At 44.4% G+C, this 70,803-nt stretch overlaps 4 protein-coding genes across 4 annotated transcripts in view; 3 read left to right on the top strand and 1 right to left on the bottom strand.

Annotated features, from left to right (window-relative positions):
* Positions 1-260, bottom strand: part of LOC119827574 (major histocompatibility complex class I-related gene protein) — a 17,773-nt gene extending 17,513 nt beyond the window's left edge. The window contains exon 1 of the mRNA XM_038349359.1: positions 114-260. The gene's annotated coding sequence lies outside the window, so the exon portion shown is untranslated. The remainder of the gene's footprint in view (positions 1-113) is intronic.
* Positions 261-23,194: 22,934 nt separating this feature from the next.
* LOC119828022 (DNA-directed RNA polymerase III subunit RPC10-like) lies at positions 23,195-23,688 on the top strand. Its single transcript, XM_038350037.1, has one exon. It carries the CDS (start codon positions 23,219-23,221, stop codon positions 23,543-23,545), a length of 327 nt encoding a protein of 108 aa, XP_038205965.1. The 5' UTR covers positions 23,195-23,218; the 3' UTR covers positions 23,546-23,688.
* A 4,392-nt stretch (positions 23,689-28,080) lies between these two features.
* On the top strand, positions 28,081-69,703 carry Stx6 (syntaxin 6). Its single transcript, XM_038349879.1, has 8 exons — positions 28,081-28,289; positions 40,354-40,523; positions 43,504-43,598; positions 51,566-51,628; positions 54,549-54,674; positions 56,156-56,262; positions 60,751-60,845; positions 67,878-69,703. The coding sequence occupies exons 1-8, from the start codon at positions 28,255-28,257 to the stop codon at positions 67,952-67,954; spliced, it is 768 nt and encodes a 255-aa protein (XP_038205807.1). The 5' UTR covers positions 28,081-28,254; the 3' UTR covers positions 67,955-69,703.
* LOC119827929 (60S ribosomal protein L36a-like) lies at positions 57,866-58,889 on the top strand. The gene has a single exon (XM_038349881.1). The coding sequence runs from the start codon at positions 57,939-57,941 to the stop codon at positions 58,254-58,256; it is 318 nt and encodes a 105-aa protein (XP_038205809.1). The 5' UTR covers positions 57,866-57,938; the 3' UTR covers positions 58,257-58,889.
* Positions 69,704-70,803: the final 1,100 nt, after the last annotated feature.

Here is a 70,803-nt window from a genome sequence, read left to right as displayed (position 1 = left end):
TTTTTTAACCAAGGGACAAAGAAAATGACACCTGGTTTCCAAGATTTGGAACTCCCTGCTCGGTCTGATTTCCCCATCCACCTGTCTCGCACAGCCCTGTAATTTTTACTTACATCTGTCTTTCCTTTACTTTTTCACCCATAGCCCCAAACACGCAGGTTGAAGCTGGAAAACAGCGATCTCCAAGAACAAGCTGTAGTCACGCTGTCGTCAGAAGCACGCGGCAGGTTAGGAGACAGCAGCTGAACTTGTTCAGGGCAACAGAGCAAGACAGGAAAGAGGAAGTGCCACAGAATGGCCAGAAGAATGGAGGCAAGGCAGCGAGCAGGCAGGCTTTGGCTCCTGTCCAGGCTGTGGACCTGAGTTTGATCCCAGCTCTCTCACAGGGGGCAGAACCTCAAATTACACCCAGGCTGGGCCTCTTCCACTTCGGAAGGAATCTGGCGTGTCTTCCACAGGACTGTTGAAAGACTCGGTGAAGTTCTGTTTATCACGCACATGAGGGGAGTAGAATCAAACATCCTGGTTTTCTGCAGTGATAAGTTGACTGATGGCCTAGCCCCATAGCTCAGAACCTGTGCATACAACAGCTTGTTATGCGGCAAAAAGTATGCACCACCACTGCCTGGCTTAGTCACCTAATTTTTGCTTTTTAAAAACTAGGACATTTTTAGCTGCCTTCCCTTTCCCACCAAAGGGAGTCTTGTGGATGCAATTGAATTAAAGACAGCAAGGAGGAGAGATGAACCTGGGTTATCTAGTAGACACAGTCTAATCGCGAGTTTTGTTGTTGTTGTTTTTAACATGATTTTTTTATTGATTCTTGGGGAATTTCATATCATGCACCCCAATGCTGCTCACTTCTCAGTTCCTTCATATTTCATATCTGCCCCTCATCCCTGCAGCATGCCCCCCCAAATTAATTAAAAACAAAAAAACAAACAAAATAATGTCGCCTTGCTCCTCCATCTTTCCAACATTTCTTTATTCGTCCTGGCATCAAGAGCTTCAGTGTGTCACGCAGTGTACCCTTTTGTCCAGTCAGCCCCACCTGAGAAAGATTCATCACAATGAGTCATTGGTCTGGTTCAAGTCCTTTGGCACACCATCTTCACTGGACCCTCACCAAAATTCCTCTCGAATATCCTGCTGTAATCCCAATCACAGAGAGCCTATGGTTATTGTTCCACAGGACCAGTCCCTTCAGGCATTCCAGTAGGTCATAGATGGGGCAGACATTAGAGTGGACCAACCCAAGGCCCAGGATGTGGGTCTGGGTGGTAGCTGAGCTGGTCAGTTGGGGCCATTGGGGTCACCCCCTCAGACAAGGGGCAGAGCCAGCTCTCCTAGGCCCATACCATGGGGGGTGGGGTGGCAGTTCTCCCACACCCATGGCAAGGGGTGGGGTTATCTGTCCCAGTGGATAGGAGTGGGGGGGGGCACTCTCCCATGGAGAGCAGGGTCATGGAGGTTCTTATGACAAGGAGGAAAAGGGTCAGAATCTGAGAAGTTACGGTGACAACAGAAGCAGAGATGGCAGCAGTGCATTGCTGAAGGGAGCATGAGTGAGGGAGTGCAGGTGGTCCCTGGACCTGGAGTGAGCCTGCACACATCTTACCCCAGAACCTCTAGAGAGAAGACATGCATCAATATTTGATTTTCTTTAGCCCATAATCTATCTTCAGAACTTTGGCCTCCTGAATTATAAGAGAGAAAATTTATACTGTTTTCAGCAACCTAATTTTTTCTTTGTTTGTTTTGTTTTTATTTTTCAAGATAGGGTTGCTCTGTGTAGCCCTTGCTGTCCTGGAACTTGCTCTGTAGACCAGGCTGGCCTCAAACTCACAAAGATCTACCTGCCTCTGCCTCCCGAGTGCTGGGATCAATGGTGTGTGCCAGCACTGTCTGGCTTAGTCGCCTAATTTTTGCTTTTTAATAAAATAGGACACTTTTAGCTATGTTGTAAGGAGGTCACTGGTTTGTTTCTGGCTGCTCAGCCCCGAAATAATCACACAGAAACTGTATTATTTAAATCATTGCTTGGCCCATTAGCTTTAGCTTCTCATTGGCTAACTCTTACATATTAATTTAACCCATTTCTATTAATCTGTGTATCACCACGTGGCTGTGGCTTACCAGCTAAAGTTCTGGCAGGGCTACATGGCTTCCCTCTGACTGACTCTGCCCTTCTTTCTCCCAGCATTCAGTTTAGTTTTCCCTGCCTCGCTAAGTTCTGCCCTATCAACAGGCCAAAGCAGTTTTCTTTATTAATTAACCAATCATATTCACAGCATACAGAGGGGAATCCCACATCATAGCTATTAAGCTGGGGACATCACCCTAGCCATCTCGCACCCCTATATCCAAAAAGCCTGGTATGATTGGAAGCCCCTGGCCTGGCAGCTGCCCTAGCTTGGATTCCAAATCCCAGCCTGGCAAGCAGTGATCCCTTCCTGGGGAGGGTCAGAACCACTCCTCCAGGCTATTTTAGGCTTGTGACAGAAAGAAGAACATGTGGTTTTGGGGTTTGCATGGATCCCCTCTGTCTCTCTTTCCCTTACCATGCTCTCCTGGCCACCCGAGAGTGCAACATTTATTAAACATGAACATTTTAATTTGGCTAATCTGGTCTGATTGGACTTCTTTGCGCTGGTGGAGTGGCTCATCTTAAGATTTTTTTCCCTAACAATAGCTATGTCTTCATTTCCCCACAGAAGGCCAAATGAAATTATTTGAAGGTTACTCCTTGGGTGCTTGTATCTCTTTCTTCCTTTCCTTCCTCCTTTCCCCCCTTGGTTATCCATCTAGAAAATATAGGTACCCATGTGCCCCTCCCAGAGACCTCCAGTTATTGCTCAATGGTGCTTGAGTTCCATGCCAATGTATTTGTTCCTTTGGATTTTTTTTTTCTGTTAATAGCTTGTCCCCCAAAATGCATATTGTACTCTTAAAAAGGAAGCATGAAAAGAATGGGTAGATTGAAATCATTTTATTCTAATTGCAAATTAGTAAAAGGCAGGAAGGATCACCCAGCAGAGAATACCTTTCCTGGTGTAATGGATTATTAAAAATTCTGATCCCCAAGTAGCTGCAGTGGCAGAAACGCTGCAGGTCCCTGCGTGGCAGCAGGCTGCGGGCTCTGAGAGCAGCCAGTCCCAGACAGGGACAGCGCACGAGACCATGCAGCAGATTTCCGAAGATGGCTGGTCCCCAGCAGCGAACCATGTGGTGGCCAGCAAGAGATGGATGGGCAGGCCATTCAGAGTGAGGTTGAATATTTATTTAGTGGTTATGAAAGGGAAGGGAGAAGGGGAGAAGAACAGAAAGGGGGAGAGAGAGAGAGAGAGAGAGAGAGAGAGAGAGAGAGAGAGAGAGAGAGAGAGAGAGAGAGAGAGAGAGAGAGAGAGAGAAGAGACTCAGGCTGGAAGCTGAAGATCAGCCTGCCTCAGCGGATGGGGGAGGGAATGGGCGTGGGTTGTCTCTTAAAGAGACAGAACAAATAATTACACCTGGTATATTTTAGTGTATGTTTCTTTGATGATTTGGCTGTGGATACGCATGTAGGTCTATGTGTGTGTGGGGGGGTCTCTTTTTGTCATTCTTTCCGCTGTTGCCTGTGGATCAGGATGTAAAGCGCTCAGCTACTGATCCAGTGCCATGCCTGTCTGCTTCCCACAATGATGATAATGGACTCACCTTCTGAAACTGTAAGCAAGCCCCCAGTTAAGTGATTCTTTTTATAAGAGTTGCCTTGGTCAGGGTGTCTCTTTACAGCCACAGAACAGTAACCCAAACAGAAGATGGTATCAGGAGTGGGGTATTGATGTGACAGGCCTGACCATGGTGTGATTTGGAGGAATAAAGAAGATTTGGGGACTTTGGGCTAGAAAAGTGTTTGGGTGCTTTAAGTGTGACCTAATGGGACATCCTAGTAAGATCATGGTAGACAGGGGTAGATCATTGCTGAGAGCAATGTGGAATGTGAGGGGCTAGCCCAAGAGATTTCAAAGGAGAAGAATATTGCTGACCTAAAGATCATTCTTGAGAGATTGGGCAAAGAATGTGGTTGCTTTTTTGCCCTAGTCCTAAAAATCTGCCTGAGGCAAAATGGAAGAGTTGGGCTGGAGAGATGGCTCAGAGGTTAAGAGAACTGACTGCTGTTCCGGAGGTCCTGAGTTCAATTCCCAGCAACCACATGATGACTCACACCTATCTATAATGAGATCTGGTGCCCAGAACACTATATACATAATAAATAAATGTTTTAAAAAATGGAAGAGCTTTGGATTAATGACCTTGGCAGAGGAGATTTCAAGATAGCCTAGTATTGACTGTGTCATGCAGTTATTAATGATCACTCTTATGCAGAGCTACAATGAAAAAGAACAATCAGGGCCAAAAGAATACAAAATGTACAGTTTGAGGGAAAAAGAAGCACCAGGTATAGTGAGATTCTGCCTCAGAAAGGACAAAAACCAAACAGTTTTGGCATGGGGCCTTTAATCCCAGCAGATCTCTATGAGTTTGAGGCCAGCCTGGTCTACATAGTGAGACCCTGTCAAAAAAAAAAATCAACAAAGAGCATCTGGGAAGTGTTGGAGCCAAATCCTGTGCACTAGGAGATACCAGATTTAAAGAAAAGTCTAATGCTAAACAGAACAAAGGGAGTGGTAGCCTCAGGACAAGACCCCACCCAACTGAGCTTCCAACTTGTGAAAATGAATTAAAGGAAAGCTTGAGCAGCAAAGAAAACCAGCAACAATAGAAAGCTTATGCAAATGCAGGTCAGGGAGGAGCCCAGGTTCCAGCCCCAGCAAGCAGAAGAATTTGGCTGCTTCAACCAGGTGGTTCTAGTTTTATCAAGAAAGATACAGGAAAGGAATTATAGACTCATTCCCCTCCCCCATGGTTAAGAAAAGCAGCTGAAGCTATGTGTTTGGCAAGACAGACCCCAATGGAAGGAGAAAGAGAGATTGTGGTGTTACAGGAAACAAAACTGCTAGAAAGAGACAGAGTTCTGGAGAGAGCTTTGACATTGGAACCAGAGATGCAGAATTTGGAGTTTGTCCTGCTGGGTTTTGTTCCTGCTTTGGTCTAGTGTTTCTTCACTATGTTCCCCTTCCTGTCTTTTGGAATGGTAATGTATATTATGTGCCACTGTATGTTGAAAATATGTGGTCTACTTTTTTTTTAAACCCAAGATAAGGTTTCTCTGTATAGCTCTGTCTGTCCTGAAATTCACTCTATAGACCAGTCTGGCCTTGAACTCAGAGATCTACTTGCCTCTGCCTCCTGAGTGTTGGGATTAAAGATGTGTGCCACCATTGTCCAGTCTTTGGTCTACTTTTTTTTATTTTGATGTTACAGTTAAGAGATTACCTTAAGTCTCAAAAGAGACTTTGGGCTTTTAAATAGTGTTGAGATTGTGAATGACTGTGGAACTTTTGAAGCTGAACTAAATACATTTTGCATTATGTATGGCTACAAGTTTATGTGGGCCAAAGGAAGGAATGTAGTAGTTTGAATGGTAATGGTGCACAGGCTCGTCTATTTACCTACTTAGTGCCCAGATGATGAGTTGTTTGAGAAAGATTAGAAAGATTAAGTGGCATGGTCTTGTTGGAGGAAGAGTGTCACTGGGGGTGGATTTTGACCTTTCAAAAGTTCATACCAAGTCCAGTGTTTCTCTCTGCTGCAGCCTGTGGATCAGGATGTAAAGCTCTCAGCCACTGCTCCAACATTATGCTTGGCTGCTTCTTGTCATGATGATAATGGATTAACCTTCTGAAATTGTAAGCAAGCTCCCAATTAAATGCTCCCTTTTATGAGTTGCCTTGGTTGTGGTGTCTTTTCACAGTGACAATCAGTAACCAAGACAGGCAGTCATGTTGGTGAGCCTTTATGGGTATAGCTTCTAATATTACTAAGAGACACAATATTGTAGTCAACTCCCTAATCATCTGACTCTTACAATCTTTCTGCCCCTTTTCTTCAATATTCTCTGAGCATTGGGTGTGGGGTGTTTTATAGATGTATCTATTGAGACTGGACTCCATAATTCTACATTTTGGTTGGTTGTGGTTTTCTGTAATGGTCTCCATCTATTGCAAAGATAAGTTTTCAGGTGAGCTGTGGTGGCGCATGCCTTTAATCCCAGTGCTCAAGAAGAAGAGGCAGGTAGATCTCTGAGTTTGAGACCTGCCTGGCCTACAAAGTGAGTTCCAGGATAGCCAAGGCTACACACACACATACACAAACACACACACACACACACACACACACACACACACACACAAAACCTGTCTCAAAAAACTAAACAAAACAAGACAAAAACAAAAAAGAGTGAAGAGAAGTTTTCTTGATGAGGGGTGAAGACTTTTTAGACATCCTTGTTGTCATTTTACCTCCCTCCTTCTGTCAGGGGCCACTGTCCTAAAGGATAGATTTGTCAGGGACCACTGTCCTAAAGGATGGCAGAGGTCATGGCCCTAAGGATGTTTACGGAGAACCCACCCCACATCCCAACTATCTTGAGAACTATCTGTTAATGGAACCCACCCCTTATTCCAGTGTTAATGGATCACATATTTCGGCTTACACCAGGTGCTGACTGATGACCTTTCATTACCCCAGCAAGGTTCCTGCCTACCCCTACCTCCACCCCATTCAAGGGCTATATAAGCTGTAACCTTCACCCCAATAAATGGAGACCTTGACAATAGAATCTTGCTTGGTCTCCATTTCTCTCTCCAGCTCATGTCTTTTAGGTAAGCGCCCCTTCAGGGGACCCTGAATAGCTGACCCTGCTGGTGGGGTTACATCCTTCCTTCTGTGTTTCCTCCCTCCCTTTCCCTAAATAACCCCCCCCCTTTCCCATTTCACCTATCAGATCATTTATATCTTTTTTTTTTTTTTGGTTTTTCGAGACAGGGTTTCTCTGCAGATTTAGAGCCTGTCCTGGAGCTAGCTCTTGTAGATCAGGCTGGTCTCGAACTCACAGAGATCCGCCTGCCTCTGCCTTCCGAGTGCTGGGATTAAAGGCGTGTGCCACCACTGCCCGGCGATCATTTATATCTTAATATTTCCCTTTATCCTCTGTGGTGATTTGAAAGAAAATGTTCCTCAAAGGGAGTGACACTATTAGGAGGGGTGGCCTTGTTGGAGGAAGTGTGTCACTGCAGAGGTGGGCTTTGAGGTCTCCTATATGGTTAAGCCTCACCCAGTGTCTTAGTTTACTTCCTGTTATCTGCTCCGCTTCCGGCGACTAGGCTCCCTTCCTGATTGTGCAGAGGGCTGTTGTCTGGGACTGTGATCTGCAAGTTTTTCCCCTTTAAATAAATAACCATTCTATTAATCATAATTCCAAACTGGTGAGGTATTGTTTACGATTTACGCCTTCATAGAACTCTTAGCTAACTCTCCAGCACCATGTCTGCCTGCAGACCACTATGTCCCACTGTTGTGGGATAATCTTTTTGTACATTGTGAAGATGTGTCTCTGTCAAGGTACATTCTGATTGGTTTAATAAAGAGCTGAATGGTCAGTAGCTAGGCAAAAGAGGGTAGGGAGGACTTCCAGGGAGAGAAAGAAACTCTGAGAAGAATCTGAGGCATGGGAGATTCATCAATAAGATGCAGAGCAAGTCAGATGTACAGTATGGAGGAGAGGTAATGAGCCATGTGACACACCACAGATTAATATAAATGGGTTGAATTAAGTTAAGAATTGGGAACAAGCCTAAACTAAGACTAAGCTTTAATAATTAACAACTCTCTGAGTCATTATTTGGAAGCTGGTGGTGTTGTAAGGAGCGGGCCCCTTGTTTGTCCTGGCCGCCCGGCTAGCTTACACCCAAAATAACCACATAGAAACTGTATTAATTAAAACACTGATTGGCCATTAGCTCTAACTTCTTATTGGCTAACTCTTACATATTAATTTAACCCATCTCTATTAATCTGTGTATCGCCATGTGGCAGTGCCTTGCTGGAGAGTTTAACCAGCGTCCATCTCTGGCGAAGATCCATGGCTTCTATGACTCTGCCCTTCTTCCTCCCAGCATTCAGTTCTGTTTTCTCAGCCTACCTAAGTTCTGCCCTATCAACTAGGCCAAGGCAGTTTCTTTATTCATTAACCAATGAAAGCAACACACAAACAGAAGGAACTCCTACACCATGGTGCTCCAAAGAAAGTCCGACTGTATCCCACCATAACAATAATGGACTGAACCTCTGAACTGTAAGCCATTCATTTAAATGTTTTCCTTTATAAGAGTTATCATGCTCATGGTTTCTCTTCAATAGCAACAGAATCCCAAACTAAGATATCCTCTGTGGTGGTTTGAATGAAAATGACCCCCATAGACTCATAAGGAATGGAACTATTTGAAAGGATTAGGATGTGTGGTCTCATTGGAGTAGGTGTGTCCTATAGAGGAAGTATGTCATTGGAGGTGGGCTCTAAGGTTTCAGATGCTCAAGCCAGGAACAGTCTCACTCTCTCTTCCTGCTGTTTATAAACACGATCTGAGTGTAGGTGCCCTTGCCATAGGGTGTATGTAGAGGTCAGAGGACAACATTGTAAGTCAGTTCTCTTTTCATCTTTGTGTGAGTTCTGGGAATCAAACTGGTCAATAACTTGCCATATTGTAAAAAGTATTTAACACTGCTATCTTCAGGCTGGATGATGGTGTATACCTTTAATCTCAGCACTTGGGAGATAGAGAGCAGGAGAATCTCTGTGAATTTTGAGAGTAGCCTGGTCTACAGAGCCAGTTCCAGGACAGACTCCAAAGCTACAGAGAAACCCTGTCTCAGAAAAACAAAAACAAAACTGTCTTCAGGGGTTCTTTGTTCATATGTGACCACTTGACTTTTTTTTTTCTTAATTAAAGGCATTCCCCTGTCATGTCTTACTTTTAAACATTTTTAATAACCATCAAGCAAACATTCCATAAATTATTCACTTTTAGCATCTAATATTTAAACTAAAATTGGTCCTTGTTTATTTTAAGCAACATGTAGAAGGCGAGAGCAGACATGTTGATGACAACAAAAGAGTACAGAGAAAACACAACCAGTGTGTGCATGAGTGTGCACACTCCTGTTATTGGGTGTAAATGTGAAAAATTAGAGCCAGATCATTGGAATTTAATGAGTGAAATATTTCCTGGAATGACCCAGAGAATGCACATGGGCTTCATAGTTATTAGGTTGGAACGTGGGCTGGAGAGATAACCCAGGCTCTTCCAGAGGCCCCGTGTTTAGTTCCCAGTACTCACATGGCAGCTTACAACCTCCTATAATTCCAATTCCAGGGGATCCAACTCCTTTGTCTGACCTACAAGGGCTCTTGCATACATATGCTGCACATTAACTCATGCAGTCAAACACACATACACATAAAAAACAAACCAGCAAATACATTTTTATAAAGTTGCAGTAATGATAAAGTACATAACATCTTCTACCCATAGTACCTTTTCTTCACCTTCTTTCACAAAAGACTTAGCATGAACTCAACAGAACAAACAACCCAGTTAAAAATAGGCCAAGGACTTGAACAAGCAAAAGATTATATAAATGACTCCTGAACACATGAAATAATTCTCAGTGCCATAAATTATTAGGGAAATGAAAATCATAACTATAAGATACCACTCACACCCAGTAGGCTGGCTGCTACTGAAACAGACCAGAAAATAACAAGTGTTGGCAAGGACGTGGAGAAGCTAGAACTCTTGTGAACTCCTAGTGGAAGTGTGAAATGCTATAGTCATTATGAAAATGGTCCCTCCAAATTTTAAAAAAAAATATTTAACATATAATCCAGCAATTCAACTTTTAGTATATATTCAAAATAGTTAAATGCAAGGTGTTGTAGAAATATCTATAGATTTGTACTCAAAGCATCATTATTCACAAACACCAAAACTTGAAAGCAATCCAACTGTCCCATGATGGGTGAAAGGACAAACGGAAGGTGGCAAATGGCAGCAGAACATTGTTCAGCTTTGACAGTGGAAGTCTGAAAAGTAGTACAACATGAGTGAGCCTTGACAACACTATGCCATGAGAAACAATGCTGTGGAACAGTCCTGTACACTGTGAAGATGAGTTGTTCTCATTGGTTTAATAAAGAGCCAACTGGCCAATAGCTAGGCTGGAAAAGGTTACGCAGGAGAGCAGACTGAGAGAATGCTGGGAGGAAGGGCAAAGTCACCAATCAGACTCAGAGGAAGCAGGAGACAAGCATGCCCTGCTGAAAAAAGGTACCGAGCCACATGGTTAAACATTGATTTTAAAAAATGTGGGTTAATTTAAATTGTAAGAGCTAGTTAGTGTAAGACTGGCCAAGATCAAAAATGCTGATGACAGCTTATGCTGGAGAGGATGTGGGGTAAGGGGAACACTCCTCCATTGCTGGCAGGAGTGCAAACTTGTATAGTTTGGAAATCAGTATGGCGATTTCTCAGAAAATTAGGAAACAACCTACCTCAAGACCCAGCAATACCACTTTTGGGTATATACCCAAAGGATGCTCAATCATACTAAAGGACATGTGCTCAACCACATTCATAGCAGCAATATTTGTCATAGCCAGAATCTGGAAACAATCTAAATGCCCCTCTATCAAATAATGGATAAAGAAGATGTGATACATTTACATAATGGACTACTACACAGTGGAAAAAATAATGACATCTTGAAATTTGCAGGCAAATGGATGGAGCTAGAAAACATCATTTTGAGTGAGGTAAGCCAGACCCAGAAAAACAATTACCATATGTACTCACTCATAAGTGGTTTTTAAACATAAAGCAAAGAAAACCAGCCTACAAATCACAATCCCAGAGAACCTAGACAACAATGAGGACTCTAAGAGAGATATACATGGATCTAATCTACATGGGAAATAGAAAAAGACAAAATCTCCTGAGTAAATTGGGAGCATGGTGACCATGGGAGAGGGTTGAAGGGGAGGGGAGAACAAGAGAGGGGAACAAAAAAATTATAGCTCAATAAAAACAATAAAAAAGAGCTAGTTAATTACAAGTCTAAGCTATCGATTGAGCATTTTTTAATTAATAATAAGTCTCTGTATGATTATTTGGAAGGTGGCTGGCAGGGCAGAGAAAGTCTACCTAAAACAAAAAATCACAGAAAGACAGATCTTGTCTGAGTCCACTCATCAGAGGTGGCTAGAGCCACAGGAAGTAGGGTGGTTGATGTCAGAGGTTGGGGGCAGGGGACAATGTTTCTTGGGTACATGATCATAGTATTTCTGTAGATGGTTTGTACCACTCTACACTTCAAAATGCCTGAGAGAAGCTAGGGAGTTTCTTTAGTTGGACCACTTGGTTTGAACCCTAAGACACATGAGAAAAAACTCGATGTGGTAGCATGTGCTTATAGTTATAGTTTAAGTAAAATGATGCAGGTTCCCTGAGTGGCACAGTGGCAGAAACACTGCAAGTCCCCAAATGGCAGCTGTGGGCAGCAGGCCATGAGGCCACATCACATGCCCCTGAGTGGTGACAGACAGCAGGTCCCAAGACCATGGCAGGCCATGAAGGCAGCTGGGTCCCAGGCAGGGAACCACATGGCATATGAGAGACAGAGACATAGACAGGCACGTCAAGCAGAGTGAGGTTGGATATTTATTTAGTGTGTTATGAAAGGGAAGGGAAGGGGGAGACGGTGGGAAGAGAAGAGAGAGAGAAAGAGAGAGAGACAAAGAGAGAGAGAGAGAGAGAGAGAAAGAGAGAGAGAGAGAGAGAGAACCAGAGAGGAGGCAAAGGGGAGAAGTGGGGAGAAGGTAGCAAGGCAGAAGCTACCTCTTTGAGAGAGAGAGAGATGGAAAAGGAAAGACTCAGCCTGCAAGCAGAAAGGAAGATCTGGCTGCCTCAGAGGTTGGGGGAGTGAGTGAGCAGGGCTTGTCTCTTAAAGGCACAGGACAGACCATTACATTCCCATCTCTTTTTTTTATAATAAAAAGGTGGGAGGTTGGCACAACAGGTTAAAGGAATTGGGACAGTGGATTCTCAAAACTGCTTCCTGCTTATTTGTGGACATTGTCTTGGGGGGGCATGAGAAAGCTGGGTGCTGGTCACATCCTGGGGTAGCTTGTCTCTTTGTTCCTGTCTGGCATTTGTGGTATGGATATGTCTGGTGTCTCTTATACCTGTTTAAGGTATTGACAGAACAAAGGACAAAGTTAAGTTTAGGGGAAAAAATTTAGGAGCAGGGAATTGAGAGGGATGTATCTGACCTGTTTAAGGTGGATCCTTCAATTTTGCTCCCTGGAACTCACAAGAATTATTTGGGTTTGTGAAAACCTAAGTTTTAGACATATGCGTTGTATAAACAGTAGCATATTTATGTCAGAATGACTGTGACAGATGTTTTTGCACAATGAAAAGTATCTTTAAGACCATGGAAGGCAGCGTGAGAGAGAAATTTTTTAGTGTGCATTTGTCCTCACTCCTTTATAACCTGCAGGTATACACCTTAATAACTTGTACTTATATTTTGTTGAAATTTGTTTGGTGAGGTTGTCCTTTTAAAAACTGACAAAACCTCTCAGCTGTCAAACTGCATCAGAGATCTTTGAGAAGGATAAAATTTTACAAGAGTAATTGATTAAAAAATGACAGGAAACTTGGTTGGCACCTAGAGCTACTCCTCAGGGTTCTTTCTCCATGGTTGCTGAGGGTCGTATTTGCCTTTTGCTGTTTAGCGCAGGACCTGCCAGGCTCCAGAAGATCCTGTGGGCTAAGAAATCTGTAGGAAGACAAGCCTACCTTGACCTGAGCAGCTAGGCTGTCGATTCCAGTGATTTTGTCCATGTCTGGAGATCTTCAGTTTAGATGAAAGGCAGTTTTTCCCAGTGGTCAGTGCTTGGCAGTTGAAGCAAATTGTGGATGGACATTGTTCTGTGTCCATATGTCTTCTTTGGAGGAAACAGAGTGCTGCTGCTAGGAGCCAACCTGCCTCTTTCTGTTATGAGAAAGTCTTTTAATAATTAAATATTTAAATACCATATTCCCCAGATCTCTGAGCAGTTGAGGGATGTTTATCAGGTACAACTACAGTATAGAATTTTCTTGGAGAGGTGGGTCTGAGCTTGACTATACTGATTCTCAACTTAACAGGTAAAGCAGGGTTGGATTAAATATAAAGTATTTTATGTAAGAGACTTAAAAGTACATACCAATTTAAAACATGAGACTTATTGCTTTGTAGTTTGAAACGAGATACAATGAACAGACAATTATGACATTTAACAATAAACATAGGTGTATTTAAGTTACATGTATGCACACACACACACACACACACACACACACACACACACAGTGAACAGGAATTGGGCAAAGTGAATGTTCTTGGTGGGCCCTACCAAAGGCATGCCACTGCGTAAAACACACATGAAACAGAGTCAATACCAGGGAAATAGGCAGGGAATACCTCAGATGGAGGAACTTGGTCACCTGACCTGGCTCTCAGCTATGGTGGTGGTGAAGTCACCTGACCTCAGTCACAATGGCAGCTGACCACATGTTGTATGGAAGAGAGACCTAGAGGCATGATCCTCTAGGCATGATCCTGTTGCCGAGCCACCACAAGCCGCAGTGGGGAACAAAGGCTGGAATTGAAAACAGCTGCCTCATGGATCCGACCAATCTTGTTGACAGTGGTGGCAGAGACAGTTTGAGGAAAAGTGGAGCTGGCAGGACACCGGTGGAATGAGGGTTTATACCATAGCTGAAAATGTAAAAACCAGCAAAAACAACAGCAAACACTGCAGGGCCTATAGAAGAACGTTTCCTCTCTACAGTCAGGGTGTTAAAACCTGACTGACTCTGGTCCAGGAGACTCGGAAGCCAGAGAGGCTGGAGGCCGCTCCAAGCTGTCTCTCATGGCCGGGACCACTGACAAGAGGTCCAAAAGAAAAGAAAAAAGAAAAAGAAAGGAGAAAGAAAAATCCGAGGTACCCTAGGCCCCCAGTCGAATGCACTACACAGAGTGTGTGGTTATAACGCAGGAGGACTGACCCCGGGACATCTAGTCATGTTTTTAGCTATGGAAAGCAGTGAAGGGCTCAACTGTAGCTTGTGAAGGCTGTGGTTGAGGGCTGGAAGGGGAAAACTCACCTTCAAAGCTGCTGGTGTACATAGAGGTTGATGTTCAGGCAGATGGGACATGTGGTTGTTGTGTAAAAAAATACCCAGTTCCAGATCCCAGGAGAGGGGTGGGAGAGCCTCCTGAGTCTCAGGCACCAATGTTATGGTTTAAATAAAATGCTGTGGATCCCCGAGGGGTGCAGCAGCAGAAACGCTGCAGGTTCCCTAGTGGTGGCAGTGGGCAGCGGGCCATGAGACCACGCCACAGGTCCCTGAGCAGTGGCAGGTAGCGGGCAGTGGGTCCTGAGACCATGGCGGACCACGAAGGCAGCTGGGTCCCAGGCAAGGAGCCCCTGAGTGGCCTGTGGGCCATGAGGGCCAGTGGGTCCTAAGCAGGGAGCCATATGGTGGGTAAAAGACGGAGATGGGTAGGCTCGCCATGTACAGGAAGTAGGTATTTATTTAGTGGGTTATGGAGGGGTAAAAGGGGAAAAGGGGAGATGGGGGAAGAGCCCAGAGAGAGAGAGAGAGAGAGAGAGAGAGAGAGAGAGACAAAGAGAAAAGGGGGGGAGAGGAGGGGAGCCAAGGGAGCAACTACCTATTTGGGAGAGAGATGGAAAGGAAGAGACTTGGGCTGCAAGCAGGAAGAAAGATCTGCCAGCCTCAGTGGATGGGGGAGGGAGTGGACAGGGCTTGTCTCTTAAAGGAACAAGACAGATCATTACACTTAAAACTTCAGTGCTAAGGAGGCAGAAGCAGGCAGATGGCTGGAGTATGAAGGCTGGCTAACCTAGTCTAATTGACAAGGTTCAGGTTGATGAGAGACCTAATCTTAGAAGACAAGGTCGACAATACCTGGGGAAAGAGGCAAGGTTGTCATTGGTCTCTATGTGCCTCCCCTTCCATGCACATACACCCATGGACCACTGACCACACAAAAACACTCACACACACATTGAAGATGATAGATTTTATGTTTTAAGTATTTTTCCCACAAATAAAAATGAACTTGGATGGTCTCCAGTATTTCATACTTTGTAAAATTCATTCATGTATAAGAGCACATTAGATACAACAGCTTCTAAGGGAGAAGGTTGAATGTTATTACTTCCCTTTTGGAGTAGAAGAGATTCCTCGTAGGGGTAGGGTTTTTGTTTGTTTGTTTTTGTTTTTTATAACAAGCTCAACATGAATGGGGATATTTTAAAGAGACATTTGTTCCCTTCCCTTTGTCTTTCAGATTAGGGAACAATGATCCCCAAGAAATAGGAATTTTCTCTGGAATCTCATGCTGGGAGAAGGAGAAGGCTGAAACCTGGTGCCAGCCAGAAGAGAAACATGGTTTTGTTCTTGTTCTTCCAAGACAGGGTTTCTCTGCGTAGTACTAGATACTCTGGAACTCACTCTATAGGTCAGACTGGCCTTGAATTCAGAGGTCCACCTGCTTCTGCTTCCCAAGTATTGGGATTAAAGGTGTGCACTACCATGCCCAGCTTTTTTTGTTTGTTTGCTTGTTTTCTGAGGAGGAATTTTGTTTCCAGTAAAGAGATTTCATATGGTATGATGCCATGACAGACCACCTTGTAGGAAAGATTGAGCTGAGACAATGATGGGTCAGTGATGGGGGAGACTATACTTCAGAGATGACTACTTAGCTGTGCACACCTCTGGCCCTATATTTGAACCTTGATGCTGGCATCCGTGGTGGGTATGAGCTATGATGTGATCTCCTCTGTGATGCTGACACCTGTGCCCTACTTTCTGTATTGTTGTATCTTAATTCTACACACCCTTTCTTGCAGGACCCTCTATCTTGCAAGAGAATGGTGAGCTCTCCCCACCATTCACCCTCCTAACTTTGGAGACCCACTCAGGGACTAGAGTTTCCACAGGAAATTTTCTCTAGGGCTCCATAGAAAATGGAGTTGACCTGTTAGCCTCCCTCAGCAACCTGAACAGAATTTTAGTGCCATGGTTTGGTGAATTCTGACAAATACATGCACCCTTGTACCCCACACCTTGTCTAAACGCAGACTATTTCTAACAACCCAGAAAGCTTGCCACTCTACCCCAAAGCTTCTACCTACCCTTTGGCTCTTTCACTTTACAAGAAACCTAACTCTTTTGGAGAGGGTGGGGGCAGGAGTGGGAGTGTGGCTATTTGCTGAGCATTGTTCCTAAAGCATTGTTTCTTACCCCAGACCTGGGACCTGCTAAATGGGGATGGGGGTGGGGTGGGGAGCACAAAAACACAGAAAACAAAGAAATAACTTCCTCTGTTTCTCACACTTAGCTAAAACTTCCCTTTCCTTGGAGAGTAGAGGTCACGTTCTGGCTTGAGAGAGGGTAAAGGAGGGTGAGTCCCCCACATACCCACGTGCTTTCCTAGTCCTCCACTATTTCCACAGTTGGTGCTTTTCTCAGACCCTACTTAATTAGCTTCCTTAAGCATCTGTCCTCTATCCTCTGTTTCTTCTTGTAAAACTCTTATGTCTGAAATATAGCATCCCTTCATGATAAAGGTCTTGGAGAGAGCAGCAATATAAGGAACATACCTAAACATAATAAATGCAATATACAGCAAGCCAACAGCCAACATCAAACTAAACGGAGAGAAACTCACAGTGATCCCACTGAAATCAGGAACAAGACAAGGTTGTCCACTCTCTCCATATCTATTCAATATAGTTCTTGAGGTCCTTGCTAAAGCAATAAGACAATGAAAGGAGAACAAGGGGATACAAATCAGAAAAGAAGAAGTCAAACTCTCACTGTTTGCTGATGATGTGATAGTTTACATCAGCGACCCCAAAAATTCTACCAAGGAACTTCTACAACTCATAAACACTTTCAGTAATGTAGCAGGATACAAGATTAACTAAAAAAAATCAGTAGTCCTCTTGTACACAGATGATAAATAGGCTGAGAAAGAAATCAGAGAAGCATCACCCTTCATGGCCACAAATAGCATAAAATATCTCAGAATAATTCTAACCAAACAAGAGGAAGACTTGTTGTAATGGTCTGCTCTGTCCCTTTAAGAGACAAGCCATGCCCACTACCCTCTTCCCTACATCCTTCAATGCAAGCTGATTTCAGCTTTCAGCCTGAGTCTCTTCTTTTTTTCCATTTCTCCCCTGAAGAGGCAGCTTCTGCCTTGCACCCTTCTCCCCACTTCTCCCTTTTCCCCCTCTTTTTCTCTCTCTGTTTCTCTCTGCTCTTCCCCTTCTATTCTTACCCTGTTTCTCCTTCCCTTCCATAACCCACTAATAAATATTCAACCTCACCCTGCATGGAGCACCCATCCATGTCTCTGTCCCTCACTGCGTGACTCCTTGCCTGGGACCAGCCACATCTGGAGACCTGTGGTGTGATCTGGTGGCATGCCCATCTGTCTGTCTCTCCTCGTGAGACTTGCTACCCCTTGTGGCCCACTGTAGCCACTTGGGGAACTACACCATTGCTGCCTGGGACCCACTGCTCATGCCGCTGCTTGGGGACCTGTAGTGTTTCTGTCACTGCAGCCACTTGGGGACCCACAGCATTTTACTTAAACCATTACACTTGTATGACAAGAACTTTAAATCTTTGAAGAAAGAAATTGAAGAAGACACCAGAAAGTGGAAAGATCTCCCATGCTCTTGGGTAGGTAGAATTAACATAGTAAAAATGGCAATCTTACCCAAAGCAATATCAATGCAATGCCCAGCAAAATTCCAGCAAAATTTTTCAAAGACCCCAAAAGAATGGTACTCAACTTCACATGAAAAAGCAAAAAACCTGGGCTGGAGAGATGGCTCAGAGGTTAAGAGCACTGGCTGCTCTTCCAGAGGTCCTGAGTTCAATTCCCAGCAACCACATGGTGGCTCACAACCATCTGTAATGAGGTCTGGTGCCCTCTTCTGGCCTGCAGGCATACACACAGACAGAATGTTGTATACATAATAAATAAATCTTAAAAAAAAAAGAAAAAGAAAAAGCAAAAAACCCAGGATAGCCAAAACAATCCTGTACAATACAGGAACTTCTGGAGGCATCACAATCCCTGACTTCAAGCTCTATTACAGCCGGGCGGTGGTGGCGCACGCCTTTAATCCCAGCACTCGGGAGGCAGAGGCAGGCGGATCTCTGTGAGTTCGAGGCCAGCCTGGTCTACAAGAGCTAGTTCCAGGACAGGCTCTAAAAAAGCTGCAGAGAAACCCTGTCTTGAAAAACAAAAAAACAAAAAACAAAAAACAAGCTCTATTACAGAGCTACAGTACTGAAAACAGCCTGGTATTGACATAAAAATAGACAGGAGGACCGAATCAAAAAACAGAATCCAAGACCTGGATATTAATCCATACAATTTTGAACACCTGATTTTTGACAAAGAAGCAAAAAATATCAAATGGAGAAAAGAAAGCATATTTAACAAATGGTGCTGGCATAACTGGAAATCAACATGTAGAAGAATGAAAATAGATCCATATCTACCACCATGCACAAAACTCAAGTCCAAATGGATCAAAGACCTCAACATAAAGCCAGCCAAACTGAATCTCATAGAAGAGAAAGTGGGAAGTACACTTGAATGCATTGGCGCAGGAGAACACTTCCTAAATATAACCCCAATAGCACAGACACTGAGAGAAACAATTAATAAATGCGACCTCCTGAAACTGAAAAGCTTCTGTAAAGCAAAAGACATGGTCAACAAGACAAAATAACAGCATACAGAATGAGAAAAGATCTTCACCAACCCCACATCAAACAGAGGTCTGACCTCCAAAATATACAAAGAACTCAAGAAATTGGTCATCAAATATACAAATAATCCAATAAAAAAAATGGAGTACAGACCAACTTCATATGGAAAAGCAAAAAACTCTCAACAGAGGAATCTAAAATGGCTGAAAGACACTTAAGGAAATGCTCAACATCCTTAGTCATCAGAGAAATGCAAATCAAAACAACCCTGAGATTCCATCTTACACCTGTAAGAACAGCCAAGATCAAAAACACTGATGAGCACTTTCGCTGGAGAGGTTGTGTGGTAAAGGGAACACTCCTGCATTGCTGGTGGGAGTGCAAGCTGGTACAGCCCCTTTGGATAGCACTGTGGAGATTTCTCAGAAAATTAGGAAACAACCTTCCTCAAGACACAGCAATACCACTTTTGGATATATATTCAAAGGATGTTCAACTGTGCCACAAGGACATGTGATGGAGGAGAGTTATCTGTCTATGTTTCTTTCATTGGTTAATTAATAAAGAAAACTGCCTTGGCCCTTTAAGAGACAGAAAATTAGGTAGGTGGAGTAGACAGAACAGAATTGTGGGAACAAGGAAGTAGAGAGGGGGAGACGTTTCAGGCAGTCGCCATAGTGAGTCTCCATGCTGCTCCTCTCCGAGATGGACGCAGGTTAAGATCTCTCCTGGTAAGCCACACCTCGTGGTGCTACCCAGATTACTAAATATGGGTTAAAGGAAGATGTGAGAATTAGCCAATAAGAGGCTACAGATAAAGGGCCAGGCAGTGTTTTAAAAGAATACAGTTTCCGTGTAATTATTTTGGGCAAAGCTAGCCGGGTGGCGGGACACAGCCTGCCGCTTCACACTACAGATTGGCGCTCCAACGTAGCGACTAAATCCACTTAACAACCTTGCCCGCTTGGGATCGGAAAGAAAGTACTCTGAGACCATGCCAATGGCTCACTGCTCCCTTCCTGCACCTGGGCAGATGGCGGAATCAGGCTTAGGCAAGCGGGACAGCATTTGCGGATTCCTGCCGCCATAGAGAGAGAGGTGTTTTCAGACTGCGCGGTGCTCTGCGCGTCAGATTCGGCTGTGACTTGGATTAAAAGAGTTTCTGTGCTGCACGCTCAGTATCAAAATTAAACTGCTGAGTGCAGCTCCAATGTGGACTGCTGTGTACCTGTAACTGTGTGCAGCCCAGGGACACCAAATGACTGAGGCAATAGCAGCTCTGGCTCTGCTCCGCCATGCTAAACTGTGCTGACCTCAGGCAGGTCTATCGTAATTACCATAATAACAGCGCAGTTAAGGTTTAGACTTGGGCCGGGAGGTGGTGGCGCACGCCTTTAATCCCAGCACTCGGGAGGCAGAGGCAGGCGGATCTCTGTGAGTTCGAGACCAGCCTGGTCTACAAGAGCTAGTTCCAGGACAGGCTCCAAAGCCACAGAGAAACCCTGTCTCGAAAAACCAAAAAAAAAAAAAAAAAAAAAAAAAAAAGGTTTAGACTTGGCTGTAAACAGGAGGTACCGTATTACCTCTACCTGGCGCAACTTAAGTTTTTAAGAAGTGGTTAACCTTTTAAGAAGTGCTCCTGGATATTAAAAAATTACAGATTCACAATAGAAAAGATTCAGACATAGAAGTCCTTTAAATGGCTCACGTAGGCTTAAAAGAGAGAAAAAGAAAATATAGAGAATAAAGTTAATGCCTTAAAAAAAAAGGTTAAAGTCTTTAAAGAGACAGAGTACAGATAGTTATAGATTAAAAGAAGTAAAGTGATAGAGTAAAAATAAGCCACGTAAAAATGGAAAATTCACAGAGAGTCTGGATTATGTATTTTGTTGTGTTTTCTTTGATTTTTTTGACTGTAAAGGAGCTAAGTACAGAGAGACATTTCATTATATGGGCTGCCAGGCTAGACCAAAATGGACATCTTAACGGTATGACTTCAGGATTTGGATCTAAGAACATGATGCTTTGGAAAAGAGTTTCTTCTTTTGTTTTCACAGAGGACGAGACTCTGTGGATTGCTTCTATCCCAATATGGTATGATAGACCACGCCCTCCTGAAAGGTTGCTGTGAACATCTTCAAAAAATTACTTCACTCAACTGCCAACTGAAAGGAACCTAGCACACAGGTTATACCATGAAAGACCTAAATAACAACACCCCCATTCAGCAGGAAGCAGTTTGGAGAGAAAAAACTGCACCCATTTTCCCAAATATTGCTTATAAATGTTCTTTTACATTTAAAGGGGGAGATGATATAGATATGAATTTGCATTGGTATAGATTTTAAGGTCAATTTTGTTATATGTATATGTATTTCTGATCTTGATTAAGCTATTGTGATTGTAGTTCATTTTAAAAACTGTAATGTATAATTAGGAAATATAGGTTGTTAATGGATAATCATTGATAATAGTTAAGCTTGTAGTCATGTTATTAGATTTTCTAGATATGTAGAGATATATTTCAGTTAGATAGACATTCTTCATATCTTTCAAAGACTGCAGAATATGGCATTTAATGTTTTAATAACTTAGGGTTTTTCATGACAATGAGACACGTCTGCTCCTGGCAGCACCAATCTACTTCAAGAGGAAGATGGGCATCGAAGAGGCTACTTATGGAGTTTGTTAGCCATTTGGGCAAGAAACTGCTCTTGCCTGGACTGTTGCATAAACTGGACACAAGGAACCCACAGAAAGAGGACTGCTGAACTTGCCTAAAGGTGAGATGGTCTTTTGGGGTTCCTGATTCATTAAAGAGTCTGTGAGACGTTCTGCAGGACACAGCAGAAAGTGACTGAACTGTCTTTGGAATTTCCTGCTTCATGAAAATGTCTGCTGGATACTTATGGGCCTGTAGGCTGAAGATGGATGCCCCAACGGTACAGAGGAACTTTGGGTGACTGTCCAGGCAGCGAGTTGTCTCTGTCATTTCTAGAGTTTGAAAGTTACTTACTTCTTGTTTACTTAGGTAGTATTATATCCTTCTGGAGTCTTTGATGGAGTTGAAGAATAAATAGATAGTTATAGATTTCCTTAGTTATGATAAAAGATAAAATAGATTTAAATATTGTAACTGTAATACTTGCTTGATAACTGTTTTGTTATATGTAATTTTGCTATGTTAAAGTTGAAGCCTTTCTTTTTTGTTTAAACAGAAAAAGGGGAAATGATGGAGGAGAGTTATCTGTCTATGTTTCTTTCATTGGTTAATTAATAAAGAAAACTGCCTTGGCCCTTTAAGAGACAGAAAATTAGGTAGGTGGAGTAGACAGAACAGAATTGTGGGAACAAGGAAGTAGAGAGGGGGAGACGTTTCAGGCAGTCGCCATAGTGAGTCTCCATGCTGCTCCTCTCCGAGATGGATGCAGGTTAAGATCTCTCCTGGTAAGCCACACCTCGTGGTGCTACCCAGATTACTAAATATGGGTTAAAGGAAGATGTGAGAATTAGCCAATAAGAGGCTACAGATAATGGGCCAGGCAGTGTTTTAAAAGAATACAGTTTCCGTGTAATTATTTCGGGTGTAAAGCTAGCTGGCGGCGGGTGGCGGGACGCAGCCCCGCCGCTTCACAGTACAGACATGTGCTCAACTATGTTCATATCAGCATTTTTTGTCAACCTGGAAACAACCTAAATGCTCCCTGACTGAAGAATGGATAAGGAAAATGTGGTACATTTATACAATGGAGTACTACAGAGAAGAAAAAAATGACATCTTGAAATTTGTAGGCAAATGGATGGACTTAGAAAACATCATTTTGAGTGAGGTAACCCAGATACAGAAAGACAAGTATCATATATACTAACTCATAAGGGGTTTTTAAACATAAAGCAAAGAAAACCAGCTTACAAACCACAATCCCAGAGAACCTAGACAACAATGAGGACTCTAAGAGAGACATACATGGATCTAATCTACATGGGAAGTAGAAAAAGGCAAGATCTCCTGAGTAAATTGGGAGCATGGTGACCTTGGGAGAGGGTAGAAGTAGAGGGGAGAGGCAGGGAAGGGAGCAGAGAAAAATGTAGAGCTCAATAAAAATCAATTAAAAAACTCTTATGTCTTTGTAGCTCAATTAACAAACCCATTAGCTGGATAATAAATGTCTGTGCCAGTCTTTGGTATGGTGATGACATTTACATAGTACCCAGATTTACATAGTACCCAGACCCTCCAGAAACTTAGTTTGTTGGGAAAGACCAACATACATTAAGCCAATATATACATCCCCTAAATCAGGTCACCTTCTGGAGTCTCTTTTTAAAAAATTTAAGTTTATATTAGCATACATTAGAAATAGTTTGTTTCGAGTAAGAACCTTTACGTTGAAGCAGGAGCAATGCTGCTCTTCTGTCCGAGCTGCGGAAACGGACTGATTGTGGAGGAAGGACAGTGTTGCCATCGCTTCGCCTGCAACACTTGCCCCTACGTGCATAATATCACAGGCAAGGTAACAAACCGAAAGTATCCAAAGCTGAAAGAAGTGGATGATGTGCTTGGTGGAGCAGCTGCCTGGGAGAACGTGGACTCTACTGCAGAGCCATGTCCCAAATGTGAACATCCGCGTGCCTATTTCATGCAGCTTCAGACCCGTTCTGCAGATGAGCCAATGACCACCTTCTACAAGTGCTGCAATGCTCAGTGTGGACATCGCTGGAGAGACTAGGGGCAGGGCTTCCCAGCTGCAGCCCTGACTTTGTGTGCTGAAGGTCTTTGCTGTGTGATAGGAAGCTAACTCTTCTGTGGTGGAGGACGAGGGTGAAACAGGTCCTCTGCAGGTCAGCAGATAAAGACCTTAATGCACAGGGGCCTCGGGTCCTTGGGAAATACAAAAAAAAAAAAAAAGAAAGAAAGAAAGAAAGAAAGAAAGAAAGAAATAGTTTGTTTCATTGTGACATTTTCATATATGAATATAATGTCTTTTGGTCATTTTCTTTCTTGTCCCATTAGCCTCTTTTGTCCCCTACTTCCACTGACTGCCTCATTTTTCCAAATAGTAGGAGTCCTTTCTTGGGGATGCAACTAAGTACTACTCACCGACAATTCCAGACCCTGAAAGCCTTCTCCCTCCAAACTCCTTCCTTCTCATCCTTGTTTTTCCATCTTTTCCTCATCAGGAACCAACCACATCTACCCCTATGGTCTCCACACCTCTTCTCAAATGCATCCCCCCTCTATGTCTTCATTTCCACACTGGTTCATGATCTCCTCCTCCATCCTCTGGAGCATGACTTTCTAGCCACTGCACCATCTGTCTCAGTGCCAGTGTCTTAGTTATTTTTCTACTGATGTGCAGAGACACCATGGCCAAGGCAACTAACAAAAGAAAACAACTAGTTTGGGGCTCACAGTTCCAGAGGCTATAGAGTTCATGATCATGGTGGGAACATAACAGCAGCAGGCAAGTAAGCATAAAGCTAGAATAGTAGCTGAGAGCTTACATGTTGAGACACAGAGGAAGGGGAGGAGAGTGCTAACTGGGAATAGTGTGGGCTATTGAAATTCAAAGTCCACATGTTTCCTCCAACAAAGCCACACCTCCTGATCCTTCCCAAACAGTTCCATTAAGTAGAGATCAAGCATTCAGATATAGGAGGGTCTGGAGGCCATTCTCATTCAAGCAACCATAGTCAGTCTGACCCAGCCATCTCTCTCAGTTCCTAGGTTTCCAGGACAGAACACTCAGTACTCAGTGCTTCCAACCAGCTAGTCCTGCCCACCTACAGCCTTAGCTCCTGCTGTCTGCTCCTTCTGAGGCATGAAAGAAATACAAGGGGGAATCATGAACCACTCAAAAAAGATCCTCTCTGCCCTGGGATCTAATGTGCCTTTCCTGCTGACAGAACCAAGGACCTCCATCCAATACAAAGGATAAAAGAATTGCTTACAAAGATAATGTGTGTTTTCTTAAAGACATCAATACAGATGTTAAAAACAGCAAATGAACTAGTCTGTTCGTTTTAATTTTGTTTAAAATTTATATTTATTTACATGTGCATGTGTGTGTACTTGTGCATACACAAAGCATAATGAATATGTGGTGGTCTGTTGTGGAATATTAGTTGAAGATGTGTTACATTCATTTATGCTGTTGAATATTTGTTTAATGATGCAAAAATATATTGCATTATTTTATGTTGCATTTGCTTAACTTGGTGAACTGTGTTTGCCTGTCTAAAATACCTGAATGGTCTAATAAAGAGCTGAATGGCCAATAGCTAGGCAGGAGAGAGAAATAAGCAGGGCTGCCAAGCAGAGAGAATAAATAGAACAAAAGGAGGGACGAAAAAGAAAAGGAGAAGGAGAGGATGGGACCAGGGGCCAGCCACCCAGCCAGCCACAGAGTAAGAAAGAAAGAGAAGTAAATAGAATAGAGAAAGGTAAAAGCCCAGAGGCAAAAGACAGAACAATTTAAGTTAAGAAAAACGGGCTAGAAATAAGCTAAGCTAAGGCTGGGCATTCATAAGTAAGAGTAAGTCTTTATGTATTTATTTGGGAGCTGGGTGATGGGCCCCCAAAGAGTTAAAAAAAAAAAAACCAAAATGATGGGACTGGAGAGATGACCCAGAGGTTAAGAGCACTGGCCACTCTTCCAGAAGTCCTGTGTTCAATTCCCAGCAACCACATGGTGGCTCACAACCATCTATAATAAGATCTAGTGCTCTCTTCTGGCCTGCATGGACAAATATAGGCAGAATACTGTGTATATAATAAATAAATCTTTAAAAAATCAAAAACAACTAGAGTGGTCAGAGAGCGTTTTTCAGCAATCAGCTCTCTCCTTCCATCATGTGAACTCTGGGAACAGAACTGAAGACCTCAGGTTGGTGGTAAGTACCTTTTCTCACTAACCTAAGAGGAACTATTCTTTTGTTTTTCAAGACAAGGTTTCTCTGTGTTGCCCTTACTATCCTGGAACTCACTCTGTAGACCAGGCTGACCTTGAACTCACAGAGACCCTCTGCCTCCTGAGTGCTGGATTAAAGGCGTGCACCACCATCACCCTACTGTAATTAGGGTTTTTAACCACTGAGATGGCTCCAGATCCCTCACCCCAATCTAAACAATGCACCTCATAAAATCACTTTACAGCTTCATTTACTACCAAAAATCTTATTTAAAAAGCCAACAAGTTCATATAACTACTCAACTTTTAAACTTTAGATTTTAGATTTTGCTGAATCTTTAAACCTTAGAGCAGTTCAATCTTCTCAAAGCCACAAAGTCATCCATGTAGACATCCAAGTGTGACTCTCTGGAGAAGCCCACATTCATGTCTTGGGATTCTGCCTGCCCCTTTCCCATACAACTTGATTCCTAACTACTTGGTAAATTTCCTAACTTCTCTTTGCTCTGGCTTCAGGAGGCTGTTCTGCTGGTGTACATCACTGAGCCCTCTTGCCATTAGTCACTGTTTAGGAAGCTCCCACCCCAGCTCCGACACACCCACAAACACACTAGTGTCTCACCTCTGATATCTGGACAACGTAGTTCTCTGGTTTCCTGTTATCTATAACTGAATGCTCCTCCCCACAGGCCTGAGAGCTCCTCGAAGGCTGGGGTTATTCAGCTCTGAGTCCTCCTTGAACTAGGCTTTGTCCTAAGGCCTTTTCACAGTGCTTCACAGGCCTCGAGAAAGATGTTACTATGGCACCCATTCACGATAAGGACAGCAAACAATTAGGGGCTCTGCTCAGACACAGCCGCTGAGAGTAGCAGAGCTGAGGTTTTAAACTCAAGGATCAGGCTCCAAGTATCACTTGGAGCCCCTGGGCTCATCTGTCCTTCAATTACCTGTCATGGTCACATGGGCATGTTTATCTCCCCATCTCAGTATGTGGGCAACAGGAGCCTGCTACTCTCCCAGCAGCCCCGGTCTCTACATCCACCACCCATTGCTCCTTCAGTTCTGTCTTCGACTTTGACTTCTCTCTCCTCTCCTCCCCCTTCTCCCACCATGTTCATACTCTGTTTTGTTTCCGTGGGAAACATCTGTCAGATTCATCCTTCCCTTTAGTCTTTCTTGCTGTCCTCTGAACAACAGTTTCCTTCAGGTGTCCTTGACTGTACTGCCTCCTCCTTTTCCTCCTTTGGGGCCTCAGAGTTTACAGAACAACACAAGAGCTAAATATTGTTTACATTCCCCGCGGTTAGCCTGGGCTGTCCTAGAACTTGCTCTGTAGACCAGGCTGGTCTTGGGCTCATAGAGATCGGGGTGCTGGGATTAAAGGTGTGCGCTATTACTGCCTGGTTTGTGTACATCTTAAAGATGAGGGATTGAATGAATGACTACAGGTTCAAAAGAGATTTGTTTGATGCACGCTCCAAAGAGACTAGAGACTTTGGACAAGTCACTTCACCCCAGAGTCTCAGAAAGCTCATTCATAAAATGCAGACAATAAATCACAGTAATTACTGAAGATAATAAAGTAACTTAGAATCCTGCCCAGCACACAGTAAGTGCCCGGTGATTATCAGCAATGAAAGGTCAAAGGACTTAACAATGAAAGCTATGGACAGCGTGTCAAATATGCCAGTTCACTAACTGTGCCAGATAAAAATTTTCAGGACGTTTAGGACTCATAGTTGAGAGGAAGTTACCCTGCCTGGCTCCTTTGTCCTTTAACTCTCTGCTGGGAAGTTCATTTTCAGAATGTGTTTCAAAAGATGATACTGTTCATTTTGGGGAAAGTGCCCAGGATCTATGGTTCTGTGATGTATGGGTCGTATGACCCTATACAGGAGAGACTGAAGCCTCATAAAATAGAAACAGTAGCATCATCCCCCAAAGAGTATTGAGGATGTTTATACAGCCTTTACACACTATATAAGACTTTACCATAATCAGGTTGAGAATCTTACAGGGAAAGTCGAGGATGAGATGGGCATGTAAATCACACAGCGTTAAAAGCAAGTCTTTAAAAGTAGAGGAAAGATAAGAGGTCTATGCACGTAAGACTGAGCAACTGTTAAAATCCCCATAGCCTTCTCCTAGCAGAGGCAGACGACCTCCCCTACTTCCCAGAGCTCCACCTCTCGGGCCCAGAGACGCTAGTCCAAGCCCCGCCCACCTTTGGCCCAGCGCCTGAGCGATCTGGGTCACGTGATCCAGAGTGCGGAAGTGGTGCTGCGGTACGCATTCCTGATTGGTCGCGGCCAGTGTCCTGGGGGCGGGGCTAGGCGCCGGAGGTGCCGGGGGAGGAGGCTGCCGTGGGGGCCGGCTTGGAGTGGGATTCGGCCCACGGCGCTGACCGAGTGCTGGACCGCCGGCCGTCGGGCTCCCGGGACTGCGCCCACCGCTGCTCCGGGTCACCCCGGCCGAGGGGCTGGCTGCGGGAGACCTCAGGGAAGGCTCGGGCTGCCGGGCCGGGCGCCATGTCCATGGAGGACCCCTTCTTTGTGGTGAAAGGGTGAGTGTGGGCCGAGGACTGTCGCCGCAGGGGGAAGGGAGGGAAATCGAGGCAGGGTGGCACAGCCTCTGTACCCCGACACCACGCGTCCTCCGGGGCTGGGCTCCTGGGCGTCCTGCTTTCGGCCCGCACGGCCACTTCCTCGGGGTCGCGCGCCGCAGGTGGGGAGCGACGCGCTGGAGCGGGCGGACAGCATCTGGGCAGGAAAAGGGAAATGGCCCTCCTGGAGTGGGTGTGCGCGGGGGCGATCTCCATTGTGGAGTCGCGGAGCTAGCCAGGGACGGGCACCCCGCGGCTTGCCCGGAGGTGTCCAGCCGGTGCGGGGTCTGGGTGCGGGAGGACGCGCGGCTTCCCTGGGGAGGAAAAGTCCTCCAGGCCCGGTACTGATGTTGGAAGGAAAACAAGATGCAATCAGCCAAACCAAACTTTCCGAGGCTTTTTGTGAGCCACCGGGATTTTCCCACCGTATCGAAGGAAATGAGTGTTTCTTTTGAACTCCTTGGTTTCGTCCTGGGCGTTTGACAGGTTTCCCTCACTTCAGTTCTGCCTTTCAGAAGCTTACTGCCCTTTTTGCGAGGGAGCTGTCTTGACTCCATCTTTGATTGTCTTTTGGGAGATGGAAACATCAATTGTACTTCGTTGTCTCAACTTTGTAGCCATTACACAAATGCAAGAAAGCGCAATTATGATGTCGCAACCTATTTCTAATAACATGTCAGCTTTATGCTTTGAATGTCAGAGAAATGTCAAAAATCTGAGAACTGCAAAGTTAAGAGAGGAGAAGTTTTACTGACTGTGAAGTGTTCTTTGTTTTTAACTAGTTGCTCCTTGCATCTGTGCAGTGGTAAAAGCTGACAGGTTGTGTGGGTGTTGTTTTTATACTTAAAGGTACTGGGAAAATTTAAATGGTATTTTAGAGGAGATACTTTATTATCCATAGTGTATACAATCAAATCTATTAAGACTGTTTCTTAACATTTTAGTAAAAGGGTTTTTCATTCACCTTGCTTTAATTTAGATGGGAGAATAGGGAGATATAGATCAACAGCAAAATTTACCTACCTAGAAAATGTATTATTAGGGAATTGGTTTAGGATGTCTTCTTTTGTTTTTTGCTTTTTAATTTAGAGTTGTATACTTTTTTCTTGAATGAAAGGGTTTTTGTTTTGTTTTTTAATTTGTGTGTGTGTGTGCATGTCTTGGGGAATTCAAGGATGACCCGTGTCGCTGTCTCTCTGTCTGTGTGTGTCTGTGTATTTTAACCTCCAGCCCCTTGCCCAAAGCTCGGTAACTGGGTAATACCGCACAGAGCACACACACGGGGGCATGGTGCACGACAATTGGAGGTTCCACCGAGATATCAGAAACTAGGAAACGCTGAGAGGTCGCCCTCAGAAGGTGAGGGTGGATTGGGGTCTATGTGTTAATCCTGATGTCTTTTGCTCGGTTTGGCAGCAAGTGGAAGTCCAACCGAGAAAGGGGTAAATGAACAGGGTTGTCCCCGGCCAGAGGGACAGGAAAAGATGGAAAGAATTTATTTTGGAAAGGAGGTTAAAATACACAGACAGACAGACAGCGACACGGGTCATCCTTGAATTCCCCCAAGAATGCCCCTTTTATTGTGTTCAGGGGCAGATTATATAGAGATAGCCATGCCACAGCCAAACCCACCAGAAACCACTCTCCTGCCATCAGGAACTCCTGAAGGTCTCGTGCTCAGAGCAGCTGTAGGCACTTAGATCAGGGGATTACAAGAAATTCAGTATCTGGGGTCTTACTGCTCCCAGCATGCATGTGTGTGCGTGTGTGTGTGTGTGTGTGTGTGTGTGTGTGTGTGTGTGTGTGTGTGTGTGTGTGTGTGTGTGAATGCTATGGCACACATGGAAGTCAGAGGAAAACTTGGAGGAGTCCCTTCTCACTTTCCTTTGTTTGGGTCTCAGAGCAAACTCAAGTCTTCAGGCTTGGTGGCAAGTTTTCACCTTTGCCTGCTGAGCCATTTCACCAGCTCCAGAATTGAAGTTTTCTTCCTCCTCCTCCTCCTCCTCCTCCTCCTCCTCCTCCTCCTCCTCCTTCTTTTTGGTCAAGACAGGGTCTCTTTGTGTAGCTTTAGAGTCTGTCCTAGAACTAACTCTGTAAACCTGGCTGACCTCGAACTCACAGAGATCCACCTGCCTCTGCCTCTGCCTCTGCCTCCCAAGTGCTGGGATTAAAGGCATGCACCACCACTGCCTGGTAGAATTGAAGTTTTTAACACTCAAGTTGCTAAGTTTATATCTGGTAGTGAATACATGTTAGAGATAACCAGACATTTTTATTTGCTTGCCTTTGAGTAAAAGTTTTGAAAACTCTTCACTGCTCAGCCATATAGATATTTCCCCCGATAGTCTACCAGCACTTGCTTCCTGACTGGATATAACTAATTGATTGGAACTGTCATAGGTCTTTAAGGTGCCTGAAGGAGGAGTAGTGGTCTGCACTTTATCCAAGAGTTAAATGAAGCCAGCCACATGGGTGTTTCCAGATGTGTGATAGCATACCCGGGCATACCTGCTCGTTAGCAGCCTGGAGGGCCAGTGAGGTGTCTTGGTGGATAGGGCCGCCTGCAGCCAAGCCTGAGGACCTGATCTTGACCCCAGAACTCACGCAGCAGGAGCTCTGACCTCCACATGCAGGAATTCATATGTGCGCACATGCGTATGTGCACGCAGAAACACACACACACAGGAAAAGTTTAAAAAACAATATTATTGAAAATATAGAAAAAGTAGAGATGTCTCAAGTATGATTTTTATTTTTTCAGTTTTTGGTTTTTTGAGACGGTTTCTTTGTGTAACAGACCTAACTGTCCTGGAACTTGCTTTGTAGACCAGACTGACCTCAAATTCACAGAAATCCTCCTGCCTCTGCCTCCTGAGTACTGGGATTACAGGCGAGTGCCACCACCACCTGACCAATGTTTTTGTTAATATATTCAAAATATTACTGCCAGCTGTGATTCCTTCCTTCCTTCCTTCCTTCCTTCCTTCCTTCCTTCCTTCCTTCTTTTCTTTCTTTTTTGAGAGAGAATCTTGTTATGTAAAACTTGCTGGCCTGGTACTTGCAGTATAGCCCAGGCTAGCCTTAAACTCAGCAGTCATTGCTCAGCCTTCTGAGTGTTGAGATTGTAGACATGCACTTGGCTTCAACTATTTGTATTAAGTCTTCAAAATTTGTTATTTTAAACTTCTATCTCATTTGGCTGTTAAAAATTTGAACATACTGTCCTATATTTAGATTCCTTTAAATTTACAGTTCAAAAGATATATTCGAAGTCTGGGTCATAGGGAACACTTGTAATCCCTGCATCTGGAAGCCAGAAGCAGAAGGAGCAGATGTTCAAAAGGAGCCTCACAATGAGTTTGAGATTAGCCTGGGCTGTATGAGAGCCTGTCTCAAAGAAGAAAAAAAAGAAGAAATTTACATACCTTAATTGTTCCCAACATACATACCACTTTTGGGGCAACCAGATTGTGTGTCAGTTTTTAAAATAATTAAATGTTAGTTCCTTAATGACACTACTTTTAAAGTCCTTAGGCATACCTGAATAGTCATGTGTGAATTTCATATTGGACAGTACAATATAGCCCTTCAAGGCCCGAGCAGGTATAACCTACTTAATATCATTTAATGGCTGCCCATTGCCTAAAAAATAATATGCATGGTTTCTTGGCCTCACATGCTTGATGCTTGGGCAAAACATGCTGTCAGCAGGAGAGTGGCCGAGGGGAGGTGTTTGTTCATGGCAGGCAATAGCAGAGAAAGTGAGACAGGAAGGGCCAGGGTTAAGATTCCCTCAAGAACACACACACACACACACACACACACACAGAGTGATTACTTCTTTCAGCGAAATCCTACAGTTTTGAGACCTCCCAAACAGCACCTCCTGCTGAGGCCCAGCCTGTAAATACAAGGTGGCCCTCCGAATCCTTCACGTTCCTTCATATCCGTGCTGCCCCCACGCTGCCGTGCGACAGGACTGACACCACTGACACCGCAGGTTGGGTCAAGAGTGAGTGACTTCTCCTTCCTCCAATATACTTGGCTCTAGACCAGTCCCACTACTTTCTTGGAACAGTGTTTGTTTCTGTGACCCTGTGCTTTTCTAGTGTGGACCAGTTTTCCCTTGCTCCCACTTAGTCCCATCATTCCTCAGTGTTTTACAACTTGTGGGTGTTTCCCAGCATTCATGGGTTCAGAGCACCTCTTTTATGCTGACAAGCTTCCAGCTGTATTTCCAACCTAACCCCTTCCAGGGTTAACCCCTCCATAGCTATCTAGGAACATTCTAATTGCTAAGACCAGACATCATCATCTCTGCTATGGGAAAAGCAATTATTCAAACAAGCAGACAAGATAGACTTAGAAAGAAAGGCTGCTTCCTTCTCTCACCCTTATGGTAGTGGGCAGTTTCACCTAGATAGTTTGGAGACCTGTCTAGGTGTGAGTCACTGACTCTCCTTCACTTCCCATCTTCTACAGCCTCCACTGAGTCAGCCACTGGATTCTTAGGTCTGCAAGGAACTTTTAGGATAACCTACCCTTCACCAGTGGAAAAGCTAAAGAGATCTAGGGCTCAGACATTTTGGCTGCTTGCCTCAGTTCTTTTGACCTTGAGAATGAAAAACATTCGTCTACCAAGACCTGTTTAATCTCAGCCTCCAAACAAATCTGTGTTCCTTATGGAATGAGCAGATCTGAGTTTGAGCCCTTGGAAAAGTGATTTTTAGTGAACAGGAAGTTCTCTTTAACTTCCTGTTCAGAGGTTAAGAGCACTTTCTTGCAGAGGATCCAGGTTCGATTCCCATTACCCAGATAGCAGCTCACAGCTGTCTATAACTCTAGTTCTAGAGGATCTGGTTCGGTCTTCTGACCTGCATGTGAACCAGGTATTCTTGGGAATACAACACTCATATACATAAAATAAATTAATCTTTGTTTTCCCAAATGCTTCCTTGATCCAGAGAGGGAGGATAGCAAAACAAACAGATAAACAACAACACGCCACCTCCTAAACAAGAAGTGCCTATAACCCCAGCACTTGGGGTGTGGTGGCCAGAGAATTGCCATGTTTTTGAGGTCAGCCTGGGCTGCATATTGAATTTCATACCATCTTGAGCAACATGGTGAAATTAGGTCTCAAAAACAGAAACCTAAAGCAGGGCCTCTAAGATGGCTCAGTGGTCGAAGGGTTTGCCTTCCCTGGGAAGCATACGGTGGAAGGAGAGAATTGACTCCCACAGTCTGACTTCCAGATATTCATTGTGGCATGCCCCCAGCACAAGCACAAGATAAATACAAACTTAGTTTAAAAAATTAAAAGGCCAACCTGGTCTACAAGAGCTAGTTCCAGGACAGGCTCCAAAGCCACAGAGAAACCCTGTCTCAAAAACCAAACAAACAAACAAACAAAAAAAAAACCCCAAAAAACAAAAAAAATTAAAAGCAAAAAAAACCCCAAAAAACAAAACTATGTTTATATGACCTAGTGGTGTAGCCTTCTTAGTTCATGTAAGTACATCTGTGTCATCTCACAGTGACAACATTGTCTAATGGGGCGTTTCTCAGAGTATAGCCTGATCACCAAGGAGCACGTGATGGTACTGACACATCTCAACATGCTCAACTTTGTGATTTTCTTGGTGTCTTGTTTCATTACAAGTTGAAAATTCAAAATGCTAGTTCTGAAAGCTTGGTAACGTGTGTGTGTGTGTGTGTGTAGAACCAAAAACTTGACTGAATAATTCATCAGATACTGAATAAGTTCCTATACTGTATTTTTTTTTCACCTAGCAAATTAGTACTGAATCTATGTACTAGCAAAGGATTAATAAAACAGGTCTGTTAAAGCACCCTGGCACTTTCTAGGGGTAGTCTGGCAATAAATGAAAAGCTGTGTTGTGCATGTGCCCTGAATTAGCTATTGTGCTACAAGAATACAGTCCATGGAAACAACCCAAAGCTGAGACAAAGCTGGGACAAGTGGCTTACCTCCATGTTTAAGAATGAAAAGTTACAAACGTAAGTTACTTAGAAATTGCTTTTGCTAAACAAAACCAAAAACCACTGACCACTCTTGTAGGCCTGCAAGGGACAAGGCCTCCTATGAGGACAGACTATCCGCAGGATGAGAACAGTTATCTGTGATGGAGGGGCTATTCTCTGCCCCAGCTCATCTAGTAGGAGCCACATTGGTCCCTCCTCACGACAAGGACTACCATTACCTGATGTGACAGTTTGTCAGAGCCCTTGCAGGACTGCTTGTTGATCATTGCACCGTTAGATCAGCGCTTTCAAGACTTCCTTTTTAAATTTCCCTCACACTGACACACTGATGGAGCCAGCGCTGCTATCAAACCAACATTCCTAAATCCCTAATTTCACTTCCTTCCCAGTTCCAAAAGCCTCCAATGACATCAAGATGAGGTCTTCCTTGGGTCGTCATAATTGACCCTGTCGTATCTGTCCTCAATGAAGTTAGATTATTTAAATGTGGAGCCTGCAGCTATTGGCAGTGTGACCCCTAGATTCTCCCTCAGCTTCTCCTCTTTGAAATGAGACAAAATTCTCCATTGTCTGGCTGTCTTTACAATTCATAAAGAAGTGCTTCTAGCTCAGGAGATGCATCCTTTAAATGTTAGCTAGTATGTCTCAACAAACTGTCCACTCCACTTGAGTGCTCTATGATTTCTGAATACACAGTGCTGCCCGCCCCCCAGCTCCACTGATGGTGTTTCCCTCCATGAAGCTCCCTACCTTCTCCGTTCAAACCACCACCAGTGGTTTAACTTCCTGTGCTTTAAGGCTGGAAACACAGAAAACAAGGCCAAAAACCAAAATGTCATCCCTCTGCTCACAGTCGACTTAGACACCGAGAAGCAGCCACATAATAATGAATGACAGGCACTAAGAGAAGCCCTTCCTGGAGCTGGAGGCCGCAGAGCTGCTCACAGTGACTCATGGAAGGCGAATGTGTAAATAGGCAGGGTGGGTGTTGTGAAGCAAGAGCACCTAGCGTTGTAGCAGACCTGGACTGGACTGGCATGTTGGAGCACTGAGGCAAAAGGGAGCAGAGTGAGGACAGGCTCAAGGAAGGTGCTCCACCGGGTGGTGTCCTGCAGGGGCCAACAAGGACCGGGCTAACCCTGGATAAGTGGTCTTGCTTTCTCCGCTACCTACTGCCATGAACAAACGCCACTCTCCTGTGTCAACAGCATGTTTTGCCCAAGCATCAAGCAAGCCTGTGAGGCCAACAGACCATGGAGTGAGCCTTCTGAACCCCTAAGGCAGAAATCGGTCTTTCTTCTCGTTCTCTCTATTATTTTGGCCACAGTAGCGTGAAAGCAAATGTACAGCAGCGTGTTAGGGTCAAAATACATGTAGTGTGGATAATTAAGTGGAGACTTTTTCTGAATTTGCCTGAATTTGGTTGGCAGTAAGGCTAAGAAAAGAGTGTTTTGATTTTCCCTTAAATGCAAAAGATGTGTGTGTGGAAGTCAAGCAATGGGAAGAGCTCCTCTCTCCTGATTGGCAGTGGAATGAGGTGTGTGGGGTGCAGGGCAGGAGCGATCTGGGGGAGCGTGGGAGGCGGGTGAGTAAAGTGGTTGCTGAGGCTTGCACAGCTTGCAGCCTGGGTCTTTGAGGTTGCACCTCCGGATCAGACTGTTGTCTTTACTAGTCTCTCGTATGTTGTTGTTGAACCAGAAACTTTTCTGTAAGCCTTACAAGAAGTTCCTTGTCCCAGATACAGGCTGCACCAGTGTCTGCATTGTCCCATTTGCTTCTTAAATTGGGAAGCTGGCATTCATTTCTGTCAGTCAGTAGTCTATGCTCCCAGTGTCACACCTGAGCAGACCTTTGGAACTGCCTTGACTGACAGAATGAAGTCCCTCAGCTAGTGCAGCTTCCTCCTGCGTCATCTTCTCTTAGGTCACAAGCTTAGGGTGCCTCAGCTGACATGGAAGAAGTCAGCTACACTGAAGCCACCCCACAAGAGGATGAGGGGAGACCTCAGAGAGCTCGGGAGAAGTGACTGGGGAGCCCTTGTTCTACACATACTTTAGCTCAGACCTGGGACAGGTCATCCTTGTTGTGTCTGATTACTCCTCCACAGAGCCTGTGAGCACACAACAAACAATATTTTACAAGGAGTTGGGCAGCAGTTGTTGCGCAAGCAGAGGAGCAGGGACAGATGCCAACTCAGTCTGTCAGCATGGGCAAAGAAGGCAGGCTCCAGAGGGAAGCTGGAACTGCAATCTTGCAGTTCTACACAGCCGAGTAACAGCTAAGAACAAGACCCCTTTCTGCTGGTCTAACCAGTAGCCAGGCAGGATACTTTGTAAAGACAGGAGGTTTATTTAGCTCATGGATCCAAGATTGTCCAAGGATTATTAATCCTTTGCTAGTACATAGATTCAGTACTAATTTGCTAGGTGAAAAAAAAATACAGTATAGGAACTTATTCAGTATCTGATGAATTATTCAGTCAAGTTTTTGGTTCTACACACACACACACACACACACACACACACACGTTACCAAGCTTTCAGAACTAGCGTTTTTGAATTTTCAACTTGTAATGAAACAAGACACCAAGAAAATCACAAAGTCCAAGATTGGGCCCTGTAGAGAGAGGCCCCTGGGCTGTACCACTCCATGATCAGTCATTTGTGAGAGGGACAGAGACTGTGGAGGCGGCAAGGGAGATCAAGGAAGCAACAAGCTCTGTGTTTTGTAGCAAGTTTTCTTTCGGGAGCTAACTGGGGTCCCACAAGAGCTACCTTTATGGCTTTTGAGTGCTGTATCCGAACGACCTAATTACCTCTGACTAGGACATGCCTCTTAGGGCTTTCAACACCTCCACACTGCCGTACTGAGGGTCAAGTCACTAACATGTATGAGCCCTTAGAGACGCACTCAAACCCATCCAAAGCTTGACACTCGCTACTAGCTGAGACATTCCTTGTTTCTTTTTATACTTGGCAAACTGTCTTGTTCTTTTCAAGAGGGGGCCTCACTAGACCAGACTGGCCTTGAACTCAGAGATCCTCCTGTTTCTGCCTCCTGAGTGCTGAGAGTAAAGGCGTGCACCACCATGCCCGAGCTACACTTCATTAGCTACAAGTAAGAAAACGTCGTGAATTTTTTCTTTTTGGAGGGGCTGACATTTGGGAATATTCTGTAGCCCTCCCAAGCTCAATTGGTTGGGGTGGCGAGCCCTTTACTACGGTGTGACAGGGTGGAGTGTGGTGTGGAAGAGGCTTTAAAATCAATAGCACTGGTCAGTGTTGCGTTAACTTCCAAAGGTTAGTCCTGTTGCTGTCAACTTTTGTTTAATGTGGGTAAAAGAATCTCATTTGGAAAGTTTGGGTGGTTCTTCTTTTTGGCAAAGGTGCAGTCTTTTACTTATCAGGAAGGAAGTGCTGTGTTACAAGTATTTCTGTGGCCATATTGTGGGTTGGTGTTAGTGTCCTTCAGTCTGTGGTTCTGAGAACTTGTCAGGCCCCATGGTTATGACAGACTTTCGGACAGCAAGTGGGTAAAGTCTATTTCTGAAGCAGTGCTTTGTTGATGTGACGTGGTGTGTAAGACTGACTCTGGAAGCTCTGAGCAGAAAACTTGCCTGTGCTTAGGGAGATAGTTGTTTCTCTTCATCAGTGACGCGCTCACGGCTTCTGCATGAGGAGCTAGAGCCCAGCTCTTACTAGGAAGGTAGCGGGTGAGCTGTCATTGAAATGGCAGTCACGATTCCAGTTCTGCTGAGCCAACTGATGCTTTCCAAGAAGCTTGCTTAGCTGGTCCCTAAGAAGTCAGCGTGCATCTGTGCTCTTGCGTGTTCTTTAATCATTCTCATTGCATATTTGGGAGAAAAGCTTGGAAACTGCTAAGCTGCACTGTCCGAATAAAGGAGTATTTTGGTCATAGTTGTTCGTTCAATAAAGGACTGACTGGACTGGCTGGGTAGGGCAGGTAGTTTCCTGGAAGCACCTCCTCAGCTGGTTTGACTGAGGTTCCTCCCTTTCCTTTTCTGAGAAGGAAAGAAGGGCACTACTGCCCTCCAGGATGGCAAATGGGTGGGTGGCAGGATGATGTTCATGGATTGACTTAGTTGAAGTGCTAGGTCTCCTCAGTGTTTACTGCGAGGTGCTTGTGTGCAGTTCTGATGGAGAGGGTGTCCTGGTCGGTCTTGAGCATTGTTAGAGGTGGACTGTGGCTCTTGGCACTATGTGGAAATTTCAGGTTATCTAGGAAGTTCTGAAAAGTGTTTCCAAAAGTTTGCTACAAGTCATAGTTGCATATGTGTACAATAAACTCAGCCTTCAGGAAACTGAGGCAGAAGGATTAACATAGGGAGACTCAGAATCCACTACCAGCTGGGCGTGGTGGCTCACTCCTTTAATCCGAGCTCTTGGCGGGGGGTGGGGGGGGGAGGAGTGGCAGAGGCATGTGAGTCTCTGAGTTCTGAGTTCTAGGCTAGCCTGGTCTATAGAGCAAGTTCCAGGACAGCCAGGGCTGCACAGAGAGATCCTGTCTTGAAAAACAAACAACAATAACAACCAGACCGAAAAACCCTATCACCATTAGAATACTTGGTTGTGACCCACATTATTCCCTGTTACTTATTCATGCCTGGAAAATGTTACTAGCAGGTTGGGCTCTTAGATTCTCTGTGAGGCCTCTTCAGTACTGCTCAGTTGGAGTTTCTGGATACACTGTGAGTCTGGCTTTTCTTTCAAGGTCTGAGCCATTAATGACAGTACCTACCTTTGGGGTCTCTTAAAACATCTGCTTTAGAAATATGAACTAATGATCATTTTACCTTTCTTATTTTGTTTTTGTTTTTTTAAGACAGGGTTTTCCTATGTATCCCTAGATGTCCTGGAACTTGCTCTGCAGACCAGGCTGGCTTCTAACTCTGAATTTGCCGGCCTCTGCCTCTACCTCCTGAGTGCTGGGATTAAAGGTGTGCACCACCACACCTGATTTTACCTTTTTTATTTTTTTTAATGCTATACTTTACCTATAATAAAATCTACCCCTTTTAGTGTCTGCTTCTGCACTTAAACGGAATCATAGGTTTACGATCACGGTCTCTGGACAGGGCTATGAAGACAGTTCATTTGGTAAAGCGCTTGCTGGGCAAGCATAAGGACGTCAGTTAGCTCTCCAGTGACCACCGCTTGTTATCCCAGCTTGGGTAAGTGGAGACAGGGAGATATCTGGGGCTTGCTCCAGGCTAGAGAGAGACACAGTCTCAAAAACAGGGTGGATAGCTGCTGAAGAACAGTGCCCAAGGTTGCTGTTTGACCTTGGCATGCACGTGCAGACACTACAAACTGATTGGTAAAGTAGTCTCAGGATTTAAGATCAGCGATAGTAAAGGTATCTGTAGACCCTTTTTAACTGCATCTGCTGTGAGAGCATTCTGAACGGCAGCATTGCTGGGGCTAGTCCCACACTCTAAACAAGAAAAGCATCGGTCTGTTACACAGTGTTGCTTACTCTAGGGAAGCAGATACTAGCAAAGCTGAAATGTTTAGATATCTTCCAGGGATTTAAAAGGTCTCAGATTAAAATACTGTATGAAACACAAGCCAAGGTGGGAATAGTTCTCAACTGCTTTTACCCAAGAAAAGAAAGATTGACTGCCACACCCAATGAAAGCCATGTGATTGTGAAGGACCCTTTAGTTAATTTATAGGATTGCTTCTTTGTGTCACTTTAGTATTGTCTGTTTAGAAAAAATAAACAACTGAACTGTCTTCCTCAAACAAACATGATGTTAAAGTTGCTTCAATAAGGGCCAATTTATTCTGCATCTGCTGGGAACAAAATACCCAGTCTGTGTGTTTGGGCCTTGTTTAGTATAACTGTTTGGGCCTTGTTCAGGGTGGTGAGGGTGGCAATGTGATGGGGTTGTGAGGGTCACGTGTGGTGGTGTTGTCTTAGGTTCTGCTTTCTTGTTTTTGAGTTCATTGAATGAGTTGTGTGACCCCTCCCTCTTTTCCCTTCACCTTGACTACAGAGAGGTACAGAAAGCAGTCAACACTGCCCAAGGATTGTTTCAGAGATGGACGGAACTCCTTCAGGGCCCCTCTGCAGCAACAAGGGAAGAAATCGACTGGACGACCAACGAGCTGAGGAACAACCTCCGCAGCATAGAGTGGGATCTGGAGGACCTCGATGAGACCATCAATATCCTTCCTTCTCTGTGGTGTCTGGGTGTAGGGACTCGGGAACGTAGGCAAGAGGGCAGTTCTGTCAGACTTGAGCCATAGGTGAGAGGTCTGCTTCTATAGTGACTTGTCTGGTTCTTGTTTGTACCATGACACATTTGAAGTCTGCTCAGGGAGCTCAGGTGGCTGGCCTTGTTCTTGCGTGGATGGCGAACCCTGTGTTATCCAGGCTGCATAGAGCAGTGACCATCACTCTCTCTGGAGTCAGTCTGCTGGTGTTCAGTTTCTCACTCCACTGCCGTAAAAGTACAAATAAACTTTTGCTTCATGCACAGTAAAATACTAATACTTGAGATATCTGTGCACCAAACAGTTTTCCAGCAGACACCAGCTGAGTGTCCTTACGGTTTTGACACTATCTATCTGGAGATAGCATGGGCTGCTGTAGTATTCATATCAGATGCCACCTGCAAACCCCAGGTTCTGGCCAACCCACATCCTGTTTGTTTAATTTTCAAGAGCAGCTTGTAGAGCTCAGAGAAATGCATTGCTTAGGTTGCCCGCATATTGTAAAGTCTGTGTGTAGAAGACATTTGTAGGGAAAGTATGGTAGAAGAACTTGTGTGGTCCCCAATAATGCCATCCTCCTGTGGCGGGTGCTCCACAGGAACCCTGTCTATTTCAGGAGTATGAAACATGATTGATTAAGTCATTGGCCATTGGTGATTAGGCGCCTATAGTCCCTTTCTCCTTCCAGGGCAACTGTGGCTAGAAGTCCACATCAGTAATCATCGCATTGGTTTGTGTGGTGATCAGAGGAGCTGTGCAGGAATTATCAGTCATCTACTAGCAATAGACTCTGGAGACTCCAAGGGCCTTAGGCGCTCTGGGCCAGAGAGAGTGTTGAATATATATTTGATAATAGTGCCACAACAGTGACTCTGGCTTTGGCCACATTAGTAAGCATCTCTATGCTTCAGTTTCCTCTTCAGAAGAATGCTAGGACAACAAGATTGCCCAGCTTAGTGTCAAGAGGGTTCCATGTATCAAGAGCTTAGCATGATGGCTGCCGGAGTGATTACTGTAAAGGACAAGCAGAGGTGCTGGGCAGGCTGCTTGCTAGTACAGTACTCGACTGACCTAAGGCTCCAGGAGCAGGGTGAGTGCGCACACCACACTAGCGGTCGTTTGCTGCGCACCCGAATATACAGACCAGTGTTACACCTTGGTAGCTGGAACTCAGAAAATCTCTTCAGAGACTCCACTGCCACTTAAGTGATTTTAAAGTGCCACTGTCCATCGAAGAGCTGCCTTCTACCATGGAACTTTTTGGTGAGAGCAGATCCATTGTGCTGATTTCTGCTGGGAGAGCCCACAGATCTGACTGATGAACTAGAGAGCTGCGGATGTGGATTTGTGCAGCTTTCTGTTTTCAGCTGGGAAGTCTCTGTAACCAAAGCTTTAGTTAGAAAACATGCCAGCTCCGTGTCTGAGCTCTGGTTTGTGTGTTTCTTTGAAACAGTCCACCAAGGAAACCGACTCTACAAGGTTCCCTTGCTAGGCAGCACAGGCTTATGGGAGGTTGATCTGTAGAGTGTTTCATTGCTGTTCTAGTGACCATGGTAGTTGTTCCTCATTACTTTCTTCGTGGTACCTTTTGCGTTATTAAAAGACAAGTAAAATGTGAGGGGACAGGATCATAAGCAATTTCAAGGGATATTGTTTCCTCTGAGATGGACTGGGGACATAAATTATGAGACAAGAAAGGAGGGCACTGAAGGGCAAAGAGCAAAGTATGGTACATATATAAGGCATGTCCTGGAGAAGCCATTTCTTTGCCTGCTAACCAGATTTCCTTTTCTAACCAGGTTTTTAAAAGACTATACAGTTAAATAAAATGTAAAAACCTAGGAGACAGAAAGGAAAGTTGTTAGTGCTAGGCATGGTGGTGTTCACCTGTAATCCTAGCACTCATAAGGATGAGGCAGGAGAGTCACAATCAGATGCCAGCCTGGGCTTTGGGGCTCTATAGTGAATTCTAGGCCAGTCTTCATTGCATAGTCTGCCTTTGTCTCAAAGAAACTGTGAGATAAAGGACAAAAGTTTTGATTTTTTTTTTTATTCATTCAGCAATCATTTATTGAGTGTTCTGTGTACTAAACATTTTCTTGGTTTTTAAGGTTAGGTCAAATGAAATTAACTGCCAGGCCTCCTGGAATTAGGGTTGGGAACAGATAGTAAATAATACAGCAGATACTGTAATTACAGGTTATAAGAGAGACCACAAGGTTTTTCTAGTGTCTGTCCTAAGGCAGTTGAACCAGACCTGAGGATAAAGGGATCAGAGATCAGCTCACTGATCTCTTTTAGGTTGAGACAGAAGGTTAGCATTTAGCATAAAGAAGAGTTTTGAAGTACTGATTTAAAGGTTTTCAGAAGCTGACTGCGGTGACTGTGATTCCCAGCACTGGGGAGGTTGAGGCAGTGCTAGCACTCCAGGTTCAAAACCTGGCTACACAGTGAGCTCCAGCCCACTCTGGGTTCCCTGTGTCACTAATCAGAAGGCACAAAAGGATAGCCACAAGGGTTGGCAAACATCCGGATGACCCCTACTGACCTGTGGTAGCCATGAATTTATGGTGAACCCCATAGCTCTTTTCTACCCCTCTCACCCTTTTGCTTCTTTTCACCCCAGCTGCATTCCCAGCTCCTGATTTTTGAAACACAGGTTGTCCTGAACTCAAGGTCCACTCCCAAATGCTGGGATTATAGGTGTGTTCCATTATGCCTGGCTACAGAGGCTATTTTTAACTTGCCAGGTCATCTTTGTCTTGGGACAGAGGGATCTTCTCAAAGCTGTGGTTGGAGAGAAAGTCTGGGAATGTTTATGTCAAGTTGGTGTTTCGGGAGGTTTGGGATGTCACTTCAGAGTCCCGTCGTTTAACAGATCTGTAAGGCTTCTCATGGTGCGTTTGCTTTACCTTAACTTTTTGGCCCACGCATAGTTGAAGCAAATCCTAGGAAATTCAACCTGGATGCAACTGAATTGAGCATAAGAAAAGCCTTCATCACAAGTACTCGGCAGATTGTCAGGGTAAGGAGCACTCCTTCCAGTGTCACCTGTGTGGGAGAGAGGCACACTTCTCAGAACTGTCCCTCAGTCTCAGACCAGCATGTTGACTCTGAAATGACCTTTTAGCATGACCTCAATGCGAGTGTCCCGTGTACAGCTTCTCTGGCTGGGCAGAGGTAGGGTGGTGGGGGTCTAATATTTTTTCTTTTCTTTTCTTTTCTTTTTTTTGGTTTTTCGAGACAGGGTTTCTCTAGCTGTCCTGGAACTCACTCCTTGAACTCACAGAGATCCGCCTGCCTCTGCCTCCTGAGTGCTGGGATTAAAGGCGTGCGCCACCACCGCCAGGCTAGTGGGGTCTACTTTTAATACTGCCTGGTTTGTTAGAATGAAAAGAAGACAGTAAACTGCTGGCTGGAAGGGCACTTTAACAGCACGATCCCACGTGCCTGTGTTTCCAGTTCCTTTAAAATAGTGCTTTAAAAATCTCTTATTGTACCCTATTTCTGGACAAAAGGAAAGTCTCTGTGGAAGCCATGGTTTCCTGATTGACTGGCAATGTGCACTGCTCGAGTGGCTCTTCCTGGGCTTGGCTGGTGGCCCTCCCTGCCGTCTGAGTGCTTCGGGAACTCCTACCAGCTATGCCATTACTCTTGCCATAGACGACGGCTTGACAGCCTCTCAGCAGTCACCCAGAGCAGGCATCAAGGATGGCATATAAAAGTAAGCCATCAAGTAGACTCATCTTTACTACTAAATTATTTAGAATACTACCCACTGGTCAGGTATAAACAAGAAAATGTAGGTTAGGTAAAATCTTGTGTCATTCAGATGTATTTTGTATTTTGAAACTATATGGCTAAGCCATTTGATTAACATAACTAGATGTAAGAGAAGCAGCTGCCATTAACATATGTACTCGAAAGTAGCTTCCTTGAAGAAAAAGACTTGGGATCAGACCAGTGCTGACATATGGCAGGAACCTTGCTGTGTGCTTGCCAGAGACTTTCATCATGTGATTTCCTCTTGAAATGATCTCAAATGGTAGATGTCGTTGAACTTTATACATCTTTGTTTCTTGTTTCAACCAGTAGTTGGCTTTTCTCTGTATTTATAACTAAATTGTTTTACAATTTATAAATTGTTTTTACATGTAATAGAGCAGAAACCTTTTGACTTCAGGTGCCCCGTGGAGACAATGAGTGTTTGTGTTCAACATTCTGACTTTGTAGGCTGTTGTAGATGCTGTTCTGCTAAGCACATTGTTTGGTGACATCTCTTGTGTGCAAGTCCCTCGGGTGTTCTTATTTACTTATTCAGACAAGACCTCACTCTATACCCCACACTGACCCCAGACTCCCAAGTACTAGCCTTGCAGGTATTACTGCCACATCTGGCTCTTTGAGCCTACCAGCACGAACCAAACTCAGGAACAGCAGCAGGTGCTCTTAGCTGCCGACCATCGCCAGTCCTCATTTATCTCTTTAATATAGTTGGTTTTCCTTTGCTCCCTCCCTCCTTGCTTCTTCTATCCCATGCTCCTTTCCTCATTTCTCCTCTCTCTTCTTCCCTCCCTTTTTTTAAATATTGGTTTTTCTAAAGGATGCTGCTGTTGACCCTAATATTTCTTGGTGGCTTGCTGTAAAGTATATATTCTTTAATCGGTGCAGTTCTTCTTTCTGTAAAGTGGTATTTGTGAGTTTTGAATATTGGAATTCAAAGGTATCAGTATATTGAAAATCAAATTGGTATAATTATAACTAGAGATATATACCAAAGTTTATCTCTTATTATTTGAAAATCTATTTAAAGTACATCTTAGAATTATTTTGTTTTATTTTAAAAGACTTATTTATTTATTTATTTTATGTTTATGAGTGCTCTATCAACTTTATATCAGAAGAAGGAGTCAGATCCCACTAGAGATGGTTGTGAGCCACCATATCATTGCTGGGAATTGGACTCAAGACCTCTAGAAAAGCAGCCAGTGCTCTTAACCACTGAGCCATCTCTCCAGCATCCTTGGAATTATTTTAAATCATGGCAGTACATCAGAATTTTACTATCCTTATAGAGTTTGAGATCTAAACCACATTCAGCTATGTTTTCAATGGACTACTTGATAGATTTAGTAATTTATTCCTCCCACCACCCTTTGGGAAGCTGTTAATATTTGCTAGCTTTACTAACAGTAATCACACCTGAACTTTTGCTGATTTGGTTTTAATAACTTTTAATTGACAATCTTGCAAAAGGTAGGAAATAGCCGTAGAATCAAGTTCATTAAAAACCAAAAGTGTTGTGGGGCAGTGGTGGCACACACCTTTAATCTCAGTGCTCAGGAGGTAGAGGCAGGCAGATTTCTTTGAGTTCAAGGCCAGCATGGTCTACAAGAGCTAGTTCCAGGACAGCCAGGACTGTTACATAGAGAAACCCTGTCTCAAAAAAACCACCACCACCACCACCAACAACAAAAATCCAAAACAGTTCCATGTATTGACTTCAGTTTCTCTATCCTCAGTTAAAGAGATCTCAGGCTTTTGGTAGAAGTTTTAGCTGAAAAAAATAAATTTTAGCTTTTATGTAGAACAGCCTGTCTTTGCCCCTTCCTTTTCTTTTGGCTTAGTGCTGGGATCTCACCCAAGTCCTCATGCATGCTAGGTAAGCCTCTAGCACAGAGCCGCATCCTGGCTCGTTTATAGTTTTACTTTGTAGAATCATCTATTTGCCATTCGAGGCTTCACGTAGGAAAATTTTGTTTTGTAGCTATATCCCACAAGTGACTCTGGGTAATTCTAGTGATTCAGTATTTTGCAGCATATACCAGAGGAACAGTGAGTAAGACCCCAGGAAACCGAAGTTGTAGGCTAAACTCTGACCTTAATAGATTTTCATCACAAAACATAAGCCTCCCTCTATTTTATCAATGAGACAGTGCTTACCAACATTCTCTGATTTTAACTTTGGGAGGACAATCAGAACTACACTGCACCCTGCACTGACACCCAACAGTCCACAGTGTTCCCCTAAGAACTGCTTGCCATCAGTTAGAGCAGAAGTGACTAAAAGGTTAGTCTAAGAGGCTGAGATAGCAGTGGGACAGGGGCCGTAAGTGGGGAGTGCTGGGATCCACGGTGTCTTATATTCATTCAGCGTGGAAACAGCTGAAATGGAAACAAGAGAGTAAATAACCAGGACATTTGTTGTTCTTTTGGCAGATGGGTCTTGTGTTATTGGGACTCACTGCTGATCCTAAGCTTCATGTGTTAAAAAGAGGATGAGTAATTATGGTTTTGGTATGATAGGTTGTTACAGGATGTTTAAAACTGTTTAGTAACAGCTAAAATTCCATGTCCCAGTGTGAAGTTGGTCCTCTGTATGGTGTCTGGTGACTAGCCTGCCTATATAAAATGCCCTCCACATGTGAAGGCTGTACTCCACCACCGCAGTGAACATGTATAGGGTGCACACCACACGGGATGTACCCATCAGGACTGACTCTCTGTCTGTGTGTGTGTGTCTGTCTCTCTCTCTCTCTCTCTCTCTCTCTCTGTCTCTCTCTCTCTCTCTGTCTCTCTCTCTCCTCTGTCAAATAGAAACTTAAAAAAAAATCTAAGATTAGAAAGCATATTTTATTCAACTGTTGCCTACTGCATGTTTATTAAAGAAAATTAGAGTGGCTTTTTTACAAGAGGAGGGAAAAAACATATAACTCAAAATAGTCCCTGCTCCAGCACTGTGTTCTAGCTTCCTCTTGATGAATAGCTAGAACCCTGTTGTTAATCAAGTGCATGTTTATGTCTTAAGAATATTCTGGGGGGTGGAAAGATGGCTCAGAGGTTAACAGCACTGGCTATTCTTCCAGAGGACCTGAGTTCAGTTCCCAACAACTACATGGTGGCTCACAACCATATATAATGAGATCTGGTGCCCTCCTCTGACATGTAGGCATAAATGCAGGAAGAACACTGTATGTATAATAAATAAATCTTTAAAAAAAATACTCTCATCTGTGCGCTGGTTACCCATGCCTTTAATCCTAGCACTCAGGAAGCAGAGGCAGGTGGATCTCTGGGAGTTTGAGACCAGCCTGATCTACAAGAGCTTGTTCCAGGACAGGAACTCACTTTTCATACAGGAGTTCCCTGTCTGAAAAACAAAAACAAAACAATAACAACAAAAAATTGCTCTCTCCTTTCTGTTTTTTAATGTACCTAATTCTGTTTGGAAGGTGAAAATACCTCTTCATTCTGTAATTTGCTCTCTAGAAATAAGCATTTTCTGGGGCTGGAGAAATGGCTCGGTTGTTTAGAGCACTGGGTGCCCTTCCAGAGGAAGGAGCTCTGAGGACTGTCTGTCTGTAAGTACAGTCCCAGGGGATCTGGCACCCCCTTCTGGCTTCCACAGGCACCAGGCACATACATAGTGCACAGACATACATGCAGACAAAACACCCACACACATTAAATAAGTAAGTAACCGTTTCTGTCTGTCTCTGGTACTGGAGCACAGACTCTTAGAGTGAAAGGATGTCCTGTCATTTCCCTGTGAAGAGTTTGATTGTAGAGTTTGCCTAGCGTGCAGGATGTTTGGGTTCAGTCTCTAAACCCATCAGAGAGAAAAAAAATGGGAGTAAGGAAGAGAGGAAAAAGTGTGTTGTGCCTTGGACCTGGTGCCTTAGCATTTGGGAAGTGAAGACAGGAAGATCATGAGTTTAGGACCAACCTGGGCTATGTGGTGAAAACTGTCTCAAACAGCAATAACAACAAAATTTATGTGTGTCAATACAATAAATGTTAGAATAGCTCTGTATGATTGAAATACATTATAAACCATTTATGTCTAGTAGCCTTATTTTTAAAAAAACAAGTTTGTTTAGTATACTTTATTTAACTTAATGTATCAAAAATTATCATTTGAACATATAACCAATGTAAGAAATATTGTAGGTTAAAGTATTTTTAACTTATTATGCTAAAAACTCTAAATTTTTAGTTTAATTGTGAATTTTTTATTGAAAATAAAAGTCTTTGCTAGGCAGTGTAGGGGAATGCCTTTAGTCCCAGCACTCAGGAGGCAGAGGCAGGTGGATCTCCGAGTTAGAGTCCAGCCTGGTCTACAGATTGCGTTTCAGGACAGCCAGGGCCATACATAGAAACCTTGTCTCAGAAAACCAAAATAGAAAATAACAGTCGTCATTTAAACTTTATAAAACTTGTAACTGGAAAGTAGACATAAAACCAGCTTTCTGTGAGCGTGCTTAAAAGAGTGTATCAATAATGGAATTACATTTTAGTTAATTAAAGTAATGTGCTGACCTTGTTTGAAGGAACTGCAGCTGGTATGGCCCCTGTGTTGGACAGAAGCAAATTTTGATAATCCTTTTCAATGGCTGCATACTGAGATATGTGTTCAATTTTAGTGATCACTGTTAGTCACCACAGTGGCCCTTAGCTACTAATGCAACATCTAGCAAGCTGCCCAGTTAACCCAGTCATGTGTTACTAAGTCTTGAACTTGGTTTATCTTTCCTGGTGTAACTGGGAAAATGCCTCTAGCTTTGCTTTGGTCACTAGTGGGCTCTTTCCATACTTGATCATTCATACACATATGCTTTCAGAAAGGAATCTTCTTATAAGCAGGCTGTATAGCCATAATACTGTAGTATATGGCTTACTGTATATTTTTCCCCTTATTTGGATATAATCTTTATTTCTACTTTATTTCATATTATAAATGACACTAAAATTTTTTCCATACCTATTTTGGTTCATATCTTTACATACATTGTTATTGATGGAGGTCAAGGCAGTGAAACTTTTTTAAAGACAGGATTTCTTTGTGTAGAATTCCCTCTGTAGACCAGACTGACCTCGAACTCAGAGATCCACTTGCCTCTCTCTACTGAATGCTAAGATTAAAGGTGTGTGCCACTACCTTTCAGCTGGCAATAAATATTTTTAAATTGTTCAATATAAAACAACAAAATTCGTTTTGAAGAGTTCATCCTGTTATATCCATCCATTATATGGGAACAGTATTAGTTTCTTACATACTTTATTGACACACAACAATATAGAAGAAGTCACATATTAGAAAAAGTCACAAATCCTAAGCAGTCAGTTTGGTGAGTTTATTACAGGAACACTCCATTTGAGTGGCACCTAGAAGCATGAAGTAGATTTTTGCAGTACTTCAGGAGCCTGTTGGAGGTGTGTTCAAGTCATTACGTACCCCTACCCTCCAACTTTAGATAGCAAACAAATTCTACATACAGCGTTTGAAGGCTCAGGTGCCACATTTTCTGTGTATACAATGATTCCATTATGGAAGTATCATGCTCATTGTTTTTGTTTGTTTTTTTAGAAATACTTATAAACTGTTTTCGAAAGACTTTTATAAAGTTGCAAACTGCTAAACATCTCCAAAATTGATCTTTCTCATTCAGTGTACATTAAATAAATGTAATTTCTGAATTGAATAAATGCTGTCTTAAACTAATTTAGTTGATAAATAGAAAGGGGATTTTGCAATCCAGGACATGTTGTCATAACCATCTTGTTCTGAGGTTTCTAGAATATGTATATAACTGAGGTTCTAAAGTTTCAGTCTTTTTTGTTTGTTTGTTCTTTGTTTTTTGAGACAGGACTATTCTCTGTAGCCCTGGCTGACCTGCTCTGTACACCAGGCTGGCCTCAAACTCACAGAGACCTGCTGCCTCTGCCTCCAAGTACTGGGATTAAGGGCGTGTGCTACCACCTCCTGGTTCAAGTTCCAGTCTTATGACTCCCTGGAGAGACTTGTTAATAAAGACTCCCCTTAAAGAGCCAGTGGCATAGGTGAGGACGAGGCAGAGAGAAGTGTATTTTCAGTAACCCCTTAGGTGTCTGAGTCGGGCACTTCCCCACGTGAGCTCCAAGGGAGCAGAGAACTAAACATGGTGCCTGCCGCATACTTGGACATATCAGATATCAGTAAGTGCTTGCAGCATGGATCGTGGACTTTGAATGTTGAAGCAAGATGGTTTTTTGTTTAGAGTTAACCACAGTAGGAATTTTAAAGCCATGGCATGCCTGATACAGTTCTCTCTTGTCAGGGTGTGATGGTGCACACCTTTAATCCCAGTACAGGGAAACAGAGGCACGCACGTCTCTGATTTCAGGATTATTAGTCAGGGCTACAGAGTAAGACCCTCTTTATAACAACAAGAGTTGAATACCATAACATTTGCATCTGTTAGAATAAGTCCACTTAAAATTTCAGAAAAAAATTCAGAGAAACAGAAAATCCCAAAGTATCTTGACATTTTTTTTAAAGAAAGAAAATTGTATTGCAATTACAACATGCTTACTTTAGACTCTTTTTTAGTGTTTTCCATTATAGTTAGATGTAAGAATTAAAATGGTTCATATTTAATAAAGTTTTGCTTAAGGTAAAGAACATTTCCCCTGATTTTTGATACTTCAGAAATTCACTCAGCTGTTAGTAGTAGTCCATTCTGTGAATGCTGCAGCTCATTCATGAGCACACGTGCAAGAGGTTTTTGGTATTAATGGTGAATTCACTTTAAGAAGAACAGGTTTACATGTGTTTAGAGGATGCTAGTCCTTGAGCACAGGCTTTAGGTTTTTACCCTCACATGTCCTTTATTGGCTCTATGACTTAGAGAAGATGTCAGTCTTTCTGCACCTAGGGCCCCTCAGCCTGAAAACAGAAATCACATCAACTCTTTCAATCCCCAGGAAAGTTCAGGAGAGCCCTGATTCTGTCTGGTATTTGACTTTTCTTTCTAGTTAAATTTAGTTTCTGTATTAGCTGTTTTTGATTTCAATTTCCTTTATGTTTGAAATTGAAAACAAAAGCCAAAGAATGCTGTCTTTTTGCTTAAAGATAGACAATCAAGTGTGTATTTTGCTAATATGGGAAATACTAGCCATAATTTTCTTTAAGAGTATTTTTCCCTTTGTTTTCTGCCCTTGTGGTCTTATTAGGACATGAAGGATCAGATGTCATCTTCATCTGTGCAGGCATTGACTGAAAGGAAAAACAGACAGGTGAGAAAACACCCGAATATAAGTGTCCATTAAAGAAAATATGTGTTTAGATACTTGGGGTTTGAAATTGTTGATCACCCTGGCTTATGGGATCAAGATCAAGTCCTGTGTCCACTGTTTCTGGGTGGTGGGGTAGGTGTTGTGATCAAGCGCTGTGTCTACTGCCCTGGGTGGTGGGGTAGGTGTTGTGATCATCTCTTGTTTGTTAGTCCTATTCTTGTTACTTGCCACTGTAACAAAGTCGGAGCCGGTCACATGCTTTTGGGAATGTGCCAAGGCATGACAGGAGATCACAAAATATATTAATTCTACTTCTTTAAAAAATTTTTCTTTTCATACAATATATTTTGTTCATATTGTTTGCCCATCCCCTAACTCTTCCCAATTTTTCCCCTCCTTACCCACTTCATTTTATATTCTTTCTTTTTCTAAAACAAGACAAAAGCAAGCTGGGCGGTGGTAGCACAAGCCTTTAATCCCAGCACTCGGGAGGCAGAGGCCAACCTGGTCTACAGAATGAGTTCCAGGACAGCCAGGGTTACACAGAGAAACCCTGCCTTGAAAAACCAAAAACCAAATCAACTCTACCCACCTAAAAAAGAAAAATCAAAAACTAAAACCAAACAAGAAAGCAAGCATGAGCACGCACACAATCAACCACATGTGTGTGGTCCATTTTGTGCTGAAGTGCTCCTGAGCATGTGGCCCGCTCCAGTGTGGTTACTGTCGCCCAGTGCCACTCCCGAGACTTGCACTCTCCCAGCGTCATTAAGCAGCAAATAGCGTTGTTTGGGGATGGGACTTGGTGCCCACATCTCTTCTCCATGCTGGGGTTTTGTCTGGCTTGCACCTGTGCCGGGCTTGTCCGTGCCATCACAGCCCCTGTGAGTCCGTGTGCGCCTCAGCCCTGTTGTCTAGGAAATGCTGTTTCCTTGCAGTCTCCCGGCTTTTCCACCTCCTCTGCTGTGCAGCTCCCTGGCCTTGAGGGGAGGGGTGTGATGCAGACGTCCCAAGTCTTTGACTGCATGTTGTGTAGTTGTGGGTCTCTGTTCTAATTCCCATCTACTACAAGAAGCAGCTTTTCTGATGCACTGATTTTATGGTTATTAGCTACACTTCTAAAAGATCCCACTACCTCACAGGAGTGCCACAAGCTAGGGCCCAAGACTTTCCCACCTGGCCTTCAGCAGACATTTAGACAAATATTTCCTTCTGGACAGCTTTCCTCAACACTGCCCCCTCCCCCCAGTTCCCTTGCTCCTGCTGATGGGCCCACAGCGTCTTCTGCTCTTCCCACCTCCTGTGAGCCAGCATCTGCTAAAGACTCTTGATAACTTTTTAAGTGTCTTTTTAAGGGACTCCAAGGTCCTTGATAATAGCATGGTTATGTTTCAATTTTGGTGTAGCCAGGAAGTTGCTGTGCCCCTAGTTTAGCTACAAGTTCAAGGCCAGTCAGGTCCACATCGTGTGAGCTCAGCACCGGTCTGGGAAATATAGTGAAATTTTGTCTCAAAAATAAATGAATTGATGTAGACATCTGAGTAATCCTTAAAATGTTTCAAATTTATTTATTTATTTTTTTTGAGACAGGGTTTCTCTATATAGCCTGAATTCACAGAGATCCACCTGCTTCAGTCTCCTAAGTGCAAGGATTTAAGGCATGGGCTACCGTGCCTGGCAGCACGTTTCATATTAAATCTTTTCATTTAAAAATGTTGATTATTGATGGGGGGTGTTTTGTTTGCTCTGGGACAGGGTTTTGTCGTGCATGTAGCTATGGCTGGCCCAGTTTGTCCCAGAACTCAAAAACAATCTTCCTGCTCTAGCTTTCTGAGTGCTGGGATTACAGACTCGAGCCACCATGCCGGGTTGTTGCAAGTATTTTAACAAATGGCACACTTTTGTAGGAGGGAAACTCCCCTGGGGGCTGGAGAGATGGCTCTGTGATCACAAGCACTTGCTGTCCTTCCAGAGGCCTGAGCCTCACATGCTGCTTTCAGCCCCCGTCCTAGGCAACTCACAGCTACCTGTAACCCTTGCCAGAGATCCAGTGCCTTCATCCACATGCATATGCCCCACATGCAGATACACACGCTCACACAGAATTAGAAATAATAAAAATAGAGAAGAAACTCCTTTCTAATTGTTAAAATATGATCCTTAAAGAATTTACAGCTATCACCTAGAACTTAAACTCGAATTCAAGTTCTGATTTGTTTGAGTTTCTTTTGGTGAGGTAGAATATTCCTTCAAGCCTGTTTTTCTTGTTTGCTTGGGTTGTTTATGTTGCACTTTTTGTTTGTTTTCATTGTTTTTTTGTTTTGTTTTTGTTTGTGTTGTTTTTTGAGACAAGGTTTTTCTGTGTAACAGCTCTGACTGTCCTAGAACTTGCTTTGTAGATCAGACTGGTCTCAAACTCACAGAGCTCCACCTGCCTCTGCCTCCCAAGGGCTAGACTTAAAGGTGTGCACCACTCCTGCCTGGTGGTTTTTATTGTTCTTATCTACCTCTCCCTCTTGTGTTCTGTTTTGGAATTATAGGAAAAGCTATTGGTCAGCTTGTCCCATCTGCCCTACTTTACCCTTCAGAGAAGTTTGTGAGTGGTCAAGGTGGCCTTTACCTCATGGGCCTATGGCAGACACTTGACTAGACCCTAGCCAGAGCCAGACTGCCCTAACGCTACTCCCCACTGCTCTTTCTCATCTTCTCCTAGCTGCTCTCCTTAGAGACAGAGTCCATCCATGAGGCCCATTTGGAGGTCTTAAAGACAGAGTGAGCCCTTCCTGATGTTGCTCTAACCATCCTGCCAGGTACCACCCTGCACTGCCACATCCAAGTCTGGTCCAGGCTTGAGGACCGTTTAATTTGCTCAGCAATAGCTTCGAGTGTTTCTCTTGATTGGTTGTCCCTGCTCACACAGGCGCTACTCGGAGACAGCAGCAGCCAGAACTGGAACACAGGAGTGACGGATCGATACGGGCGCCTTGATCGAGAGCTGCAGCTAGCCAACTCCCATTTCATTGAGGAGCAGCAGGCACAGCAGCAGGTACCTGAGAACAGCTTGTGGAGGACAGGAGGTAGCAGGCAGGGTGCCTCGCCTGACTCTTCTGCTAGCCACAGCCTTATTACTAAATGACAAGCAGGTTAGACCTGAGCCTGTCCTGTGCTTGGTTGTTGGGTGTGTAATGATTGTATACACTGTTTAAAATCTTGAGAGCATGGTGTCCCAAGGAACTAGACTTGACCTCAGGAAACGCAGAGCTGACATCAAAACTGCGGAGGCCCAAACTGTGCAGGTCTTGTTTTTGTTGCTGTTTTGAGATGAGTTATCACTGTATAGCTTGGGTTGGCAGGCTGGCTTCCACCGTGGAGATTTGCCTCCTTCTGCCCTCGGTGCAGTTTAAAAATGTATGCTACCCCCAAATAAGGCCAAGGATTTTACAAAACCAAAGCAGTCCCTTTTCCCCTTTATACATTCAGGTTTTTATTTAACAAAGATACTTTTAGAAACATTGAGTTCTTGTTTTTTCTATTGAAAGTTGTCGGTTTGTTCCATAAATTATATATAAAAAAACCACTTGCTTTGATGGAGATTGAGGTATAGAAGGAAAATGAACTTGTCTCCATGTTATTACATTTTATATTTGTGTATTTATTGTTATTGTCTTATTGAGGCAGAATGATGCTATGTTGTCCAGGCTGGCCTTGAACTCATAGTTGTTCTGCCTCAGCTGCATGCGTGTTGAGATGTTAGGCCTGGCCCACCATGCCAGCTTGTATTCTTGCTCTTATGGATACCAATGCTAGTAAAAGGAAGGTAACAATTCCATTATGTATCAAGATATGAGAATCATCTGTCCATTGAAACTTGGGTTCATAAATACTGTGTGTTTTGTATATATTTGTAGGCTGTGTTGTTTTGCTTTCTTTACGTTATTATGTTGGCCTAACTAGTAGTTTGTTCTCAAAATGGTATAATAAAGCAAAGATTTTAATAGGGACCACAGCACAGTTGAAAGTATGTCTTTGTCAGCCAACAGTTGTCACCAAGGCAAATTATTGTCGTTGAAGTAGAGGAAAAGGACTCTCTGCGGTCTTCCAGCATCAGCTGTCTGCTAGGCTCTCCTTCGTTTGTGCTGTGGAGATGTTGTTGCACTGAAACCTTGATGTTGGCAGTGAGCTTCCTCTTCCTAACCAACCCCTGATGTGGTGGTCATGTGCTCGTGTGCTTCCGACCATTGTCTGTTCCCTTATTGGACCTCAGCCAAGCAGAGTAAATCTCTCTTGGTGGTTTCAAGCCCTGCTGACTGTTCACAAGTTGGATCAGCAGGCGGTGTGGGTAGCTTGACAATCTAGTCTTTGGAGCAGTGTGTTCTCAGAGCCAATGGTCTGGTTCTTTGATTCCGGGCTTTGCTTTTGAATGTGAATTGTCCCAAGCTGGCAAAGAAACTAGCAGCTGCTGGAGTGCTGGGCTTGGAACCAGGTAAGATGGATTTTAATTGCTTATTTCCGTTTCTCTGGCACCAGTTGATTGTGGAACAGCAGGATGAGCAGTTGGAGCTGGTCTCTGGCAGCATCGGGGTTCTGAAGAACATGTCCCAGCGCATTGGAGGGGAGCTGGAGGAACAGGCAGTGTGAGTAGTGAGATGCCCTTATCTGCAGTGAAGTGAGGGGGAGCCATCCCATGAGACCCTGAAAGCCCAGCAGTGAATTACATGGCTGGTAGAAAGAAAAATTAACTTCATTTATAGTTACGGTTTTTACTTTGTTCCACAGGTTAGCTCTGCCAAAGAGGCAAATCTACCAGATAAAATTCACAATGGTGGTTTAGGCAAAGCTGTTACTTAAAAATTGTTTAAAAGATATATAAATTTCTTTGAGCAGACCCCCCCTCTCCCCCACCCTCCAGTCCCCCCACCCCCGCAAGACAGGGTTTCTCTGTATAACAGTCATGGCTGTCCTGGAACTTACTCTGTACCAGGCTGGCCTTGAACTCACCAAGAGTCTCCTGCCTCTGCCTTCTGAGTGCTGAGATTAAAGGTATATGCCACCACTGCCTGGCTCTCTGAGTAGATTCTTGAGGTGTCCAGATAGGGCTGCAGACTCTGGAGACAGCACTCTGGAGAGGATGGCAGGCATGCAGGGAGACGGGTGAAGGTGGCATTAGAACTCTCAGCTATCGTCCCAGGACCCTACTACACTAAACAGAAATTATACTCTTATGAAAGAACATTTAAATTTGATTTTAATTAGCAAAAGCAATCTTCCCTTTCAAAACAAAGAAAAAACAAAACATAACTCGTAAAAGTCGCTTTTGTTTAAGAATCTTGTCTTTTACACTCTAAAAGTATAAGCAAAGACAGCTTTCTTGAATACTGCTATATAATACCATTCTGTTTTCCCCCCACAACCTGGAAGGGTGAGGGTATCTACTAAGATGTTCCAGAAACTCTACACATGCTCATTATCAGTTCCTTCTGGGCCCTTGTTCTGCACCAGGCTTCTGGGAGGCTCTGTGGGTATAGGAGTGAGCAGCAAGACTCCGCCTGCCATTCAGAATCTTTGCTGCTTCTCGGGTACAGCATATCCTGTACAAATGAAGGAAGTAGTCCCATGTGGTGGGGAGAGAGCCACTGTTCTGTGATAGGCTCGTGCAGCTGACTGTCTTCTCCAAGAAAGAGGGTCAGCTGAAAGCGTGGGATGTTTAGGAGGTTGGCAGTGGAGTGAGAGCCAATGACTCTGCAGGGATGCCAGCAGGTGTGTGGGTACAGGTGTGTGTGCACAGAACAAGGTAGTGAGTGTCTAGCATGGGGAAAGAAGGAGCAGAAGTCCTGACAGGGTGTCAGGACAGCAGGGAGGGCCTTGTCAGTGTGGTGAGAAGGCAGGGCTTTGCCTTTTCAGTAGGCTGGGAGGGCCAGGAGGCAGACTGTGGAGTAATGGCGTGAGCAGGGGTTGGGATTCGGGTGATATACCAGAGTGGAGCCAGGTGGGTATGCTAGATGGGAACAGCGGAATAACAGGAACCCAAATGCACAGTTTGAGTTTCTACTTCAAACGGAAAGGGGCTTGAGCCACTTGGTTGTTGCAGCAGCTTGAGCATAGAGACAAGCTGACCTACCGCTAGTTCTGAAGATGGAGAAGTGACAGTCTGTAGCTCCATTCCCTTCACAGTCGCAACAGCAGACACAAATGTTTTCGCAAAGATATGAGAAACCTCTGGAGACCCTTTCCCGTGTAGCTTGCGTGGTGGAGGCGTCGGTCTCGGACACCAGATCTCTCGTTTCCATCGGGTAGATGCTCTACTGCAAAGATGGACAACATACCCAAAACCCGAAGGACTTTCTGTAAGAAATGTGGCAAGCATCAGCCTCACAAAGTGACCCAGTATAAGAAGGGCAAGGATTCCCTGTACACCCAAGGGAAGCGGCACTACGATTGGAAGCAGAGTGGTTACCGTGGGCATACAAAGCCAATTTTCCGGAAGAAGGCCAAAACTACAAAGATTGTGCTCAGGCTTGAGTGTGTGGAGCCCAACTGCAGGTCCAAGAGGATGCTGGCCATTAAGAGATGCAAGCATTTTGAACTGAGAGGAGACAAGAAGAGAAAGGACCAAGTGATCCAGTTCTAAAACTTGTGTTTTCTGAGAGGAAAATGCTGAAGCAGTAGGAAAATTACCTGTTAGAAAATAATGTTATTGTTATTAATACCTAAAAAAAATAATAAAAAAAAAAATAAAAAAAAGACCCTGGAGACCATAGAACAGGAAACAGCAGTTATACCAGTTTAGATGACGGACAGCAGGCAGGCGGCTGGCTGTAGATTCAGTAGGCCAAAAAATGCTGACCCCTGAGCCAGTGGGGCGTGAGCAAGAAGCAATGTGATTCCCACCACAAACCACTCAGCTGTGGCTAGCCTGCACTCAGGTGACTTCATGTTCATGTTGAATATTGATCTAATCCAATTATACACAACTGTATCAGAGAAGTGGGAAGGATTCTGAGGTGAGAGTTCAGAGGGCCAAATCCTAATCTATTAGCACTGCACCATCAAATGAAGTCTGAGCACAAAACTCCGCAGAACATACAAGCATGCTCCTCGGAAGTGGAGAAAGTACCTGAAGAAGCTAAGTGACGGGAACATGTATAGTTTAACATAAAATCCCTGTCGGATTGTTTTCCTATTTAAACTGGGTGTTCATGTATCTGGTAACAATAAAAGGGAAGAAATACGGGTCTCGAGCTGATATATGTGCTGTGTAGGAGACGAGCCACCAGCCTCCAGCTACTGAGCGTGTGGGATGTAGCTAAGATTGAGCTAAGATGTGCTGCGAGCACAAAGTGAACGCTACAGTTTGAAGTAATGGGGCGAGCAGTTTATTCGTAATCTTTGTTACTTGTGAAAATGTTGTTTTGGATATAGTAGTTTAGATAAAGTGTTAAACATGAATTTCAGAGGCTGGGGCTGTAGCTCAGTTGGGGTAGTGCTAGACTAGCGTGCGTGAGACCCTGCACTCAGTCCCCAGCAGTGCATTAGCCGAGCGTGGAGGTCACACATTTGTGGGGTAGAAGCGGGGGAATCAGAAGCCGAGGATCATACTTGAAAGTTTAAGGCCAGCCCGGACCACATGAGAGATCCTGGCTCAATTTTTAAAACCTTTTTAAAAGCACAGCTGCCAAAATGCAAAGTAGCATTTGTGACCTGCATGGTCTTTCTGTCGGGCAGAACTTGGCTGTGGCTGTCCTTGGCTGAAGACTGAGTGACATGCCTGTTTCAGCTTTAGTGAGAAAAGTCACACCCAGCATACACAAGTAGCCCTTGGTTTTCAGTGCTCTGCCTGGAGATGCCAGCCAGCCAGGTCCAGGGCTGCCAGGTTCTGAGATGAGCTAAACATGTTTTAATTTGAAAACTCGGGTATAGAACAAAGACTTATTTACTTAGTTGTCAGTGTAGAGTTTGATAGTTAACTTAATGAGGGCTTGGTGGCTCTAGGTCCTGAGGGACTGTCATGCTCCTTTGTGGGCCTGCACCCAGACCAATGGATTATAGCTGCCAGTGGCATGGTCAGAGTAAATAAGGTCTTTGTAGGAAGGCCCCGCTACTAATTGGTGTGTTAATTTTAGCCGCAAACTAATCATGTTCTAGTTAGAAGTTAAAGTCTGGAATGTGTAGTAATTTATGAAATAAGGGTTGCTAGAATACAGGTACAGTGTTCATTCAGTGCTGTGTTTACCAGCAGCGTGCTGGGGCATCATAGCGGAGGCCTCCTGAGCTGGTCTCCAGTTCCTGGAGAAACACCACTTGTTTGAAGAGATGGGGTATCTCTCTCTCTCTCTCTCTCTCTCTCTCTCTCTCTCTCTCTCTCTCTCTTTCTCTCTCTCTCTCTCACACACACACACACACACATACACCATCCACACCCTACCCCATCCACCATCAGGGATGTCAGGTATCCTGACATATTATAATAAGGCAGAGTGCTCTAAAGGAGAATCCGACTGATTTAAAGTACATTCCTTAACTCACTGACACAAAGTGCTTTTGTGTGTTATGAGATTCTCACAGGCACCCCTCAACAGGTTGGGTTGGTAGAATCGTCCTATTTAACAGATGACTGAAGAGTCTCAAAGAGTTGTATGGGGTGCCTTGCTCAAGGTAGCAGGAGACAAAGGCTGCCTCTCTGCTGGCGCTGTGCCTGAGCCGGCAGTGTTGTACAGTCAGTGCCCTACTGCCTCATCTGCGAATCTGAAATTACAAATCCGAGTGTTCAAGCAGACTCGTGATGGAGGAACCTCAGCTGAACTGACTGTAGCTGTGATTCCTCATGCTTCTGCAGAAATCCAAGCATGCTTGATTATGGGAACTATGCCAGACCCTACTAAGGGGTCTTGACTAATCTATAGCATATGTAACTTACCTTAAAAACAAAAAACAACAACAAAAAATCCCATAGATTTCCCAAATTTATAAAAATGTAAGTTGCCCCAAGGATTTGGGGTAATACAATGCAGTCCTGAGTCCCAGAGGCCCCTTTTTATCTTTATTGAGACAGAGGCCCAGGCCTCACTTAATCCACAGTAAATACAAGGTCTGCTGACCGCCTCCTTCCTCCTCCTTCTCTCCAGCATGCTGGACGACTTCTCTCATGAGTTGGAGAGCACTCAGTCTCGACTGGACAATGTGATGAAGAAACTTGCAAAGGTGTCTCACATGACCAGCGGTATGTATGTGTGACTCTTGGGAATTCCTGCTAACTCTGCCGGTGCCATTCTCCTGCCTGCAGCCTATTTGTCTGTGCTACATTAGGATCAGAAAGGAGAAAGCTACTGTGCAGAAACCATAACTTCTGCCCGTGATCAGACTTTGGAGAAGGGTCTTGTGCCCAACACTTATTGTTGACTGTTCTCTCCGTGGAGAAACTTCCTTGCAATTATAAAATCCTTTTTTTACTTTTTATTTCTCTTGTAACTTTAGAGAACTTACATTTTTTTTTCTTTTGGTGTCTTTATTTTAGCATGTATATGTGTGTGTGTGTGCATACTTGCCACAACACATGCGTGCATCAGGCATGACAGCAGGCATTTAACCCTAGGGAACTTACTTAAAGCGCTGATATACCACTTACTCCTTTCTGTGAACTATCTTCCTTTCATCGTTAGAAAAATACCTACCACTTCAGGCTATGCTAACATTATAAAATGATGTCGCAGCAAACGTGTGCCAGGATGGGGGATGGAGAAGTAACTTTTCAGGTCAGTTTCTGTGTTTGAAGATGTTTTCTAATGACTACGTTTTTTTTTTTTTTTTTTTTTTTTTTTTTTTTTTTTTGGTTCCTACAAATCACCTTCCTTGTCAGACAGGATATATTTTAAACCAATACCCAGTATCTCCTCTTTATCTGGAGGGGGTTGCTTGGTGAAAGGAAGAACTGACATATTTCTTGAGGTAATTTGAATACTTTGGGGCCGTAGGATGCCTCCTTCATTAAAAGACCCTTCCCCCATTTCCTGACACCTCATTTCTCTGTTGGTTTTCTACTGTCAGATACATATGACATGGAAGATTAAAATACAAATGCCTGTGTACACTTCATCAGTTTGCATCCTAGCTAACTTACAGAATAGTATCTAGAGCTTCATTTCTTAACTAAAAAGCAGACGATTGTAGGTATAGCTCAGTGTATTGTAGGTACTTGACCCGGCATGGGAGAGGCCCATGTTCTATGCTGAGCACCACAGAAAGGTGAGCATTGAATGAACGATAATGCAGTTATTTAACAAGGTATTCATGCTCTGTAAATGCTTTACACTATAGTAGAAAAGACCCTAAAGGACAAGGAACCATCAAATCCAAACAAAAAAGAAGCTCATATCTAGAGTTCTTTCCTTTCTGTCTAGGCCAAATGTCTTTCTGCTTCAAGCAGGTTCTTTGCTTGAAGCTGTGCACATACAGGAAGCAGGCACCAGCTCAGTGTCTCTGCCCCATGATTAGAGAAGGGTCTGAAATTTATTCTCTGGTTCCCTCTTTCTCTCTTCTACCTATATAGTCCTCTACTTTATTTATGTATTTGTTTTTAAATTTTATGTTTGTGCATGTGGTTTACATGTGTGTACACATGTTTTTGCAGCTATGTGCATGTGTGGAGACAAGAGGTCATTTTAATTTTACTGTTTATTTATTGTGTATGCACATGCATGTGTAGGTCAGAAGACAGTTTGAGGAAGTCGGTTCCTCCCACCATGTAGGTTCTAGAGATCTATCTCAGGCTGTCGGTATTGGCAACAAGCACCTTTCCCTACTCAGCCCTCTTGCCAGCCTCAGCCTTACTCATTAACCCGACCGAACCTCACTATTTTGGCTAGGCTGGCTGATCAGTGTGAGCCCCTGATCCACCTGTGTCTGCCCCTTGCCCTCCCCCCCACCAACACTGGGGTTATAGGCACATGCCGCTGTATGGGGTTTTACATAGCTGTGGGGATCCTACGTCAGGCTCCCATGCTTACCCAGCAGACACTTTACCCACTGTCAGCTCCTCAGTACCCTTGTATTAAAAAAAAAAAAAAAAGAAAAAAGTTGTCTTGAGGAAGTATTACATAACCAGTTTAAACACCAGGCCTCTCGCTGGTCTATGTGGTAGCTCTCCTGTCAAGTAGCTACTTGAGCATCGCCTCTCTCAGAGAAGAGTGGGTGAGCAAAGGTGACCTATGTCTTGTTTTCTAGCATTCTGGGTGTGAGTAGTTTAGAAAAGTCCTGGCAATGTGTTTGTAACACCAAGACTTTCTTATGCTTTATTCTACTTTTTTCAGAAAGGAAAGTTTGGGAAACAACACGAGATATTTGGTTATAATTGTATACAGAAAAGAGCCAGGTAACAGAGCAGTTAGTGTGGAAGAACCTTCATTTTAATTTTTGCTCCCCAAGAAATACTGCTATGATGTCTGCTTCAGTGTGATTGTCTCTTAACCATAGCATTTGGTTACGTTCATTGTTTTCTCAAACCTGTATGTCAGGACAGTCTGAAAACACCAGAGTTTGGTCGAGCAGGCCTGAGCATACATGAGCAGCTCCTTAGAGCCAGGCCCTCCCATCCATTCTTAGCTGACTGCTTCACGGGAGAAATGGGCCAGGACTCCACACTCACTTTTGTAGATGACCCAAGAGGGACACTAATTTGCCTTTCTCTTACCCAGAGAAATACTCTTTTGAATAAAGCCAAGATCCCCTCCCCCATCAACAGTCTATGATTCTTTTCTCTTGGATACAGGAAATATTTTGAGAAAGAAACTACCATTGGAGTTCCCTTTGTTCTTTCTGCTCGCTGAAGCACACTCTGTGCTGTAGGTGGAGCTTGGTGGCGGAGCTCGGGCTTATCTCTGAGTTACAAGCCTGGTACTGTAGTTAGGACTCATTCCTGGTGTGCTTAAAGCCATACAGGAAGAGCTCAGATGTCTGCTAGGGTAATAGCTCCCTAGGGTTGCCTAGCTCATGCCTCATAGAAACAACTTGCCACTTCAGAGGAAAGTGGCCTTGAAAGTGCAGCCCTGGGCTCTGTGTCTGCTTGCTTAGCATCCCTGTGCTCTTATCAAGATGCTCAAGAGAAGGCTGTTGGAGAATACAGAATTTGGACTGTCAAAGGCCGAGTGGGTTTAGGAAATCTGGCCCTTAGAGTGGTGGGATGCTGGAGGGGGAGGGGCAGGAAGTATGTGTGAGGTTGTGGGAGAGGAAGGAGGAAGCAATTATCTTCTCTGGCTTTGCCCTGGTAAGTGTCAGTTGTTTTTAATAAAAGTGACTTATTATTGCATTCTTATATTAATAAGCTTTCTTCCTTTCTTCTTCTTCATCCTCTTCTTTTTGTTTGCTTTTTGAGTTGGGGTTTCTCTATATAGCCCTGGCTGTCCTGGAACTCACAGAGATCCACCTGCCTCTGTCTTCCAAGTGCCATCACACTTGGCCTGATGCTGATGCTGCTTCCTCCTCCTCCTCCTCCTCCTCCTCCTCCTCCTCCTCCTCCTCCTCCTCCTCCTCCTCCTCCTCCTCCTCCTCCTCCTTCTGTTTGTTTTGAGGCAAGGTATCACTGTGCAAGCCTGCTTGGCTTGGAGCTCACTCTAGACCGGGTTGGCCTCCAGTTCATAGAGATCCGCCTGTCTCTGCCTCCCAGTGTTGGGATTAAAGGTGTGTACCACCACATAAAGCACATTGTATAAGTTTTGACAAAAATATATGTATCCGTCATCTTGTCATACAGGAGAGCCTTGTTTCTCTAAAAATTTAATTTTTGGAACTAGTACGTAATGTTTGTATGTCTTTATGAGCCGCAGAGTAGAGTTTTGACCTGTGTGTGTGTTCAGTAGTAATCAAGTGAGGAAATGGCATATCCAGCGCCTTGCCGTGTTTCCATTTCTCTCACGCTCCCTGACAGGTTGGTTGAACTTCTGGAAGTAAAGCTCACCAGTGTTGGGTTTCCCTTTAACTGGCGAAATCTTAGGCATGACCACATGGACTTCCCAGCAGATGGTCAGTTACAGCTCATAGTTCCCAGCTCCACACTGGTTCTGGTTGGTCACTGTTGGGATTAAGGTGGGGGAGGGGCTCAGCTCTGCTATACGAGTGCCACCGTTTGTAGTTTTTCTGCTGTTAGGGGCAGCAGCCCGCCCTGTGACTTTACTCCTGGAAGATCTAAGAAGAAGAGCTGTTTTTGTCACTGTGGTCACCCTGTTCTTGTTAGAAGGAGTGGTAAGGAACCATCTTCCACACTGGACTGGAAACTAGAGTCCAGTATCTTTAAAGAGATAAGAGAGCGCTTTCCACACCCTGGCTCCTGTGATAGGCCGGCTCTGCCTCTCACGCCTTTCAGTCTGCTTCAATTTTCTCTTCAGAGGAGACAGACTCGAGATCTTAGTTGCTCAGTGAGTTTCTGGTAGGTCTGGGGTAGACAAGGGGGTTGGTCCAGGAAAAAGGGATTTGCTATGCTTGTTGGCATTCACATATTTTGACCACTGAAGAGTTCTAAGATGTTGATATTCATGCATGTTTTGCTATCTATTTTTCCCTGAATTCAGGGCATTCCTACAATATGATCATCAAAGTTGTATATTGAAATATATAGACTCTTCACTAGACTTTAATAACCTCTACATCTTTATCGTCTTTATACTTCTTTCTTTTTCTTTATTTTATTTTGGTTTTTTTTTTCTTTTTTTTTTTTCTTTTTTCTTTTTTTGGTTTTTCGAGACAGGGTTTCTCTGCAGCTTTTTTAGAGCCTGGCCTGGAACTAGCTCTTGTAGACCAGGCTGGCCTCGAACTCACAGAGATCCGCCTGCCTCTGCCTCCCGAGTGCTGGGATTAAAGGCGTGCGCCACCACCGCCCGGCTTATTTTGGTTTTTTTGAGACTGGATTTCACTGTGTAGCTTTGGCTATCTTAGAACTCGCTCTGCAGACAAGGCTGGCCTTAAACTCACAGAGATTCTCCTGCCTCTGCCTCCTGAGTACTGGGGTTAAAGGTGTGCACCACCACCACCCAGCCGTACTTCTGCTTCAATGGAGTTGTTACTCCTATGGCTCAGCTGCATTTCATAGCCTGTGACATTGTGTACGTGTGTGTGGAGGTTACTGGTTAACCTCGGATGACTTCCTCTATCACTTTCCTTTATTGTTTTTACTTTTTAAGGCCTAACACTTGTAATTTCTGCTCTACTGGCCAGCATAGTCCCAGGGATCCACCTGCCTCTGCTACCCACCAACCCTGGGATTCAGATGCATGCTGCTTGCCTTATTTTTATCTGGGTTCATGGTGTTGGCATTCAGGCCCTCATGCCAGTCCAGTAGACATTCACATGCTCAGTCACCCTGTAGTAAAAGGAGTGGCGGGCCGCTTCCTGCAGCCCAGCTCCCAGCTGCCTGGCTAGCTAGTTTATACCCCGAAATAACAACACACAAATTGTATTAATTTAAACAGTGCCAGGCCCATTAGTTTTAGCCTCTTACTAGCTAACTCTTACATCTTGATTAACCCATTTCTATTAATCTGTGTTTCCCATGATGTCGTGGCTTACCAGGAAGATTCTAACCTATGTCCATCTTGGGTTGGAGAGCCATGGCGTCTGCCACACTGCCTTCTACCCAGCATCCTGTTCTGTCTACTCCACCTACCTAATTTTCTGCCCTATCAAAAAGCCAAGGCAGTTTCTTTATTTAACCAATGAAATCAACACAAAACAGAAGACCCTCCTACATCATCACCCACCCCCCCCACCCACCCCCACCGTTGTTCTTTGCCCTGTTTGTTAACAGAATTTGTATAGCTCTGGCTGATTTGGTACTTGTGCAGCCTGTACTGACTGCCAATTCACCTGCTTCAGCCTTCCTATTGCTGACTTAACAGGCATACCCAGCATGCCTAGCTCCTTAGTGACATTCTTTTGTATCTTCCCGGTCCTTTGTGGAGGACACTAGGACTTGCCAGTGGAAATGCCACTTTCATGGTCTACATCTCTGTAAGTTACTACGTGTCCTAATGATGATGGTGTCTCAGTGTCTCAAGCTTGGGCCCAGCACCGCATCTGTTGTAATATGATGTCATGCTCTTTGGACTCTTGGGGGGGCCTGCCACCCAGCTCCCAAAGTGAATCACACACGGAGTCTTATTCTTATTTATGATGTCTGGCCTTAGGTTGGTTTATTTCTTGCCCACTTTTCTTAATTTATATTACCCCATCTACCCTTTGGGCTCTGTGTTTTTCCCATTCTCTTCTGTAAATCTTACTCATACTCTGATTGCTGTGTAGCTGGATGGCTGGACCCTGATGTCCTCCTCCTTCTCTAGCTACTTCTCCAGAACCCCTTTTCCCAATTTTCTCCTATTTATTTTCTCTGCCTGCCAGCCCCGCCTGTCCTTGCCCCTGCCTTGCTATTGGCCTTTCAGCTCTTTATTCGACCATCAGGTGTTTAGACAGGCAAAGAATCACAGCTTCACAGAGTTAAACAAATGCAGCATAAACAAAGGTAACACACCTTGAAATGATAGTCCCAGCAAGCACGTGGCTCAGCTGTTATTTAGCCCTCACACCCCCTGTGGGCAGCTGTCATATAGACTGCCAGGATCGTGGGCTGCAGCAAGCGTCCTGGGCCTGTTTTGTCCGAAGAGGACATCCATGCTCTCATCCACACAGAGGAAGTCCAGCCTCTGGAGCCTGTGCAGTTGCTCACAGCTCTTGGTAGGTAGGGCTGAGGGTTTTGGAAGACATTGGCTTCCAGTCCCAGGTATACTGTAGAAGTCATCTGAACACAGTCACTGGCTAAGTGACCTCACCTGACTATAGGTGTGGCATGGGATCAATCATTCTCTGTCATGGGAGTGCTTTCTCGGCTGTCCGCTTCCTGGATGGCCAGCAGTGACTTTCATCTCCTTTCCATTCTCTCACGGCACTCACTAATAGACGAGCCCGTGTACTGCTGAATTATAGGTCCTTTGGTGGGAGATTAAAGCAGGTTGTCACCAAGTGCCAGCCACCTTTTTACTGGTGTATGACCAGCAGCTAATGGCTGGGACTCAGCCTGCACTTATTGGCAGGGTTGTAGATGTGCTTGAAGTGTAGCCTCCAGGCAGAACAGCATGGGGGGGGGGCGGTGCTGGTGCCTGGGCAGGGGCAGGATCTGCTCTGTTCCTCCTCTGCTTCTGAGATGTTTGGGTACCTGTGTCTCAGGGAGGGAGTGCCTAATCCCAGGAGGTCACCTCTGTGTCCTGCCTTCCAGACCGGCGCCAGTGGTGTGCCATAGCCATCCTCTTCGCAGTCCTGTTGGTCGTGCTGATCCTCTTCCTGGTGCTGTGATGTCATCGGCGCTCCTCAGGCCCTCCTGCACTGGACCTAGGGGAGAGGAGAAGCAAGCACTCCGCCACTTACATTCCTCTCCCAGAGACTGGCCTCTGCCCTGCTTCCTCTGTGACTCCACCACTGACAGCCTCTCTCCCAGCGCTGGAAGGGCAAGGCTGGAAGAGGAAAGAGGTGACCGCACTCCCAGCTGGATAGCAGACGCCCCAGCTGCCCATTCTTTCTGAGGACAGCTAGCCACTGCTTTGCCTTACTGGACCTCGCTCCTCGAGGAAGACTCAGAATCATCAGAAGAAATAACAGCTCCACTTATTGCTCATTTTTCTGGTCTCTGGCAGCCCCTTCCCTCTGCTCAGACCCTTGCCCTGCTTAGATGGGTGCCGCCGTCCACTCAAAAGAAACCTGGCAAGAATGAGGCATTTGGGGATGATGTTCCCACAGCTGTTGTATTAGGCCGAGAGCTGGCTGTTGGTGAGGACAGAGGCTCAGAAACGTCCATGACAGAAGTGCAGTGTTTCACTTCGCTGGGTGGGGCTGAGGTTAAATTGCTTTTCCAGGTGTGTTTGGGGCTAAGCACAGGAAATAGTGAAATCCCTGGGGGTTTGGAGGTGCTGAGGACAAATGGCTTTAATGGACAGGAGCAACTGAGAGCAGCAGCCCCTGTGTTGGTCCAGCTTTATGAAGGGCTGGCAGTAGCTCCAGAGGCCGGCCAGATCCGCTGCCTGTCCCTCGGATTGCTCCCCAGAGATGCAGCTGCATGTTAGAGCACCCCTGCGCACAGCCTTGAACAGCATAGTGGCATTCGGCATTCGGGTGGGTGAGACACGCCTTCTCCCCTGGTGCCTTTTTTATGACGGCAAGGCACTCAGAGTGAGGGGGAGGGGTCAGGCATTTAGTACATTTATGCAGAAACTGTCCTGACACAAAAAGGCTGGTTGTGGGTCAGATGCCCCTTACTCTGTAATAGCATGGGCGGGTGAGGGAACTTGATACTTTGTTCTCTAAGTGACACTTGGACTCCATTGTGACATTGTGACATTGGGTTGAAGTTGTGAGAGCTGCTGACACTACAGGCTTTGGGTGACTTTTCGATGCTTCCGATGAGCACATACATGGAGGATTTTATACCGTCCCTGATGCGTTAACCTGGTATTAAAGTCTGTAAGACCCAGAGCCTACCCTTCACAAAGGAGGCTGCCCCTCAGTCATCTTCTGTGCTGGGAAGAGCGGCATCTGGACAGTTTGACCTGTGACCTCCCTTGCTTTGCCTTTCTGTGCATTCCTTAGCACGCCAACTTTAAAAAAAAATCCTGGGTCATTCATATTCCTTGGGATTTTTTATTTTTGGATCCCTTTTTTGTTTTGTTATTCCCAATGATGTGCTTGCCCAGCTAACTTTTAAATTGCACTTTTAAATAAATATTTGTAACAGTTTTTAAAAGAAGGATATTTTATCTGGTTTAGGATCATGATAGGTAAGGAAACTGGCCTGTTGGTGAAAGCTAAAGAAGATGAATAAAACCAAAAGGGTTGTCAGCGCCACGTTTACGTTCAGCTCTGGTGTGGATACAGAGATGCTATTTCTTTTCAGATCGGGGAAAATGTGAATATTACAAAGGGCTCCAATGTAGGGTTCTGTGTTATTTATGTTTCATGGAATCTTAAGGTTTGAATAGTCTTCTGTGAACTTAGACCACGGATAGTACTTAGATTTGCATTAAAATATAGAAGCCTTTTGTTAAAAGTCAATGTGGGCCTTGTCTTGAGTACTGTAACCCACACTCCACATTACAAAGCCTTGAGCAGTCAAAGTATTAAAATTACCCTGTTTAAAGCCATGTTCTTCTGCTGCTAGAAGAATGTCCTTCGGACCCATTCAGAAATGCCCACTGCTTTAGTAGGATTCCCCCATCAGTTCAGGGATGAAGTTTTGTGACTCTGGGCTTAGTTTTATTGGATCTGTTTTTTTTGTTTTTTGGGTTTTTTTGGTTTTTTTTTTGTTTGTTTGTTTGGTTTTTTTTTTGGTTTTTGAGACAGGGTTTCCCTGTAGTTTCTAGAGCCTGTCCTGGAACTAGCTCTTGTAGACCAGGCTGGCCTCGAACTCAGAGATCTGCCTGCCTCTGCCTCCCGAGTGCTGGGATTAAAGGCGTGTGCCACCACCGCCCGCCTTGGATCTGTTTTGAAGTGGTATGTGGACCTCACTGATTTATCTGCTGAACAGCGTTGTAGACCTGAAGCTGAGTGTGGCTGAGTATGCAGAGAGAAAGCCAACTTCATGCGCAGGGGTTCCTTCCTGGGCCACATCCTCCCGCCTCAGCTGGCCTAGTTCAGGGCTCCTTTAAAACTGTGGCAAAGAGAACAAGGACATAGCTTCCTTCCTTAGTGCTCCAGAGACCTGAAGGGGTTCTTCCACCGTGCGTCCTAAAACAGGGAAGGGACAGGCAGCAGGGTACCCTCCTGCAGATGCCCCTCACCCCAGCCTTCTGCACTTGGTCTCACATCCATCATGGTTAAGGAACTGGCAGAAGATGCTGGATAGCAGAAAGAGCTCAGCGTGTTTACTAGAAGAACACTTTTACTTAGCTGATTGGGGGTGAGATGGAGGGTGGTCCATGGAGAGCATTTGCCAGAGTCTGCCCACACTTCGGGTCTTGTCTCTGTTTAGGCTGGAAGTCACAGTGCTGGGCATGCTCTGGACTGTGAGCACAGGGAATTGTCACGTATGCCTGAGCACGCGGGGTGTATTTTCCTTCAGTTCCGAATTCACGCTAGAGCTGAAGCAGGAAGTTTGGTAACTTGCCCATTATTCCCTGCTTTTAGCCAGAGTTAAACAGACTGGTGGGTCTGGT

Source organism: Arvicola amphibius, chromosome 12, assembly GCF_903992535.2.
Source record: "Arvicola amphibius chromosome 12, mArvAmp1.2, whole genome shotgun sequence".
NCBI lineage: Eukaryota > Metazoa > Chordata > Mammalia > Rodentia > Cricetidae > Arvicola > Arvicola amphibius.
The sequence above is the reverse complement of the archived record's forward strand: the minus strand, read 5'-3'. Positions and strand labels throughout refer to the sequence as shown.

Excerpts from the sequence above, each read along its gene's own strand:
- Stx6 (XM_038349879.1), top strand. The coding sequence starts at position 28,255 with ATGTCCATGGAGGACCCCTTCTTTGTGGTGAAAGG. Across the intron at positions 51,629-54,548 it reads CTGAAAGGAAAAACAGACAG|GCGCTACTCGGAGACAGCAG; the intron begins GTGAGAAAACAC and ends CTGCTCACACAG. Across the intron at positions 60,846-67,877 it reads GGTGTCTCACATGACCAGCG|ACCGGCGCCAGTGGTGTGCC; the intron begins GTATGTATGTGT and ends CCTGCCTTCCAG.
- LOC119827929 (XM_038349881.1), top strand. The coding sequence starts at position 57,939 with ATGGACAACATACCCAAAACCCGAAGGACTTTCTGTAAGAAATGTGGC.
- LOC119828022 (XM_038350037.1), top strand. The coding sequence starts at position 23,219 with ATGCTGCTCTTCTGTCCGAGCTGCGGAAACGGACTGATTGTGGAGGAA.